The following is a 64853-nucleotide window of genomic DNA, read 5'->3' on the forward strand; positions in this document are numbered from 1 at the left end:
TTAAATCGATCTATTCTTTCTTTTTTAAATCATCTCCTCAATCCAAACACTATCTTAAAAAGCGACTGGATGGGCTAATCTCGACCGCTTTTTCAATTTGAATATTTACTTCCCGACATTGAAGTGTTGTCATTTCATTTAAGGGGTTGTTTATAAAATGGAAAAAAAATATTCTATGTAGCATCGATTCAGATTAGCAAGCATGTGTGAGGTCTTAAGATTCCATTTAGTATTATATGAACCGATTATGGAAATCCGGTATAGGGTTATCCAAATAGGGTTTGACAACATTCGAATACAGGTAGATGGAAAGAAGGGAAAAACAGATTTTAGCACACATCGGATTTCTGGTAAAATCGTTAACTGACTTTCAAAACAAGTGAAGAGTAGCAAACATATTTGGAATTGTGTCCAGCATTCCGGTTAAGTGGTTTTAACGAAATTTAAAATCTATTTTTTTTATACCGGTATTCGAAATTCAGTTAATGAGTTTAATTTTTTTTTTCATTTGATTTGTTTATAAAATTTAATTTCAATTTTTTTATAATTATTGTATTAACTATTTAATTTTAGATTATTTTTCTTATTTATAATTACGTTAAATATAATTTTATTTAAATATTTGTAGTTATTTTTAGTTTGTTAATCTTTAATTAATAATAATAAATTTTTATTTAAAATATTATAAAATTATTTTGTTGATTTTATTTATTTATTGTTTTGTTAGTTTTTAATGTTTTTATTTATTTATAAGTTTTTATATATTTGATTAATATTATTAATTTATTGTTTAATTATTATTATAATATATTTTATTAATTAATTAATTTTTGTAGTTCTGAACTTGAGTTTTTGTTTATTTATTTTTTTTATTTTTATTTTTATTTGTAAAGATAAATACGTTAAATAAATAAAAAAATACGTTAAATAAATAAATCATCTCAGCACAAATAAAAAGATATTCAAAATAATTACATATTATTTTAAAATTAAAAATTAAAAAAAATTGGTAAAGCAAAATACAAACCGGATTTCAAATTTCGGTTTATATAAAATCAAATCCGTAGTTTTCACCATCACTGAAAGTCGGTTATGTTCATCAAATTTGGTTTATGGCACTGAAATCCGTTTCTATAAGTAGCTGGATTTCGAAATCCGATTTGTAAATTTCAAATCCATTTTGCTAGGGTAGCAAATTTCGAAATCCGGTAAACATGTGTACTGGATTTCCCAAATCTGTTTATTTTGTTTAGCGAATGTCTAAATCTGGCCTACATACTATTTTGAAAATGAACCGTATTTCAAAATTCGATTCTAACTTTATTTTTTTATTTGATTTTTTTAGTATATTTTAAATTATTTAATATTTATATTTCAGGTTTTTTTACTGATTTTTGTTTTGTTCTTACTTTATGTTTTTTAATTTTAATATTTAATTATTATATTTAACTTATGTTTCCATGTTTACTAAAAACAAATTAAAAAATTCAAAATTAAGAATTAAAGACTTAAAAAATTATTACATTTTTAAAAATAAAAAAATATTAATTAAATAAAAATATAATGAATCGCAAAAAAATATAAATAACTTAAACTTTAATAGTTGAAAACATGTATTTTGGAAATTCATTATCAAACCGATATCTAAATCCATTTTTTGGAAAACTGGATGTTTGAAATATGTGGAATTCATAAAGCGCATTTTAAAATTCATTTTTAGACACAATCGGATGTCGAAAGTCGATGTATGTTTTCTGAGTTTTTTTTTTCTTTTGCTTTTCTAATGTCATTTACCAACATTTTCGTGTCATTTACAAACACAAATCAGTCATCCATAGCCATGCATCAATATATACAAAGCTTAACTATAAAATGCATGCATCTCATCAACATTTGAGTATATCAGCATGGATAATGAACGTGAAACAATAACTTACATACCTCAAGAAGATAAAACTTAAACAAATGGAAAACTGAACAACATTTTGATAAACCTGAATGATGCAACCCAAACAACGGAACTAGAAAACTTCAAAAACTTCAAAACACAGTTGAGAGCGAAAGTCATTGAACTTCTAAGAACAAAAAATGCAAAGAGTGAAAGTGATTTCTCGAGGGGTGCAGGATCAAAACCAAGTAGAACTACCTGTTCACCTAACATAGTAATTATTTTAATTACTTTTACCTACTTAAGTCAGAGGGGCAAAATTGACTGCATAATTACTCTTTAAAGGTGTAATAGAAGTCATTGTAGGTGTCAAGAAGTCCCCTTCATTAAATTTGATTTCTTGCTGAATGATATTGCAATATTTAAACATTGGACAATGGGCCACTAGAAAACTAAATTCAAGTAGAAATTTTGTTGTTTTTGTAAGAACATACATGATATTCAATAATCGTGAATATTACATGCAGTAAGCTTTACCCAAAATCCTATGTATTTGGCTTCATCCTATAAACATATAAATCTTAGACTTAAATAGTTAATTGGTCCTAGTTTTTATTAACTTTTTTCAATTTAGTTCTAGTTTAGGATTTTTTTTCAATGTGGTCCTAAATTTCGTAAACTTTGTTCAATTAGGTTATTTTTCTTAACTCCGTCAAAATAGTTAATAGAATAGTGTCCATAGTGGATTGTTACTGTGACGTGGTTCACTGTTGAATGACGTGGCTATTAATTTACTGTAGTGCCTTTTGTAATTTTAATAAAAAAGGTTTAGGATTAGAAATTGATTGAATTTAGGTTTACGGTTTCATTAACAATTAAGGATTTCGTTCAATTGAAGATATGAGGAGGTTGTTTAGAAAAGTTGTTTGCATTGTGCATTCATTTCTGAAAATGCAAGAATTGTTCACTAAGCCTTATCCATGAATGTTGTTCCCACTTCCCACTTATAATCTGTCATAGATTTTGGTTACTGAAAGTCCCAAAAAAACCACAACTTCCAATCCTATCGATTTTGAGATTACAATTATGTCAACCAAAGAAAAATTAGCTAGATTATGAGAAAATAAAAAATGGAAAGAAAAACAAAAAAAAAGGCAAAAGAAAATGACGAATATGTTTTCTTTTTCTTCTAAAAATACGTTTCATCATAGAAGTATTTTTCATCATTTCTTTTCATCAATGTTACTACATATTACAATTATGTTCAATGAAAGTGAATGCTATGCACACAACCTTTATGGACAACCTCCTCAAATATTCGATTGAACGAAATCCCCAATTTTTAATGAAATCCTAAATCCAATTTCAATCAATTTCTAATCATAAACCTTTTTGATTAAAATTACAAAGGGTACTATAGTAAATTAACGGCCATGTCATTTAACAATGCACCATGTCACATTAACAATCTACCTGGACACTGTTCTATTAACTATTTTAACGGAGTTAAGAAAAATGACCTAATTGAACGAAATTTAAAAATTTAGGACCACATTGAGAAGAAATCCTAATCTAGGACCAAATTAAAAAAAGTTAACAAAAACTAGGACCAAATGACCATTTAAGCCTAAATATTACATGCATTAGTTTCTTTATTAATTTAATGAAAATGAGAACAAATGGACCTTTTAGAGGAGTACATATAGTAAATTTTAAAGACTTCAAAAAGAAAAATGAAATTTTGAATGGGGTATGTTTGCAATATCTTTTATTTGAAGAATATTTTCCGTATCCCAAGATTTTTTTTTTAAATTTCTTGTACTTCTGAACATTTTTTCTGTACCCTCAAGAATTTTTTAAATTTTCATTTTGCCCCTCAGTTAAAAGTAACATTTTTTCTCTTCAATCCTACTCCCAAATTTTTTTCTCTTCCGGATGTCGACATTCAGTACTTTATTTTGTTCTACGAATGTCAATTTCAGGTACTTTATTTTTTTTTAATTTTTTCCTTACGGATGTCGACATCTGATATAATATTTATTTTTCATCTACGAATGTCAACATCAGATATTTAATTTAGTTCTCACCCCCATTCTCACCGGGTAACGGGTAATGTAAGACCCATTTCTTTTTTTCCAGCCCTAAAGGTTAGTGGGCTGCCCCTAAGTGGGCCTAAGGGTTGGCCCAGTGTATATAAGCCTTAGGTCTGCCCTAAACCTAGGGTACCCTACACTTCAGAGAAGGACACTGTGCCCTACCTTGAGCTGCAGCCGCCACCCCTCTGCTAGGGTTCCGTTCGTCTGTCACGCACTCCACTTTTGCAAGTCCACCTTTCAAGTTGTTGTGCTCCGAGTCCCGTGTCGAGGTTCTGTTAACCCTTTTCCAGGTACGGGAAGCTAGGGTTCTAGTTTCGACTCTTTTAGAACTGCTTTTGTGTTGGTTGTTGAATTGTATGGCTGGATCTGTTGCTTTGATGTGTGAAATGCTTCATATGTGTTGTTCGGTTGGAAAAACATGGCGGTACAACGAAGAACAGTGGCGAGACCTGTTAATCTCGCCCAAGCGAGCCCATCTCGCCTAGGCGAGATGAAACAGGGAGCTCGCCTAAGTTTTTTGCGCGAAAAGTTGCCCGGGCGGCTCGCTCAATTTTTGAGCGAGCAGGCAACTCGCCCAAGCGAGAGGGATCTCGCTTAAGCGAGATCCCGTGTTGCCCATGCCCTTGTTTTTGGCGCTCTCGCCTAGGCGAGGGGGAGGCTCGCCTGAGCGAGATGCTGGGCGAGACCGTGCTGTGTTTTGGATATTTGATCTTTCCCGAGTGATCTGTTTTGGTTGAGTATGATTGTGTGATGATTGACATGTATATAAAGAGTATTTTGTATGTTTGGCATGAATTGTGAACGACGTATGACGGGTTGGGTGTGGTCTTGGCATGTGGAGTAAATGAGTGGTTTGGGACTAAAGGAACATGGTATTATCATGAGATGAGACCCCAGACTCATTGGGGCGGTGATGATCAGAGGTATGAACTTGAGAGGTGATGCATATGAGGAATAAATTTCAAGGGTTGTTATGGGATTGAAAAACATGATTTAATATTCTCTTATGGCTGATTTATGAATGTTGGTCCGTGTCAGCGTGTAATTCCTTGGGGTCTCTAGGTGAGACCTCCGGGGTCGCGCTTCAGTGGTCGGGACGTAATTCCATGGCCCCTGCTAGTGGGTGTTCATGGTGGTGCCCCATCGGTATAACTAGGTAAGGATTCAAGGTAAGGTTGCATCCTGACGCTCCGAGGAGCCAGTTAGTCTCACTTAGAGCGGACTGACTCTTGTGGTGGGAGTAGCAGGAGGCCTGAAACTCACTAAGGGCTAACCTTGTGGTGGGAGAGATTTTGATTCATTGTAACACTGGTATCACATAGCTCAGGATCGAGCAGCTCAGGGTCGAGCAGGGGTATCCACCACAAGCGCAAGCATCCGCTGAATCCGACTAAGTTATACGTATCCGGATGAGTCGAGTCGAGTCGTAGTGTATTGAATGAAGAGTCATAACATGTTTGGTTGCTATGTGGATGAGATGATGAGAATATATTTGATTGCATGTTGAATATGTCGATTGGCTCTAGCTTACCCGTTTTGCTGTATGTTTGTGATGTATGTGGCTGTTCTTTCTTGCGATGATCATCGACTTGGTTGATGGGAGCAGATGGGCGAGGTCCTCGTGGTCAACAAGCGAATGGAGATTCTGCTGCTTAGCCATCCGGGCTGGAGTTTCCTTGTGTTTATTTAGGGCCATGGCCCATGTATTTCTTTCCGTATTTCTACGCTACATTCTACGTTGTAATCGTATTCAACTATCCTGCTTTTGTTGGCATCGTGGTGTGCCTAGTTTTGTAGGGGTTGTGTTAGGGACCCCAAGACTACTCTGCAGTACTATTATCGCGTGACGTTTCCTTTAATTTCGATTAATAATTAAATGGGACGTTACAGGTATAATCTCGTACCCATACCCATACCCATTTTCTTACTACTTCAATACTAATTTTAATTAATTTTTATAAAATAATAAAAAATTATGGTAAAGGAAACATAATATTATCAAATATTCAATATTAGAAGGATGATTATTTCTTCGATATCAAATACTTTAAAATAAATTATAATTGTTTACATTTTAAATTATAATACCAAATAAAATTTCATGAGAACCAAAACAATTATTAAATTTGCAAATATTAATGAAACATAGTTCATAAAATTTTAAAACATTTTAAAAAAAATATAAAAGCAAAACAAATATTCAAATTAAAATATATTTTAAATGTTTGTTTACTTTGATCTTTTAAATTCCAATAAATCTCTTTTTATACACTAATAAAAGTTATAATACATCATTTGATCAAAATGATACAAAGAACAAATAATAATCATAATAAAAGTTTAAAATAAATTATAATTGTTTACATTTTAAATTATAATACCAAATAAAATTTCATAAGAACCAACACATTTATTAAATTTACAAACATTAATGAAACCTAGCTGATAAAATTTAAAAATATTTTTTAAAAAATATAAAAGGAAAATAAATATTCAAATTAAAATATATTTTAAATGTTTGTTTACTTCAATCTTTTAAATTCTAATGAATCTCTTTTTTATACACTAATAAAAGTTATAATACATTACTTGATCAAAATGATACAAAGAACAAATAATAATCATAATAATAAAATTCTAACATAGATATCGTATCTTTTAAACTTCAATTATGTTGGATGGTGAAAAAACAATATTTATGACAATTAGATTAAATTTTTATATTGTAGTAAATAAAAGTTATTTATATAATTATAGTGAAAAAATTACAGTATGATTGATAATGAGTTAGAAAATAAAAAATAATTAGATAAAATATATTGAAATAGTATTCTACATAATGAAAATAAACAACAAATAAAAATATTAAAAAATTAACAAATGTTTACAAATATTTTGATAGACTATTGAAAGAAATTGCACAAGGGAAAACAATTGTATAATTAAAGGTATGATAAGTTAAAAAATATCTCAGAGATCTAAGAAAACTATTCAGTTATCAACATATATACTCAATAGTTGAGAAATAACAAAAATTATTTTAGTGAAACAAAATAGTTCTTCAAATAAAACAAAAACTAATAATAATAAGTAAAGGATTTTTTTTATATTACCTAGTAAATGAAAGATTTGTGCTATTAAATACTTAAATTGAGAGTATTAAACATTCTCATGTGAAAGAAAAATATACAATAAATAAAAATATTAAAAAATAATAAAAATATTCAAAAGTGAGACATAAAAGAATTTTAATTGACATACTTCTTTTTAACATAATTACATAAATATTAGGATAAGATGAAAAATATAATTGAGATGCGAATGAGTTTCATGACAAACCAAATAATTAGAAGAAATAAAAAATAATATATATATATATATATATATATATATATATATATATATATATATGGTTACTTAATTAATTGTAAATATTTTAATAATTTAAACGGGGACGAATATTATGGCGGGGATATGTACATCCCCATACCCATACCTAATTGAAAAAGTCGGCGTTCCCCATATCCATACCCATACCCAGTCAATGCGGGAATTCTCCGTCAAAACGGAGATGGGTTCGGGCAATACCCACGAGGACGGGTTTATTTGCCATTTCTAACGGAGATGACCAAATTAAATCTCTTTAGATAATTGGATACTAAATTGAACAAACAAAAAATATGAATATCAAATTGAATTTAACAAAAAAATTGGGGCGAAATCAGTAATTATACTTTTTTTTTTCATATACGTCGACACCCAATTTCTTATCGATAAAAAACGTTAACCAGATTTCCAAATCCGGTTAACATATGTTAAATCATTTAAATTTTTTAATTTATATTAATTTAAATATTTATTATATTCTGTTTAAATATACATTAAATTAAAATTTAAACAAAATAAAATATATTTTATTTTATATTAATTTAAATAAAATTATAAAAAAGTATTATGTTAATTTTTATTACTTTAAACGTAAAAAAATATTTTTTTTGAAATTGTTAACTGACTTCCACATCGACATATGTAAAGTTGCGTCAAAATTTTTAATTTATGTTAATTTAAATATTTAATAGTTTTTATTAAATTTTAATGTAAACAAATAAAATTATTAACAAATCTAAAAAAATTAACGGTAAAAATATTAAAAATAAATAAGAAAACACAAATAAAAAAAGAAAAAGAAAATCCAGATGTCAACATGTGGCAAACGAATTTCAAAATCTGCTTTTATTTATATATATATATATATATATAATTTTCTTTTTTTATTTCTTTTGTTAAAAGATTAAATTTTTAATTTAATTTGTCTCAAAATGTTATTTATTTAATATAGTATATAAAAATAAATTATATATATATAAATATGTATTAATATTTTATTTTCTTCTTCAAATACATATTAAAAAAAAGAGAAATGGTTTTATATATATATATATATATATATATATATATATATATATATATATATATATATATATATATATATATATATATATATATATATATATATAATCTTTTTAATATAGTTAATCAGATATCGACTAGGGATGTCAACATGGTGGGTAGGGTACGGGTAATAGCTTCCTCGTATCCTACCCGCTGGATAAATATCTGCCCGTACCCATATCCGTGTATCCATTATACGAGTATCTGCCTATTTATTTCATATCCACAGGTACCCGATTTGCAAAATTATTTAAAAAATAAATATTTAATCATAAATTCAAATAAAATAAAATAAAATACATCATTGTCATAAATTTTAAATAAAGTTCAAATAAACTCAAGTTGATACAAGTCCAAATAATTGTAAAAGTAAATATAAAATGATGTTGAACACAATAAAAATTCTTTAATTAGTGCTTTGATCAACAAACTCACTTTCTCCGATTGGTTCCTGAAAATTAAACAAAATAAGCAAATAATAAACCTTAATTCCCACATGCCAAGTATTCTTATTTTGATTCTATCATTTGACAACAAGCATACTATAAACGTCATTGTCTATATAAGCTTTAATGTATATGCCCAATTTCAAAGAAAGGAAAGAGAAGAATGTCAAAAGGTGTAAGTTTAGCGGGTACGGGTATCCACGGGTACGGATACTATGATACCTATACCTGCCCTATTAACATGCGGGTATCAAAAATACCCGTACCCGCCACATTTTTAGTATTCGTTTTCTACTCGTTGCGGGTTTTATCCGTAGATACCTGCGGATACGGATTTTTTTGACATCCCTAATGTCGACATTCATAAATGAAAAAAAATATTTCCGAATGTCGACTTCCGTAGCTTTTTGAAAAAAAAAAAGAGAATGTACCGGATGTTGACATCCGTATAACAAAATCAAACATTGGATGTCGACATCCGTAAATGAAAAAGAAATACATAATACCGGATGTCAACATCCATAACAGACAAAAACTTAAAAAAAAAAGAAGTAAAATACCAAATATCGATATTCATAGACCAAATAAGACATTGGATGTCGACATCTGTAAGAACAAAAGTTGGGATGAATTAGTCATAGAGAGTAAAAATGTAGTTACTTTTAACTTAGAGAAAAAGTGGAATTTAAAATTTTTTGTTGATACAGGAGAAGTGTTTGAAAATACAAGAAGAAACCCCTAAAAATACATTTAGTTTAGCAAAATTTTTAATAATAAAAAAAGGTGAGCCGGTCCATAAATCTGCAGACCAAAAATAATGCGGACGGATCAAAATATTTAGCGCACATTTTTTGAAATGGGACAACAAACACAACACACTTTTTTCATATAATTTATAGAATGAGCCTAAATGAGTCAGGTCGGACATCTACTTAACATAATATAATAATATTGAGGTTAAAATACTGCTGAAGAAAAATACAATAAATAAACTTATCATCCATACTAGCATTCCAAAAACATAACCTAAAAAGTAATAAAATAAACATTGTAACTAATATAATAGTTCAAATAAAAAATCAAATATAAAATATCTAAACAATAAGAAAATAACCTTTTTTTTTTCATATCACCGTCGGTTTGAGAAGTAAAAGGTAAAAAATGTATCTGTGAAAGGAAACGTTATTTCTTATGAATTAAAGAAAAAGCTTTTTTCACGTTGATTTAATTAAATTTGATCAATATAGGTATTTTAAATTATTATTTTCTATTTACTGAAAATTTAAATTTTTTTATATCTTTTAGTTAAGTTTTTGTTTCATTCAAGTAATGTTAATGTTATTTTACTTGCTTGTCTTATTTAATTGTTTTACTGTCGTTTTAATTAAAAGTAAATAATATATTTATTTTATATTAATTACAAAATCTTTAATTTCTTAATACTTGAAGACGAATAAAATGACAAGAAAATATAATATTCCCATCATTCACTTAAAAAATTAAACACTAATGTTTCAATTAAAAAATATAAAATCTTTGACTCCTTAATAAATAAATTTTTGTAACAAATAAAAATATATAAAATTTATCAAAGTGAATAAATACACAATCAGACAATTATATAATGTTAAGAATTGATGATTTGATAAACCAACTACACGGCATAATAATGTTTGCTAGAGTTAATTATGTTTTTAGTCACTCAGCTTGAATCGAAATTGGAATCTGTTCATGTTTGAAACTTTGATACAAATTTCTAAATTTTAAAAATGAATGGATATAATTCTTTTAACCAAACTATATTAAATTTTTTTGACGTATCAAATGCATTTCGTGCTAACATTTGACTTATTTACACTGTTTAACATGTTCTCGCTTCAATGACAATTGGAAAACACGTTTGACATGTCAAAATTATTTAACATCGTTGGATTAAAAGAATTATAACTATTCATTTTTAAAGTTTGAGGACTAAAATATATCAAAGTTTCAGATAAAAACATTTTAATTTCGTGTCAAAGTTCATGGACTAAAAATATATTTAATCCATATTTTCTATAATAGACAAATCTTGGTGAAAGCAAAAGATGAGTAGAAAATACATTTCAGATTTAGGTATGAACACTATGAATATGTGATTATGTCGTTTAGAGTAACAAATATCCATGGTGAAGGTTATAAATCATATTCATAATATGCACAGCCAAAAACTTGATCCTATTTTAGATAAAACATGCATACTAGATACCAAGAAGACAAAAATAGATAAGAAAAATGCCTTAGCTAACAGGATGGTTCCGAAAGATGTGTATCCACATCAAGATTGGTGTCAACACTTGACCGGTGAAAATTAGCGATGTGTGTTCAGAGGATAACCTAATAAACTGTAAAAGAGAGACTTGAAAACTGTCAAATATTTTTCAAAATAGTGACCAGGTGCATCTATATACACAAGGAGCTCGGGTATGTGATTTTTTTTAACATTTTATTTTCCTATCTCATAGAAATCGTACACCCCATATAATGTTGGTAATTATATTAAACAAAAATCTCTCTCTCAAGTTTGGTATATTTTTCAAAAACAAATTAGATTTTCTTGTAAATCATATTTAAAAAAAAATTACTTGGTTATTAATTTAATTTCATTTTATTTTATGAATTTAGTCCTAATATGATTTCTTTGTTCAATCAAGTTCTAATTTTTGTCAATTTTGTTTAATTTAGTCTTTTTTTTACAAATCGTTTGAATGATTAACAGTAATGAACACTGTCATATGTCACTTTGTGATTTTTTTTGTTCTTCTTTTTAATTTTTGAAAAAATGTCCATGTGTTAACCCAACATCGTGTCACGAGTCAATGTTTTATAATCAATATGATTCCTTTATTTATTATTTTTGTTCAATTTAGTCCCATTTTTTTTTAAATGGAGTATTTTTGTCCTTTTCCAAATTGAGATCATATATAATTTTTATATAAATATTATAATGATGTTTTTATTAATTTTTTTATTAAAATTTGAATTTTTATTAAATATTTTTGGTTTATAGTTACAATTAGTTTAAAATTTTAGATCAATGATATTAGTCTCGATCCTTAAAATTTTTGTTCTAGTTTTAAACTAATTGTAACCTTAAACAAAAAATATTTAATAAAAAATGAATTTTAATAAAACATTATAACATTTATATAAAAATTAGATTTGGTCTCAATTTGGAGAGGAACAAAATTGGTCCATTTTTTTTAAAAAAAGTTGAGACTAAATTAAATAAAAATAACGAATATAGGGACCAAATTGAATATAAAACATTTACTTTGACACATGACACGTTGTTGGGTTGACACATGGATATTTTTTCAATAATTAAAAAAATAAAAAAAAACAAAAAATCACGAAGTGACACGTGGAGGTCATTGTTCACTACTGTGAATCATTTAAACAAAGTTAGCAAAAAAATAACAAATTGAAAAAAATTGACGAAAAATTGGATCTGCTTGAAAAATAAATAAATAATAGTAGGACTAAATTTATAAAACAAAATTAAAGTAGGGACCAAATGTGTAATTTGACCTTAATTTAATTGATTATGTCTCACTTCATCAAATACAGATTCTAAAATATTATATTAATTATATTTTTGGTGCTAGCAAAAAATATATAATAACATTCCACTTCAAGAAACTAAATCAATAAAATTAAACTCTTTAATTTAATTAATAATATTTTCTTGTCCAACAAAAACATAATACTCATTAGTGTGTGACCCTGTAGGTTCATTACTAAGCTGATAATAAATTAATCCATTCATTTATTAATCAAGATTGAGCAACATTCTTTAACGGATAGTAGTAGGAAATATCTTTTACTTCTAAAACCACTAAAAGATTAATATGATATAACTGTCAAATTCTAATCAGTTAAACACGTGATGAATGACTTAAAAAACTCATTTCTTCTTTCATTTATAATCTTAAGTATAAGAAAATTATATATTTCTTCAAAAGAATTTCCCATTAAATATTCAAAGGTAATATTAACCATTTTGAATTCTTCCTTTTGAGTCAGTTCAATGGTCATATCTCAATATGTACCATTTATATGTGTAATTTAGAAGATAATGAGATCTCTTAATCTTTATCTGATAAAGACCGGTACATATGTATACTACACACATGTTGATCTATCTGGATTAATGATGTCATATTCTCAATAATCCTATTATCAAGAACAATTTAAATTAAAAATATATAAGACTTGTTTTTCATTATTATAATCTCAAGTATAATAACAAGTCTTTAATTTTAATCAAGTAGTACATTACCATATGCATTCAATAAATATGACAATGAAATAAATAGTAATAAACATAATTTTATTATTACTAACATGACAAATTTGATCTAGACATACATCAAATCTTCAGTTCCTTCCTAGATAAGTTTGGTGTTGTCTTCATAGTCGACTCACAATAATTTTTGAGGACACACTTGGACATATTAGGGCAAAAGAAGCTATATGTTAAACTATCCATATGTGAGTTTTGGCAAGAAAAATACAGTTTTTGGAACAAATACTATTAGCTCAAAGGATTTTTATAGATCCTATCAATGTAAGAGTCGTGTTTAAATGAAACCTTCTAAGTGTCACCAAAGTAAGAAGTTTTATGAGTTTGGCTCCCTATTATAAAAGGTTCATAAAAAGATTTTCTAAAGTATAAACATCTTTAATTTAGTTAACTATTTGCTTGAACTTATGCGTGTGAGTTGAACTTTCAAGAGGTAAATAAAATGTTAATCAAAAACAAGATATAACAATTTTACCAAAGTTGAGATTATTAATCTATTATATGACTTGAAGATTATGCAGACCCTTTAAATTCAATACTTAGATTTAAAATGTATTTTATTGTTTAATTTCACTAAAATTCTTAATGGGTATATTTTAAATTATATTTTAAAACATCCATAAAATTAAATAACTTAAATTTTAGTTATATTTTGATAACTCTATAAACTTTTTTAAAATTATAATCTTTCAACAATAAATACAACTTTATATATATATATATATATATATATATATATATATATATATTTCCACTTATAAAAATAAAAAGTTTTTTCACAATGGATATAGTAATAAATAATCGGTATTAAACAAAATTAAAATTAATATATGAATGTTGTAACGTCCCATTTAATTAATACGCGTAATTAAAGAAACGTCACACAATTATAATATAATAATGCAGTCCTGAGATTTAAACATAAAGCCGTACAGACCAAGGCACACCACGATGCCACCAAAAAAATAAAGGAAACATGTTAAACAGTTTACTGAAATCCTAGAAAGGTATAAAAGCGGACGAGTATAGGGGCTGTAGCCCTAAAGATATCCCAAGAAGGACAAAAAGTCCAGCTCAAGAAGGTTAAGCAGCGGGTTCGTCTCTTCCTTGTTGACCACGGTTACCTCTCGCGTCTGCTTCCATCAATAAAATTGATGATCATCGCGAAGATAGAAGAACAACATACAAAACAACCAACAAGAAAAAGCTAGAGCCAACAACATTTTTATCATGCAATCAAATGTACTTTCATAATTCAGTATACACACATACAATATACATCTATCACCCAAGCATATTATGACCCTTCAATCAATACACTAAGACTCGACTCATCCGGATACATATAGCCTGGTCGGATTCAGCGGATGCTTGCACTTGTGGTGGATACCTCTGCTCACCTCCGAGCTGCTCACCCCCGAGCTAAGTGTTACAAGTGTTATAATGAATCAATTTCCCTCACACACAATGTTAGCCCTTAATGAATTTCAGGTCTCCTGCTACTCTCACCACAGGAGTCAGTCCGCTCTAAGTGAGACTAACTGACCCCTTAGAGTGTCAGGATGCAACCTTACCTTGAATCCTTACCAGAACATATAGATGGGGCACCACCATGGACACCCACTAACAAGGGCCATGGAATTACGTCCCGACCACTGAAGCACGATCCTGAAAGTCTCACCTAGAGACTTCAAGGAATTACGCACTGACATGAATCAATACATATAAACAACCAAGAATTTTCACATACATTATACATGAAATTTCATACCAACATCCATAACCAATCCTCTGTTCTCACATGTTGAATCAATACCAACTTGTTATTCCCAACCATGAGTAAAGTGTTTCTCCTCGTACCAAAACCATGCCACTGGTTTACCAACCATCAAGATCCATTGTTGTTCATGTCAAATTTGTGACCACACACACATATATATGTATCCAACTTCTCATGTATAACTCATATAGAAATCATGCCAAACTCACAATCCCCCACATATAATCCCCTCCCAATCATGAATACTCATTCTCATTAAGCCATCATACAATAACTCATATAAGCACAATTTACACATCCAAGCACAGAGGAAACAACATCTCGGGACGCATCCTTGCCTAGCTCCTCGCTTAGGCTGGAGGGTCTCGCTCAAGCGAGAATGACTCTCGCTCAGGCGAGCTCCCCTCCGCCTAGGCGAGAGCTCGACAAAGAGGACAATGGCCCCTGCGCAATCTCGCTTAGGCGAGATCCCCTTCGCCTAAGCGAGACATCTGCTCGCTCAAAACGCGTTCTGGTCGCCTGGGCGACCACTCGCGCAGAAAGCCTTGGGCGAGCCTTTACACATCTCGCCTGGGCGAGATTATCAGTGTTTGCCATTGTTCACGCCTGCAACACGCATAAACATATCCCAAACAAGGAAACCAGCCAGTCCAAACATCCATAACAGTATATCAAACTCGAAAAATCATTAAATCAACAGTATACACATCACAAACACCAGACAAGGGGGGTTCTAGCTTCCCTTACCTGGAATATGCTAGTACGGGAACTCAACAGCAACCACAGACACCACGACTCTAGGGTATGCTTAGGAACTGGAGAAACAACGGAGCAGATCACAAGATAAGCTCATTACGGAATCCTAGCTGAAAACAAACATGAAGAAATACCGAAGGAAGTACGAGCACGAGTTGGAATAGACTTACGAGAAGCGGAAAACTGATTCAAGCCCACTGGATGCGAAAAGGCGGTTGAACCCTAGCAGAGGTCTCTCTCTCGGAGTAGAAGGTGTGACAGCTGATTTTGTGAAAAGTGAGAGTGAGTGCGTTAGGGCAACTTATGGTTTAGTTTTATCACTTGGGCTAGCCTTAGGCCCAATTACAAGGAGCAGCCCTTTACTTTAGGGCAGAATTACATGAACAAGATTTTAATGGGCCTTACAAATGTCAACTCGTATTTTTTATAATAAAAAACAATAAAATATTATAGTTTGTTTCATGTCTAAGATCAAAAAGAAAATATTATTTCATAACTCCTTTTGACATTTGTATTCCACTATGATATTAGCAACACATTTTATATTATGTTTGAGAGCTATAATTTTCTTCATAAATTATTAATCATTAGGAAGAGTAAGTATTAAGATGAATGCATTTTTATTATGTCTTAACTTTATTCTTATGTATACTACATGCATACACTACAAACATTTATTATTTACATAAAATCTATATAATCTTATGTGGAATTCTGCGTTATTTTATTGAAAATTACACTTAATTTTCTCATTATAGAATTACAATATACTTTTTAAAACCAAAATTCATATTATTTTTAAGTCACAAATTTATAAATAAAAATACTTATCCAATATGATTTTATGCATTACAAAAACACATTATGCCTAAAACTTATGTTATCATTAGATCATAGTGTTTGCTTATTTCGGCATTTTGGTGACAATAACTTAGATTATTACTGTACTTATGCTATATATTTATATAATTTAAATTAGGAACTTTTGTATCTGTTATTTGTCTTCAAGAATTATGATCACATATTTAGCAAAACTTATTGAATATCAAATATTATAAATCATTTATTCATTCATTCATATCACTTCTAATTTATTCTTTTTATTGTACGGTTGTGAACTATTTAAAAAATGGATTTGATAATTGAAATAGTGAATTTAAAAGATGGAATTGAGAATTGAAATAGGAGAAAAACAGCTCGTGTTTGTTCAACAATGATCAAATAGACAGTATTCAAATTTATATTATTTAATTTAAATAATAAAATAATATAAACTTTAATTTAATATATATGACTTTTTTTGTACATAAAATCTTTAAACGTGTGGTTATAATCTTAAAAATATTTTAATTTAAATTATTATTTTCTAAAATCTATTAAAACTGATTTTTTTTTCACTATTACTTTATTCATTTTCATTAGTTTTGAATTAAATAAAGCAATTGTTAACTTTTGCATGTATAGTAGTATCCTATTCCAAATACAAGAACATCTTTGTCAAAAAGACAATTCTTAAACCAGGTCCTAATAGTAACTGAGTCTTTAATAAAACTAGAAAATGTATTGGGCTTTGTTTAACTCAACTTTTCAATCTGAAATGAGTTCGTGATATCACAAAGCCCATCTTTTTTCCATACAAATCTTTAAAGGCCTTTTTTTTTCTTGTGAGCAACTTCAAAAGGCTTTTTCTCTGCTCACTTGTCCTTTCCCTCTGAATAATCACTGTTTTCATGTTGATGGTACAAAAAATCTGATCTTTCTTGCAACCACAACAACTTTTCTAGGTTCTTGAGACAAAACTCATGTGTCTGAAGATTACCTAACACGATCAATTTTATTTGTCTTTAATGCTGATAATAACGTCTTAATCAAACTTAAACCCATGCCATGCCTCGTGCCGTATCTGTCCTTAATGATAGAACATAAACATAGATTAATAATATATGAGTAAATGGATTATAGCTTCTTGCAGTGGCTAAGTTACTTTTGAATAGTAAGTTAGCACAATTGATAGGTCCCTTTGCATATAGCGACATGAAAACAACTTCGCATGTGTTGTTGTAAAGGAATATTGTTCCCTGCAAACTCAGATCTCAATAAAACCCATCACTTTTTTTCCCTTTCTAACTGTCAATGAAATTCGATTCCCCATGTCGCAAAAAACAACACACTATTGTTCTTTTCACCTTTTCATTAACTTTTTTTTTCACATTTTTTTATTGTGAAATAAAAAATGTGGTAAGATTTTAATAAATAATGTGGTAATAGTTTAAGGGATATTTTCATAAAACACATTATGCAAAAAGACGTAGAAAAGAGGGTGTTTATGCATATATAATCCATGCTTATCTGGACAGAAAATAAGGCACATGATAGCAGCACATGACTTAACCTCTTTTCGGTGTTCCCTTCATTCAAACATCACCTCTTCACAAATAACCTTCATTCAAACTTCTTCTGTTTCTGCCTCTTCACATATTAATATATAATTCTGCATAATCACATTTATTCCTTTTAATTCGGTCCATTATGTGTTCCAGAATTTCTGTAACTTCTAAAATCTTCTCAATGATTCATTTCTTCAACATGATTTTTACAGGGGAGTTAGATTAAAGCTTATTTTTGTAGGCAACCCACATTAAATTTATCTAGTAATAAAAGAGTATATTAAAAAAATCAGGGACAATTTTACAGTCTTTGGAGAATAAACCTACCATTATTTTATTTTTACATTATCCAAACAGTTTCAATTATCCAATTTAATTTAATCTAAACAAATTTAAATTAGATCTGTCTTTACTTTTCATTTTTATTTTGAGAAAAAAAGATTTAATGAATAAATGGTCTCTATATTTTTTATAAAATTCACATCGAGGTATATTTATTTTGTGTGTGAAACTAGAAATTAGTAGATAGTTCATTAGTGGTTTGATAGTGCTTAGAATAGAATATTTATAAAATTTTGTTAAATTAAGTTCTAACCTGATTCAGATACCATGTTAAAAGTAAATTTTAAATTTAATTCAATTTTATAATACCGACTTCTAAAATAAAAGTTATACTCACTTATATATTGTTAAAAAATTTACCGACTCTCTAATTCTAATAATTTTATTAAAAATTTACACGGAGTATTGTTTTTTACATTTTGACGGTATATAAATATTAAACTTTGTACTTATAAAAGTATCGATCATATATCAGCTTAATTTAAACTAAATTTGTTTTAAAGTTGAATTCGTTCTCCTGTAAATATTTATGGAAAAATTGTTCGAATAAATTTATTATCAGTATTCCTCAAATTTCATTCATTTAATTTCACACTACATGAAAAAAAAAAAACTCTAAGAAATGAATTAGGTTATATTTGATACATTGAAATCGTGAACTTAGACATGATTATATGCTCTGGAGCTAGTGAGAATATAGGTTTTCGAAATTCGAAAGGAAAAGAAAAGACTAAACACAATAATGTCCCATGTAGATGCCTTCTGAGCAGAGAATACTAGTATATATAGCAATTAAAGAAATAGTACCTCGTGAGATGCACCTTTTCTTTCGGCACAAGTATTATATATGCTTTCAAAGCGAATATTAAAGTATAATTGAAATAAAAAAACATGTAGAATTAATTATCACAATATAATGCAGTCAGAGAAGTAGTTCATCACTACCTACTAAAGCTTATGGACTGTATAATCTATGCTTTTGCAGAAATAGTACTATTTTTATTTTGTATGGATCGTGAGTGAAAGAGATATGCAAGAGAAGTTTTTTTTTTTTTTTTCCACCAGTGTTATTTATCAACCATACCAAATCAAACACATTTTTTTCTTTTATGTTTTCTACATCTTAATTCAAACAAAAATGGTAAATAAAAAGGAATTTGTTTATAGCATTTATTCAAATACCAGCTCAGTAGTAGTTGTGTAATTTCCAACCAAGACAACTACTTATCATTATAAATATTCAATGTGATGGAGACTAGGATGCTTAAGACACTTAATTATTTTTGGATTATTAAGTATTAATCAAAAATCGACTTCAATTGTTATCTTATACATTAATCTTATTTTCATTCGTTTTAATTCTTATTATCAATACGAATTATTGTGATTATTAAATCTGTTTCAAAACACGTATCCACAAAAGAATACCAAAATTAAAAAGAAATTTAAAGGCACGTAAAAAATAATAAAGCAACCGCAGATTAAAATATCCGTATATAAGAAAAGGAATGGAATATTTTCATTCAGTAATTTGTTTAATTTGTTTTTGAGTGGGTTAGAAGTAAATCTACAAAATAAGTTAGAGTCTGTTTGGAATGAACTTTTCTATAAAGACTTTATGAAAAATAAATAAATTTGACTCAAACAGATTGTTCCACAAAAATTTAATCCAACAGTTCATTTCCTCGCTTTAAGTTTGAGGGAAACAATAAGGTGGGGGTGCTAAACTCATGTCAAACAATTTCAACGTAGTACATTTCGAAAGTTTAAAATAGTTTCGCAATATGTAAGTGGAATACAAATTTTAACTTAAAAATAATAAATTTTTTGACGTTACATCTGCTATCACCACCCATTTTTATACTCACGAAGAAAAGATGTATATACCTCAAAATGTAAAGAGGTTATTTCAACTAACTTATTAAGATTGTACAAATTTTCTTCCTCTGCACGAGGCTGCAATTTTGGTTCTGATTTCTCTGGCATAGACACGGTTATATTTTGTTGGATTTTTCTGCATTGGAGTAACGTGTACAAGCTGACCCATGGTTTTTCATAAACAAGAGTTGCTTAATTAAGGTACAGAATCTTAGTTACATCTGAAAACATAATCAACTCCAATCATGGCACACAGTTTTGCTACCACACTTTTACTTAAACGTAAAACTAGCTTACTGGACAGTTTGAGAAAGAAGATATATTTACACGCAGTTTCATTTAGCATCAGATTTGGCTACAATTTGACCTGGTCAGTTGTCACATTTGTTGGTATTAACTGAGTGAATCATTTTCTCAAACACTTGAAGTGGGTGTCTTCAAAATCAGCAAATGGGAATGTGAATAATAAATTGAAACTTTTTTCTGGCAACAGTTGGATCCTTCCTCCAAGGTGGAAGGAAGCTCAGAGAAGACAGTGTAATAATGCATCTCTTACACAGAAGAAGAAATACACAAGCTTTTGCGTGTATCAGCGAGCACGCCTCAAACAAAAGACCATTATTAGGCTTCCAAGGATGAATCAAAGCTTTTTTGCATTGAATCCCAACGACCCTCTTCGATTTGTGTATAGGTTAACCCTGGTATAAAGTTTTTGCATTGATATAATAAAAGCTGTTGAAGCAAAATTCACTGGTACGGAACACATGGGTAAAAGGGTTGTGATGGTAAAAGTTGAATTGACGTTTCCTCTCTAATCCTTTGTTTTCTTGTATTGAGTGCTGATTAGACCTTTTTCATCTTTGGTTGTATATGAATGCAAAACTGATTACAGAAACTGACCACTTTTTCCCTTCTGCACCACTTCATCATGCGCTTCCACAGTTGCCTCCACTATTTTCAGCAGCAGCTATTGGATTCTTCAGCTCGTGCCCTAATTCCACGTAACCTTCTTCTCTGTACGCATCATGTTCAATCAACCAATGCTAGAATGCTGATGTGATCAGAGCATTTATTATCAAAAACTACTTTAGATATATAGTCAAATACTACTTTTTAAGTTTTGACCCAAGTAATCAACTTTTATCTTGATCTTACAAAATGTTTATAAATTAAGATTTTACGTTTATTTAAATATTATAAATTTGTTTAATATTTTAATGACATACTTTTAACATTGTTCTTTCAACAAACTTATATTCACAAAGGACACTAGTTATTAACAATTTGTACAATTGTTTTTTTTTCTAATTAATTAATGTGCTAGCTGTTTTTCAATTTTCACAGGAGAAGCAATAAGTTTATTTTATAATACTAACTATTCATTGATTATGTTTTGGGGTAGGGACCAAAAGCCTACTAAAAGAACTCCTTCACTTCGCGATATCTTCTTCCTTTCCAATGACTTCAGCAAAATCCACTCCTTAGCTCGATCGGTTGGGATGACGATCGGAGTACCTGTCTAAAATACTCCGATGCTTAAGTTAGAAGGGACCGATCGGTGTGTCAGATTATCCGTTGTAATAAATGCACAATTAAGATGCTTACCAACCTACCTTTGGGTCCTATTTATAGCTTTTGACATGGGCCTGTAATTAGGGTTTCTTAATCACGGCCCAATGACCCCTTAATGAAGATTAGTGACTCGTTTAACCGATAATTATTGACTTGTTATTTTAACCGTGCGACCGATGGCCGCTTGGCTGGGTTGATAACGTTGTGTCTCCAACAAGCTAACAACCTGTGTTTTACCGATCAACCAACAGGTGCTTAAGAAGGTCCGTCGATGCTGTTTTACCGATGAACCGATGGGCCCTCGAGGTTAGAAGGTCCATCGCTGTTGTTCTGCCGATGAACCGATGGGCCCTCGAGTTTAGAAGATCCATCGCTGTTGTTCTACCGATGGGCCCCCGAGGTTAGAAGGTCCATCGTTATTGTTCTACCGATGAACCGATGGGCCCTCGAGGTTAGAAGGTCCATCGATGTTGTTCTACCGATGAGCCGATGGGCCTGATATTTTATCTGCTTGACCGATGGTCTTTTGTTTAGCGATGCTACATGGCTGTTCGTTTGACCGTAAGACCGATGGTCCTCTAAGGATAATATTTGACCGGTTGACCGATGGGAGATAGACCGATGGGACATACAGTACACAAGCCCCCCCAGCCTCGAGCGATGGAAATGAAGCGAGGAGGTTTTACCAAGACCGTGGTGCCGATTGACCGCCGGCGTTTCTCAACGGTTACATTGCCTCGTGAATCGTGCCTGACAGTTATGATTTGAAGCGTCGCGAAGCATGGACCGTCGATCTGAATATGATCGTAGGGTTCTGGGGCTGCCACGTGTCATATGGTCCCCCTATAAATAGGTTTGTGTGGCTGTCGTTATTTTCACGCTTTCCTTTCTCTTTCTAGCCGAGCTTCCGATCGTTTTCTTCTATCTGCAGGTAAAAATGTCTTCAAGCGCATCGGGTTCAGAGGGTCTGTCGGGTGGAGCGGTCAGGTGGTCTGGGGGCGGTGGGTCGGTTTCCGCCCTGTTCGAGTCGTCTGAGTCGGGAACTTCGCTCGGGGGAGTGTCGGGCGCGACAAGTTCCCCAATTCTCCTAAGTGGCAGTTCTGAGGCCGAGCCACCGGTCGCGGAGGCGGCGGAGCAGGTCGCTTTTTCTGACGAGAGCGGGGACATCATAGGGATCGACGTTGGCGACGAGGGGGACGACGCCGATCTGCCGGAAATATCGGGATATGATTGGGCCCCCTACGAGCCGCGCACCCTCGCGACCAGGTTTCGATGGGGCAACGACCTGGGAGATCTGGTCGAGCGGACCAGGATATTCAGCGAGGAAGTAGAGGATAGACACCTTCGGGTTAAGATATGTGCCAGCAACGAGAGAGTGTGCCATGGGAAGGGAGAGGCGACGCTAGACTTCTTCTATGTGTATGCCTGCCTTTTCCATGATCTGGGCTTGACCGTGCCGTTTGCCGATTGGCAGATGGCAGTCCTCCGTCAGATCCAGTGCGCACCGACGCAGATTCATCCGAACGCGTGGGCGTCTATGCAGGCATTCGACGTCCTATGCCGGGCGGCCGGCCTGACACCCACCATGCCTCTGTTCCTTCATTTCTATAAGACTCGACCGACGGCGTCTAAGGGTTGGGTTTCGTTCCTCGGGGCGAACAAGAGTTTGCTCACCCTCTACCTTGCCTCCTACAAGGGTTTCAAGACCGGATTTTTTAAGGTCGCGATTCCCCGCAAGGGGAGGAGATACATCTTCGACGAGCAGGATCGTCCTAAATTCCCGCTGTACTGGACGGCGTTCCCACCTCCAACGGATGCATGGGCTGAAGAGCGGTTGTCCCCGGCCGAGCGGGCTGACCTAGCCGTCCTCAAGACCCTGCCCGACAAGATCCCCCCGCGGCCGCTGATCCAATGCCTCCGTTCCCCGGACTTACCGAGGGCGGTTTATGGTTAGTTGTTCTGATATTGCCGATCGTCATGTTGATTGCAGTTAACTTATTTACTTTGCTGTTTTGCAGATATAATGGCTCGATCGACCGCTCCTAACGCCGAGTTTCTGGCTCGCGCTAAGACTCGACGGAGGGGAGAGGATACTGCTGAGGAAGTGGTGCCGCTGACGACCGTCCCTACCGCCCCTTCGACTGGGCGGGCCCCGGCTACCACTGCTCCGGCCGGGACTTCGGGCACCGTCTCCCGGCCTCGTTTTGTTGTGAAGGCGCCTGGTTCGGGTGCTGCTGCTGCTGCCGCTGCTGGGGACAAGGGGAAAAAATCCAAGAAAGACGATCCCTCGGGCGACCATCCACAGAAAAAACAAAAGAAGGGGGAGACATCTGGATCCCTGGCCGACGCTTTCCTCGGCGGCGGTGCTCGCCTTGACGAAGAGGTCTTCCTTCAGCTGGGGCCCCGAATGACTGAGGCGCTGAAGGATGTGTCTGAAGAGGATGCCCTTCGGACCGCCGGGGAGCTCACCCTCAGGTTGGCTGCTTTGTACACTAAGTTTCCTCGCCCCGAGCGGAGCAGGATAGAGGATTTGGAGAAGGAGCTTGCAGCGGCCAAGACTGAGCTCAACGAGGTGAAAGCGTCGGCGGCTGACCTGAAGGCTCAGTTCGATCGGCTCAACGGCATCAAAGTCGAGCACGCCAAGTGTGCTGGTTTATTGAAGGCTGCGGACGATCGAACCAAGGTGGAGCAAGCGAAAGCAGGTGAAGCCGCTGATGAACTGCGCAAGCTCCAGCGGCGCTTTGATGATCTTACTCTGGAGCTTCAGACTGGCAGAAGAAGGCCAAGGATTTGGAGGCCGAGCTGGGAGTGGCCGACGAGCAAGTATTTGCTCAATATGAGGCGGGCTTCCAGAGTGCCGTCGATCTGGCGGTCTTCTATTATAACTGCTCTCCCGACCGTTTCGACGTGCACATGAGGGTGGTTGACGGGAAGGTTACGAGGGTCTTCGACCGGCTGGACGAGGTCAATGACCCACCTGTATAAGATTATTTTAATTTTTATTTGTATATTTTGATATAACCGATCGAACTCGATCGACTGTTCGATTGATCGCGTTCGCTCGGTTATTAGGTTATTTTTTGACAAACACTTATGTAAATTTTTAGCCCCTTATTTATTTCATCTGCTAGCTCTTTCCTGCTTTCATTCGTTTATTGCTTCACGTTGGCGACCGACCGTACTTCTGTTGTTTACTAGCATTGGCGATCGGCCGTCTTAATTGTTTATCTTGTTAATTTGGGTTGCGCTTAGTTTTGGGCTGACTGGACGACCGACGCGCATACATTAATCTCTTGTAAAACTATCATGATTATCTGTTCTGTATGGTTGACGTTTGTGCGCTCAAGTTTAGTTTTTTAGATCGTTGGTGGTACCCTCGATCGGTTAGGACAACTCGTGTCACTCGTTTACCCGTAGGGTGATTAGATCGCTAGGATCGGTGCTGACAGAGCGGGCCTTCCTCTTGGAAGTCCCCGTCTCGATCGGTCAGGCTTTGCTCGGGTCCCGTAGGGAGCCCCGTCGGTCAGATTGTTATGAAACGCTCATTTTATTCATGATTAATTGTAATACATTTTGAGGTGTGACGCGTTCCATGTGTTGGGTATTTCTTTGCCGCTCAAGTGCTCCAGCCGATAGGCTCCGTTTTGGAGGCTCTCGGTCACGCGGAACGGGCCCTCCCAATTTGGTGCTAGCTTTCCCTGTGTTGACTTCTTTCGTGCGTCGTTGGTTTTTCTCCAAACTAAATCTCCCTTGACGAAACTTCTTGGTTTGACCTTCGCATTATACCTTCTTGCCACCATTCTCTTGCACGCTTCAGCTCGCACGGCTGCTCGTTCTCTTCGTTCGGTTGTCCAATCTAGCTCCTCGCGCATTCGTCCACAATTCACCTCCAAGTCTTGCATTTCCCGCCGAAGGGTCGGTTCCCCAACCTCGACCGGCAGCATGGCGTCTGTACCATATGTCAGGTTGAAAGGAGATTCCCCCGTCGTCCCGTGAGGCGTGCATCGATAGGCCCAAAGGACTTGTGGCAACTCGTCGACCCACGCTCCCTTGGCTTCTCCCAACCTCTTCTTTAACTCAGCCACTATCACCTTGTTCATGGCTTCGGCCTGGCCGTTGGTTTGTGGATGTTCGACCGAGCTGGTCACGTGTCGTATCCCCACTTGCTTATAGAAATCCCTGAGCTTCTTGTCGATGAATTGACGACCGTTATCGGTGATGATCGTGTGGGGGAGGCCGAAGCGACATACGATGTTGCGCCAGACGAAGGAGTGAACCTGCCGAGCGGTAATATTGGCCAAGGCCTCTGCTTCAACCCACTTAGTGAAGTAATCTACTACTACCAGTATGAATTTCTTCTGCGCTCGGCCAACCGGGAAAGGTCCGACGATATCCATGCCCCATTGGGCGAACGGCCATGGAGCTATTAAGCTGTGTAACTCGGTCGGAGCCTTCTTCACATCATTTCCATGGGCTTGGCATCCTCCGCACTTGCGTATCATGGCTTTACAGTCTTGTTCCATGGTCGGCCAAAAATATCCCGCTCAGAGTATCCTTGCTTTCATCGTCCTCCGGCCGGTGTGCATTCCACAAATGCCGTTATGGACCTAGTTCATGACGTACTCCGCTTCGTCTGCTTAGAGGCACTTCAAGAGCGGCGCTGTGAAGCCTCTCTTGTATAGATCATCTCCGATGATCATGAACCGGAGCGCTTGCCTTCTCTCCGTCGGTCTGATCTCTTCTCCAGCCTCGCACCTCTTTAGGAGCTCCCGTATGTCGCCCATCCAATCGGCCGATCGACTTGCCGCAGCACATTCACCCGCTGAAGGTCTCGTCAGGGTTTGCCTGATGATTGTCTTCAATTGGTCCTTCTCCTTTCCCTCTGCCAGTTTAGACAGCCTATCGGCTCTGGCGTTCTCCGCTCGGGGGATGTGATGGATGGTAACCTCTTCAAATTCATTCATGGCTTCAACGGCCTTGTGATAGTACTGAAGCAGCAAATCATCCTTGACCTGGTATTCACCTTGCACCTGCCCGACCACGAGCTTCGAGTCCGTGTTACACTTCAACCTCGTGGCGCCCAAGTCTTTGGCTAGTCTCAACCCGGCGATCAACGCTTCGTACTCTGCCTGGTTATTCGAGGCTTTAAACTTGAACTGCAAGGAATGTTCCACCGTAAAGCCGTTCGGTCCTTCGATGACGATTCCTGCTCCAGCATTTCGTTTGTCCGACGACCCGTCAACGAAAAGAGTCCACACCTGCTCGGACGAAGGGATCGGTCTGTGGAGTTTGGCGGCAAAGTCGGCCAAATGCTGCCCTTTGACAGATCCTCTGGGTTCGTATCTGAGGCCGAACTCGGATAGCTCAACCGACCACGCGATCATTCTACCAGCCAAGTCGGGCTTTCGGAGTATCTTGGCTATAGAATGATCGGTCCGGACGATCACCTGGTGGCTTTGGAAGTACTGGCGCAACCGTCGTGCGGCCGTCAATAGCGCCAAGGCTATCTTCTCTATCAGCTGATACCTTGTTTCTGCACTCTGTAAAACCCGACTGATGAAGTAAATGGGCCGCTGCTCCGGGACTTCTTGTATTAAGGCCGCACTGATTGTATCGTCCGACACCGATAGGTATAACTGCAGAGGTAGTCCTTCTACCGGTCGGCTCATTATCGGTGGACTGCTGATCATCTCCTTTATCTGTTGAAATGCCACCTCGCACTGATCATCCCACTTCTCCGCTGTCTGCTTCTTCATGATTTTTAGGATCGGTCTAACCTTCTCTGTCAGTTTGGGCAGAAAACGTGCCAGAGAAGTCAGCCGCCCCATTAACCGTTGAACCTCCTTCAAATTTTTAGGACTTCTCATCTCAACGATAGCGGCGCACTTGTCCGGATTCGCCTCTATGCCTCGGGCGGTCAGCATGAAACCTAGAAACTTCCCCGCCGGCATTCCAAAGACACACTTCTCTGGGTTGAGACGCATGTTATACTTGCGTATCTGGTGAAAGACCTCGCCGAGGTCACGTACATGGTCTTCGGCCGTCTGCGACTTCACGACCATGTCGTCCACATAGACTTCCATGGACCGACCGATCTGCCCGCGGAAGACCCGATCCATCAACCTCTGATAGGTAGCCCCCGCGTTCTTCAGACCGAACGACATGACCTCGTAGCAGAAGTTTGCTCGATCTGTGATGAACGCCGTTTTAGACCTGTCTGGGCCGTACATAGGGATTTGGTTATACCCTGAGTATGCGTCCAGAAAGCTCAGGAAGTTGTGCCCCGAGGCCCCGTCTACCAGCCGATCGATGCTAGGCAGGGGGTATGCGTCCTTTGGGCAAGCTTTGTTCAGATCAGTGAAGTCCGTGCACATCGTCCACTTCCCGCTCGTCTTCTTCACCATAACCACGTTCGCCAGCCATGTGGTATACTTAATCTCCTTGATGAACCCAGCCCCTTCTAGCTTTCTCACCTCTTCCTCGACCGCTTTCCTTCTCTCTTCTCCCATCTTTCTTTTCTTCTGAGCGACCGGGCGAGCTTCCCGGAAGATGGCTAATTTATGGGACATCACGTCTGGGTGGACACCTGGCATATCGGCGCTCGACCACGCGAATAGATCTTTGTTCTTTAGGATTACTGCGCTGAGGAGCTCCTCCTCTTCCCCGCTCAAGGCTCCCCGATCCTCGTTAGCTATCCAGGTTGGCTTCCGATCAGGATCTCCTTGGTCTCTCCTTCTGGTTGCAGCCGATCCTCTGTGTTTGTTCGGGGATCCAGGTCCGTCATTGCTCATTCCGTCCGGTGTTGTTTCCGCGGGCGGCTATAGGGAGCGACCTTCAATCCCGCAGCGTAGCATTGCCGGGCGACTTGTTGGTCCGCATGTACCGTGCAAATTGTCCCTCTATCCGACGGAAACTTCATGGCCAGGTGCAGGGTAGACACGATCGCTCCGAAAGCATTCAAACAGGGTCTCCCTAACAACACATTGTAGGAGGTGTTAGCTTCAACTAAAAGGAATCTAACTCTTACCTCTCGACCGTCTTTCCTTGAGCTGATCCTGGTACGAAGGTCCAGATAGCCCCTCGTGTCGACTCGCTCGCCAGAGAAACCGACGATCTGCTCGTTAAACGGGACGATCAGGTCCTCCGACAAGTTCATCTTCCGGAAAGTCTTCCAGTACAAGATGTTGACGGAACTCCCCTGATCGACCAACACCTTCCCGATCCCGTACTCGGCTACTTCTATCGAAATGACCATCGGGTCGTCATGATCTGGGTCGGGTGCTTTGAAATCGTCGTCCGTGAATGTGATGGGAGGCATCGAGCGGACATTTCTCTCGACCAGGTGGACCGACTTCAGCGCTCGGACGTGCCTTTTTCGCGCAGCAGAGCTTGACCCTCCTCCGGCGAACCCCCCAGAGATGGTATTGATGTAACCCCTCAAGGGTCTCTCCTGGCCACGATTGCGACTCCTTCTCGGACTGCGATGTGATCGGGATGGTCCTCTCCTACGCTTCTCGCGCTCGGGCTCCCTTTTCTTCTCCGATCGGGTTGGGGGGACCCTTCTCCTCGGGCTTTGGTTCCTCGTCGGACTCCGCTGGGGACGATCCTGCCGAATGTATTTCTTCAAGTGTCCCTGTCGGATGAGCTCTTCTATTTTGTCGCGGAGCGTGTGGCACTCCTCGGTGGTATGCCCGATAGTCCGATGATACTGGCAATGCTTACTCCCGTCGGTGTCGGGTGGTGGAGGCTTCTTCCTGATCGCAGGGAGCGAATCGACGCTGAAGGCCTCCTGCAGGATCCTGGCTCGGGGAACAGCCAGGGGAGTGTAGGTCGTGAACTTCGGTGGCTTTCGTTCGGTGGGTCGAGTTGCAGGTTTGCTCGGTCTAGAAGCGATCGGCTTCGGGAGCGCAGCATCCTCCTTCTCCCTCTTCTTCACCCTAAACTCCTGCATATCCTCCATCTGTATGAATTTTGCTGCGCGTTCCCTCATCTCCTCCATCGTCTGCGGCTTCTTACGGCTTATCTTGTCTGCGAAAACTCCCGGCTGGAGTCCGTAAGAGAAATGGTGTCGCGCAATCTCATCGCTGAGACCCTTTATCTTGACCGACATTCGATTATACCGATCGAGGTAACTTCGCAGTGACTCCCCATCCTCTTGTCGGATGTTCACCAGATTGTCGACCGTCAGAACGGCCGGTTTCAGGGGCGCGAACTGTGTGCTGAACTTTGCCTTTAAAGTGGCAAACGAATCGATACAGCCGGCCGGCAGCTCGGAGAACCACTCCAACGCCTCCCCCGTCAGCGACGTTGAGAAGACTCGGCACCAGATGGGGTTGCTGACGGCGTGAAACATCATTTGATGCATGAAGACCCGCATGTGATTATCTGGATCAGTGGTGCCGTCGTACTTGTCAAACGTCGGCATTTTCCACTTTTCTGGTAGTGGTGTCTCCAAAATGTATGTAGTGAAAGGGGAGGATCCCGACGCGGGGATCGGCTGACGCGACGGGCGGCCCCCGTGGTTTGCTCCTGAGCTCTCCGCCACCGTGTGTGACGGATTTCCCCTCGAAGCCTGTGTCCTTTCGATCCGAGCTGGTTGTGACTGCTCATGTCCCGTAGGGGGGAGGCGACTCTCTACCCGTTCGGCGTCCCTGTGCTGCTGTACACGACTCAACCTGTTTGGGTCGGGCACGGTAGGCGTCGATGGGATTCCCTCGTCCTTCTGCCTTAGGATGGCATTCTCCTCACGTAGAATCTGCATCTGCGCTTCATAGTTCCTCTGCATCTCATCCATCCTCTGTTGCATCGCCCGTATCATCTCCCTAGTATCCGCTTGATCATCTGCTAATCTCCCTCCGTCCATGTTGCTGTTTCGGTTCCTCGTGGTCACCATATGGGTATATTCTCCAAGGAGACTGCTCGGCCCCACGGTGGGCGCCAAAATGTTTCGGGGTAGGGACCAAGAGCCTACTAAAAGAACTCCTTCACTTCGCGATATCTTCCTCCTCTCCAATGACTTCAGCAAAATCCACTCCTTAGCTCGTTCGGTTGGGATGACGATCAGAGTACCTGTCTAAAATACTCCGATGCTTAAGTTAGAAGGGACCGATCGGTGTGTCAGATTATCCGTTGTAATAAATGCGCAATTAAGATGCTTACCAACCTACCTTTGGGTCCTATTTATAGCTTTTGACATGGGCCTGTAATTAGGGTTTCTTAATCACGGCCCAATGACCCCTTAATGAAGATTAGTGACTCGTTTAACCGATAATTATTGACTTGTTATTTTAACCGTGCGACCGATGGCCGCTTGGCTAGGTTGATAACGTTGTGTCTCCAACAAGTTAACAACCTGTGTTTTACCGATCAATTGACAGGTGCTTAAGAAGGTCCGTCGATGCTGTTTTACCGATGAACCGATGGGCCCTCGAGGTTAAAAGGTCCATCGTTGTTGTTCTGCCGATGAACCGATGGGCCCTCGAGTTTAGAAGATCCATCGCTGTTGTTCTACCAATGAACCGATGGGCCCCCGAGGTTAGAAGGTCTATCGTTATTGTTCTACCGATGAACCGATGGGCCCTCGAGGTTAGAAGGTCCATCGCTGTTGTTCTACCGATGAGCCGATGGGCCTGATATTTTATCTGCTTGACCGATGGTCTTTTGTTTAGCGATGCTACATGGCTGTTCGTTTGACCGTAAGACCGATGGTCCTCTAAGGATAATATTTGACCGGTTGACCGATGGGAGATAGACCGATGGGACATACAGTACAGATCATAAAACCGTAAAAACAATTAATATAAGGGACGATATAAAATAAAAGTACTCAAAAAGAGTACTGTGAAGCAGAGTAAGTGTATATTTTGAAGACACTTTCCGAGGTTGGAATCAGATTCACCAACGGGTACGCGCATATTGTTTCTGGTTCTGGAGGGAAACATGATACACGTAAGAAAATAAAATAAAAATAACAAAAATATATAAATAATAAAATAAGTTTCATTCCTCCTAAGGAAGCCTTTTCTTTAAACAATCAATCTTATTTATATTATATTACTTTTTTTCCTAATCCGTAATTTCTTGAATGTGAAAGAAGACAGTATCCTGGTTATAATGCACAGGAAAATTGAAAAATATGTCTTCTTTGCAAAATGTTTAAAAGGTAAATTTTCCCCTCACTATTTATAATAATAATAATAATAAGATACTATAATTTAATAACAAAATGGTTTTCTAATTTAGTATCAAATTCATTGTTAAATTTAATGACAAAATACTCTCACAACTTAAAATTAAAACATAGGTAACATGTTTTTTACACACTCAAAGACTAAATTAATTTTTCTGTTAATTGACCACGCCATATACAATTAGGAATCTACGAATGAAAAATACTTTATAAGTTTTCTCCTTTTATATATATATATATATATATATATATATATATATATATATATATATATATATATATATATATATATATATTGACAAATAATAATGCACCCTTGAGACTTCGGTTGGTTTTACTCATGATATTTACGGTGTCGAAACTTTGAAAAAAAATTCTTTTATTTATGAATTCTTTTTTCTAATTAAAAAAAGTTTTCATTTCCTCTTTAAATTTTTTTATCGTAATTTTTTGAATATAAATTTATCAACACTCATCTATTTAGAAAAAGATAAATTTATCATTATCTGATGGAACACAATAGATAAATTTGTTTTGTTTCATGTGATTAGAAAATATTTCAAAACTGTAAATTAAATTGCAAAATCAAGACTTAATATTTCAAATAAGTTAACAACTTCTAAATAATTAGTTTCTCTTATCTTAAAGTTAAAGTAGATTTTTATAATGTTATTTGCACAACTTTAAAACCTAAAATAGTTTTATCAAAGAAGACTTCAATCAACTATTAGAATATGATTTTATGATTTCTAACATAGATAAATATCTGTCAATAAAGTCGAAAAGCCAAATGCAAGAGGAAAGTGGTAGAAAATGAACTTACCGAAAAGGAAAAATTAATATGTCCAAAATGTTCCTTAACTTCTTAAATTCACTATGTGTAATTCCATTTTGAAAATGATGAGACATTAAGGGTGAAAATTGTATCAAAAGGGAGAGGTGGAAAAGATATAGATGTATGAGAGAGAGTAACGGAAGAAAAAACAAAAGAGGAGGGGAGGGACTACACTTCGTTTAAGAAAACCTTTTTAAACTTAATATAAATAATATAATAAAGTATAAATATAATTTTAAAATATATATAAAAATAAAATAAGAAAACTTTGAGAGAGTCGTGACTCCCTCTTATATTAGAATACCAAATAAAATTTTATGAGAACCAAAACATTTATTAAATTTGCAAACATTAATGAAACCTAGTTGATCAAATTTAAAAATATTTTTAAAAAATATATAAAAAGAAAACAAATATTAAAATTAAAATGTATTTTAAATGTTTATTACTTCAATCTTTTAAATTCTAATGAATCCCTTTTTTATACACTAATAAAAGTTATAATACACACCACTTGATCAAAATAACGTAAAAGATAAATAATAAACATAATAATAAAATGTTAACATAGATCTTGTATCTTTTGAACTTCAATATTTGTTGGATGGTGATAAAAGAAATATTCATGATAATTACATTAAATTTTTATATCGTAGTAAATAAAGTTACTTATAAAATTGTAGTGAAAAAATTATAATATGATCGATAATGAGTTAGAAATAAAAAATAAGTAGATAAAATATATCGAAATATAGTATTCTACATGATGAAAATAAACAATAAATAAATATATTAAAAAATTAACAAATGTTTGTCTTCTAAACAATTTGAGAGACTATTGAAAGAAATCACACAAAGAAAAACAAATGTAAATTAAAGGTATGATAAGATCAAAAAATACCTTAGAGATCTAAGGAAACTTTTCAAATATCAATATATATACTCGATGGTTGAGAAATAACAAAAATTATTTTAGCGAAACAAAATAGTTCTTCAAATGAAACAAAAATTAATAATAATAAGTAAAGATTTTTTTTATATTACCTATTGAATGAAAGGTTTATGATAAACATTCTCTTGGGAAATGAAAATATTCAATAAATAAGAATATTAAAAAATAATAGAAATATTCAAATGTAAGACATAATTTTTTTTAGTTAACATACATCATTTTAACATAATTACATAAAAGTTATGATAAAATGAAAAATATATTGAAGATACAAATGAGTTTCATGACAAATAAAATAATTAAAAAAATAAGAAATAGAATATATATATATATATATATATATATATATATATAAAGTTATTTAATTAATTGTGAATATTTTAATAATTTAAACGGGGACGAATATTATGACAGAAATATATACATCCTCATATTCATCCCCATACTCGATTCAAAAAGTCGAGAATTTCTTATATCCATATCTATATTCGGTCAATACGGAATCCCCTCAATATATCATCTTTTTGCCACCTAGGTGACACGCAAACCTGATTATGTTAGAAAATAAATAGTTTGGAAAGAAAAAGAAATAAGAAAATAACAAAAGAAAAACAGATAAAAGGTAAAATAAAATTGAGGAAGTTATTTTGTTAGAAGGGAAATGACAAAAGTGAAAATTAGCTTTTTTGATGATTTATTTGAAAATTAAAATTATTTATTTATTTAGTACTGTGATCTGAAAAAAAATAATAAAGATTCCCATGTACTTTCGTACTCAATAATGGGAAAAGAAATTCCAAGAGTCCTTTGTATTTGAGTAGTTCGAGACGAATCGCGATTCTCTTCATGGACCCCACCATTAATTTAACTTTACATTTCTCCTCTTTAAACTTACCTACTTCTCCATGCTTAGTCCTCTCTTTGTCCTCTAAAAGAGCGCTGTAAATTTGTTCCAAAAGTGAATGTTAAGTCAACACACATTCTATGCATGTTGACATACATTACGATTTAAATTGCATCCAGTAAAAAAACTTTTAAATGAAACTTACGGTTAACATTGAAAAAATATTAGTAAATTCGTTTTTGAAGATTCAATATTCCCATTATTGAAAAGTTTAAAGTAAATTGTTTAAAATACTTACACATTGCAATAATGCAAAACAAATTTTACTAGGTAGGAAGTTTTAAATAATTTAGTTTTGCGGTAGCAGTAGACTTCCAAATTAATAGTACTTTGTACAACTAATAAATGAAACATAAAAGTAATAATATAGAATAAAACAGAAAAAAATGTGACAAAATTTTCCAACTTATCCATCTGTACAAGAAGCGACGAAGCAGAGATTCTTGGATTTTTTTTTTCTTCTAATCAGCAGCTCAACGCCTCGTACTTGACCGGAATGGAACGGTTGAATCCCGTTTGCGAGAGCAAGTTTCCAACCACCGCAAGATCGCGGCAAAAGACTCCCTGAAAAACCGCGGGATTGGCGGTGGAGGGAGACGAAACGGTGCACTTTTTGTTTTCCAATTTCTCGACTTTAGCCTGAGCTTCCAGAGCTTCCAGAACCTTTTTCTTCCTTTGCTTCTCAGCAGCCTCTTCGTCCATTATGGCACCCATCACGTTGGTGTAACCCTTCTGGAGCAGCCGGTAGAGCAAGAGCGACGACATTCTCGCCCTCTCCTTGACGGAATCGAGGTCCCGCTCGTCAGCCAGCTCGCACCGCTCGATGAAGCACATTGCCTTGTCGGGCTTGTGTTTCAGAGACAGAAGCAAATGCGCTCTCTGCAACTCCGAACGACCACAGCCGCGGCGCAAGCCGATGAGACCGTGGTAGTCCACGTTGGAGGTGTCTCCCGAAGCTACCCTCTGTTTCAGTTCCTGCATCTTCGTGGTGAGGGCACAGAGTTTCCCAGGAATTTCTCTGGCGCGCACGTTTTGGCGCTTCCAGGCAGGACCGGCGAGTTTACGGTCGCGCAAGATGGTGTTGTACAGGAGTTTGAGGTGTTCGAGGTCATGGAGTGAATCTGGGAAGCAACGAATGGATTCCAGAAGAGAGGCTCGGGTTTCCAGAGCTTGGATGCAGGTGGGGTCCAAGGCGAGGGTTCTGTTGCAATCGGCAATTGAATCGGCGATTCGGCCGGCGGACCGGTGAGCGGAGGCCCTGTGCATATAGCACTCGGCGAGGAAGGCCTGCGGGGCACCGCGGCGCCCGTCCACAATTTTGGAGAAGTGGCGGATGGCCTCGGAGTGGAGGCCGGCTTCCAGGGCAGCCAGCGCGGCAGCACGGCGCCGGAGGAGGAGCTTTATGTGGGCGAGGAGTTGAGTCACTGCTTCAGACTCCGGGAGTGGGACCCGGGGTGGGCTTGAGTCGCCGGAGAAGAGGGGGTTCGAGAGGGAGAAGCTATCGTCGGACCAGCACACGCTCTCGCGGCGGAATGCGGCGGAGGCTAGGCGTTTACCCGTTTGGAGAAGAACCATTGCGTCTTCCATTAGGCCTAGGTGGCAGCATGCTTTCCCCAGAACCAAGTATCTGTTACAGAAAATAGAATGGAAAAATGTCAAATGAATTTCCAATTCCAATTTTCTCAACTATTTTATATTTACTGAATACATCAATTATATATATACAAAATCATAATAGAAAATGTATTCTTAAGAACGTAAGACAAAATCTAGACGAAATACAAACAATTGAGTACAGTAAATAATTATCAAGACAGGTCCTTCAACCTTTTCACATCATTTATTTATTTTATTTCACATTATAGAGGACTAATTACAGTTTTTTCCAACACATTCGTAATATTTGTAAATCAAGGAGTGAGACTTTTTCACAAAAACTGTCTAACAGTAAAATATTTTTAAAATAGTTTTTCATCGTTTTATTGTGAAAAATTGTAAAAGAAAGGTGCCGTTGGGTTCCAAAACAACTTAGTTTTAATTATTTTACAGAGGAACAAAGACCAAAAAACAGGTAATGAAAATAACAAAATGAATAAAAAGAAATGAAAATACTAATTAACATTTCAAAGAATTGAAGTTGCAGTGAGTTACTTTACTTTAGAAAGAGAAACTCCCGGAGAGTTGAAATGTAACAGGACTTAAACGCAAAGATTTTAATAATATTATATTAGTATTTTGGGGTTTCCCCATTGTTACGGTGCATTCAATTGAATTGGGTTTTTAAAAGTAGGAGTTAGGAAACATTTCATTATGGCAGGCCAGCTGGCAGGGGCATTTACTCAGACCCCATCCCCGTATGACATCTACTCACAACTCCCATCTCATACAAAACTCAACTCCAATAAAAATAAAAACTCCATTTTAATTTTATATTTTATGATTAAATGCTGTCAAACAATTAATTCTTAATGAAAAAAATTAAAATCCAGGCGCAGTGACAGACTGGAAAACCAATGCAAGACGGGCATACTAAATACTATAATAATGGCAAATGACGTAGTATTTAATCTAATATATTTAAAAAAAATAAAAAAAGGGAAATACCTCCAATACCCTTCCTTGTCGCAACTTTTACACAGCCCTGCCATAACCTTCTTCTTCAAGTCAGAGACAGAGAAGCACTTGAAGCTCTGATCCGAACCCGAGGTATCAGAGGAGAGGAGCTTCGCGCCCTCCCTAGAGAGTTGTTGCGAAGAACTATCCGAAGAAACCGACTCATCGTTCGCCATTTTCAGGCTCGGGATGTAGTCCTGAAGCATATCCGCTACCTCTTTGAACCTCCGCAGACAGAGCAGAGACCTCGCTCGCAGCTCCAGCGCTTCGTCGAGCCGCGGATAGATCGCCAGAGCCGCGTCGAGAAGGTTGAGCGCCGAAGCGATCTCGCTCTGTTCCTGCGTGGCCATCAGAGTGCGAGCGTCTCTGATGTATTTCTCAACAACCTACAGTAACAAGCGCGTGTTAAGGATCGACGGAGGGAAAAAAAGATTTGTTAATTAAAATGGCGGTGGAAGATTCTTACCTTACGGTTGGTGAGCCACCAGTGCTTTTTTTCTGTGGCATTGAGATAGGGAGTGGTCACGGCCATTGATGGTGCTGTGGCAGAAGATTCAACCCTGGACCGTCAAAATATCAAACACCCTCTCCTTTGGTCCCTTTTCTTTCTTCTCCCACCTGTTAAGGTAGGAGTGTTATCGCTCTCTCTCTCTCTCACCGCACCTATAATAAAAGGAAGAGAAATATATAAAGGGGAAGAAGAGAGTTTGAGATAGAAAACTGGGGCAATGGACTAGTGACGCACAAACTAGGGATTCTAGATTCTTTCAACGTTCTTCACATCTTTTACCTTATTTCTCTCTTATTCATTTATTTTTCTTATTACATTATTTATTATATAATAAATACTTTTTTCCCTTTAATAAATGTATAGATCTATCAATTAAACAAAACTATTATTTCCGGTGTGAATTTCAAACTATCAACAAATAAACAACTGTATTTCCTTCTCTTTTATCTGGCTTTCCAAATTTTATTTAACTTTATATACTAACGTCACAGCCTTACAGGTGTAAATACATAATAGTTTCAAATACTGATTAAATATATATGATAACTATACATTTTCATTGATTAAAATAATGTTTCACTCTATATAAATATATAAAAGCGTAAGTAGAGCGCTAACACCTTGCAAAAAAAAAATGCCTTGAAAGAGATATTGACAACTTTGACCTTTGTGTAAGAGCTTTCATCCTTTAACATCATAGCTGGCAGCACACACAGATTTAGATTCTCTCACATTACCAATATTGGGACCTCGTTCCAGCTTTATGACTTGCATTTTATTTTTCTTAATAAAATATTATCTTTTTAACCGGTATTTTCAGGACAGTGCTTAAAATTGAAAAAATAAATATTTAATAAAAAAGTATTTTTAACTCTTTGATGAGTGTGGGTTAAGGATATTGGGATAATCACCGTGAAGCATTAAGTCAAATAAATTCTCCCAGAAAATGTAAGCAGAGGGAAACAATTTACAACATTTCCCATAGAAGTTTGGTTTTCATTAATTTCTTATCACCTCAAAAGTCCGGTTCTTTGATAAACTGTTTTTTTTGCCTACCTCTTTTGTCTAACCCTGGTCATTAACTCGAATAACTCAACATGGGTTGATAATTCAAGAGAAAAGTAGACAAAATAGTATCTTGCCATGTGATTTTTGATTTTGATTTGTGAAATGAGCATTAGTTAGCAATTTTTCATGGTAAAGCAGAGTGTGATGATGGAGTTTTAGATAAGAAACATGGTCAATAAATAAATAATAACCTGTTAGCAATTCACTTTGACATGGACTACTTTAATTTTCTTTTAGCATTGGTGATTATGGTGATTGTGCAACTTTTCAATTTGCCGTAATCACCGAGAAAGAGGTTGTGTCATGTTTTCATAAATGGTAGATATTTTAAGATGGATTCGTATTTTTCATTTCAATAAAAGTTTTACTTTAATTATGAGCCAAGTTTTTTGTAAAATTCGGGTCAACACATAATAGCTAATATTTATTCGGGTCAGACGTGTCTTCGGTTGTATGACAATTTGAATTAAATAAATAAAATAAAATAATAATATTTTACAGTGTTATTTAATTATCTCGTTTTGGCGGTTTATATTTTTCATAATACTAAATTAAAATTATATTAAATATATTTTTATTAGTGGTAATGTATAAACTTTTACCCTGACAATAATATATGATTATTAAACTCTTACGGTTATCTTGTAGTTTAATTCTAACTAGAGATGGCAAATAAACCCGTGCCCGTGGGTATCACCCGAACCCGTCTCCGTTTTGACGGGGAATTCCCGCTTTGACTGGATATGGATATGGGTATGGGTAATACCCGAAATTTTTAACTGGGGATGGGCATGGGGATAGGGATATATATACCCGCCCAAATACCCGTCCCCGCTTAAATTACTAAACTATTTATAATTTATTAAATAATCTAAAAAATATATATAAATAAATAATATATTTACACATAAAATATAATATAATATAATATAATATAATATAATATAGTATATATACATATAAATAAAATATACTTTTATATATATATATATATATATATATATATTTTTACACATATACATGTAATATAATATAATATAATATAATATAATATAATATACATATAATATATATACATAATAATATAATATAATATATATAATATATACGTATAAAACAAATTAATCATTTAACTAGTGAGATCTTTTATAAACAAATTTATAACATTACAAATTTATAAAAATTTAAAAGAAATATATATATATATATATATATATATATATATATATAAGCATAAAATATCTACGCATATACATATAATATATATACATAATAATATAATATATATTATTATATTTATATTATTATATAATATAATATAATATATACTTAAAATAAATATATATCTATATATATATATATATATATATATATATATATATATATATATATATATATATATATATATATAAACATAAGATATCCACACATATAATATATATACATAGTAATAATAATATAATATATAATATAATATAATATATATAAATAATTATATATATATATAAACATAAGATATCCACACATATAATATATATATACACAGTAATATAATATATAATATAATATAATATAATATAATATATATATATATATATATATATATATATAACATATTTCTCATTCTCTTTGTTTTTTGTTATACACTTTGTTTACTCTCTCAATTGTCTGGTTTGTTTTTCAAGATTTAATTTTGAAGGTAATTTTTCTTCTTCTTATTACATAATTTTTACTCTCTGTACATGGTTATGTTCAAATAGGTGTTCCTCAATTTCATTCTATGAAATAATTTTTAGGTTACACATTTGATTATCTTTATTTATTTATTTATTTTCATGAAAATGTTTGACTCTTATTTTGTAGCTATTCTTTTTGTTACTTTGGTTATACACTTTTTTACTCTCTTTTAATTGTTTGGCTTGTTCTTTAAGGTTTAAGCAAATCTTCAAGGTACTTTTCCTTTTATCATAATCTTAATTATACATTTTTTTCCGTTATGTTATGTTCAAATGGATATTCTCAAATTTGGGTCACACATTTAATTATCTTTACTCCTTTATGATAATTTTATTTATTATTTATTTTTTGTTTCATGATAATGTTTAATTCTCAATTTTAAGTGCTCAATTGCATAAATCCTTAATTTAATTCAAGATCAAAAGATGAAGAATCTATGTTTAAATTTGAATTATTATTAATTTAATTTTGTTATTTGTGCTATTTCGTTTAAGTGGTATAATATAAATTTTTAATAGTATAAAAAATATTTGAAATATTTTTAAACTTGATTATTGGTTTTCCTTTTATATTTTGTTAAAAAAGAAATTAACCTTTTTACTTTGTTTGATTTTTTTTTGTTACGTATGTTAGTTTCTAGAGAAAATGAGCACAGGAGATCAAGATTTGCAGGTACCAAGTCCACCACAGTGTTCACAACAACCAACTCCCTTTCAAAGTTCCAATAATGACAGTCAATCTCCATTGAATTCATCTACGCAAACACCTTCAGAAGTTCATGATGAAATACATTCAACAACACAAGTAGAGCCTGAGAAAGGGAAATTGAAAAGTGTTGTGTGGGAACACTTTGAAAAGATAAAAGTTGAAGGAAAAGGGGGACAAAAAACACTTTTTTCTAAGATTTCAAGTGGCAAAAAGGAATTGGCTTGTGGAGCTTATAATGAAGAAAATGCCAAGAGGGAACTTGCAACAATGATTATATTGCATGAATATCCATTGTCAATAGTGGACCATATTGGTTTTATTAGATTCGTGACAACAATTCAACCATTATTTCAACTTCCTTCACGAAATACGATAAAGAAAGAGATACTCGGCATCTATGAACATGAAAAACAAGTTGTTATGAAGTTGATAGATACAAATAAAGGAAGAATAGCAATTACATCGGATATGTGGACTGCAAGCAATCAAAAGAAAGGGTATATGTCTATCACAGCTCACTATATTGATGACAATTGGACATTGCAAAATACAATTTTGAGGTACACCTTTTTTAATTTATAAATTTTCCAGTAATTTTTTTTATGCACCTCTAGAAAGATTATATGTCTTACAAAATATTGCTTAATTTATAGGTTCATTTATGTTCCCGCACCTCACACAGCTGATCGACTTTGCAATGTATTAGTTGATTGTTTGTTCGATTGGAATATTGATACAAAATTGTCTACTATCACTTTAGACAACTGCAGCACAAATGATAGCATGATTGAAAAAATTAAGGATAAGTTGAAGTTGGACACACTCATTAAGAAAGGGTCTTTGCTTCATATGCGTTGTTCAGCACATATCCTTAATTTGATTGTGAAAGAAGGGTTAGCCGTCCTAAAAGAAGGGGTGGAAAAAATTCGAGAAAGTGTAGCATATTGGACAGCAACTCCTAAAAGAATGGAAAAATTTAAGGAAACAGCTAGACAATTGCGAATTTCTTTCACTAAAAAGTTAAGTTTGGATTGCCCAACTAGATGGAATTCTACTTACAAGATGCTTGATATTGCCATATGTTATAAGGATGTGTTTTTTAGGTTAAAGCAACGTGAAGCTCAATACACTTCTTTGCCAACTGATATGCAGTGGGAATTTGCAAAGGATGTTTGTCGAAGGCTAAAATTATTTAATGACATCACAAAAATCATTTCTGACTCCAAATACCCAACTGCCAACATCTTTTTCCCAAAGATTTGTGAGATCAAGATTGCAATAAATGATTGGGTTAAATCTCCTGAGATAACCATTCAAAATATGGCAATACAAATGTTAAAGAAATTTGAAAGTTACTGGAGTGTTATTCATGATATATTGGCAATTGCTTCAGTTTTAGATCCAAGGTACAAGATGGACATGTTAGAATATTATTTTTATAAATTGTATGGTAATGATTTTGATCTGAAACTTAGTAGGATTCGTCAAATGTGCTATGATTTGGTTTTGGAATATCAATCAAAAAAGAATGAAACTTCTTCTTATAGAGCTACATCATTGGAGTTGGGAAAGGATGTTGATAATGATGCGAATGAATTTTTAGAGTTTATGGCAAAAAAGAAAAAATCTAGAACTACAGTTATGAAAACAGAGTTGGATTATTACTTGGAAGAAGATAATTTGCCGGTTACACAAGAATTTGATATCCTATCATGGTGGAAAACAAATGGGTTAAAGTTTCCAACCTTCAAGCAATTGCAAGGGATGTTTTAGCTATTCCAATAACAACTGTAGCTTCTGAATCTGCTTTTAGTACTGGTGTTCAGATATTAACTTCTCACCGTAGTCGACTTCATCATATTACTATAGAGGCTTTGATGTGTACAAGAAGTTGGATATGGAACTCAAACCATCTAGGTAAGTTACTCAAATTTATTAATATTTTTTGTTAGTATTTTTTGTGAATTCTCATCTAATATTCTACATTTGGTGTTTGTAGGTGTTAAAAAATTAAAAGGAAAAGATGTTCTCATGAGTGAAAATGAATCTGATGAAGAAGGTACATTATATTCTAGTAATTAAAATTTTCAATTTCAATTATTATATCATATCTAATTTTTCATTTTTTTTTCTATGTGTAGGTGGATCGAATGCAAATGAAACCACTGATCATTTGTAAAATTAATAAATATTTTGGTTATTATAAAATTTTAGTAATGTGTAATATTTTAGCTTTTATATAATTATTTGAATTTTATTTAGTTGTTATTTGATACTTTAATTTGAGATTTATACTATTATAATATTTTTCTTAATATTTGACATCATGAAAATCAAAAAGAGTATGTTATTTTAATATTGAATATTTTGATAGTATCATGATTCCGTTGGTGTGATTTTTAAATTTTTTTTATAAAAAATATTTAATTGATATATGGAACAATAAAAAAATGGGTATGGGTATGGGTATAAGAAAATACCCGTTACCCGGTGGGGATGGGGATGGGTCAAAAGTTGTATACCCGTTGGATTTGAGGATGAGGATGGGGATGAATTTTTATTATGGGGATAGGGATGGGATCATGATACCCGTACCCGCCCCGCCCCGTTGCCATCCCTAATTCTAACTGGTTTGAAAGTGATATTAAATACAAAGTAATTTACTTTTATATTTTGTGTGTATCAATTATTTTATGCTATTTTTATGTTTAACAGTTAATACTTTACTTTCTACTTAATCAAACAAATAAATCTCATTATTTATAATATCAGTAAAAATAAAAACCAGTGCATAATTTTTACCATGTCTTAAGGTACGTTACATTCCTAAGCCTACGGGATAATTTATATATTTATTAGGTAACTCTAGCTGGTGTTAAACGATTTTAAGGCGAATATAACCTATTATTAAATTTTATAGTTTATTTTAATGTATTGACTATTGATAAATCATATTTTGTATTATTAAAGGTTGTATTAACTCGTTTTTTATTATAGTTATGTTAATAGAACTTTTTTTTATGTGTGTAACATGGAATCTTCTACCAAAAAAAGTGTGAAAATAATCAAGAAAAGAAGATGCTTGAAAGAGCTTTGAGCACTTTATGAGAAACACAGTATACTGGGTACAATTAAACAAATTTGTTTCTTAGGAAACAAAACACGACAATGTCGCATTAAATACACTGGTGTATTGTTTTCTGGTGAGAGGATCATGATCAGATCAAACCTAAACACACTAAGTTTAAATTATGCTTTTCTAATTTTAATAAAATTTAAAGCTGGGACATCAAGTTTAGCATGATCATGCTTAAGCCAAAATTAATGAGAAGAATGACCTGTGTTAAACGGTGATCAATTTTATGAGAAATATTTATTTACCCAGTAAAACTTAACTTAGTATTCAATCCAACACAAGAATCAAGAAGAACTAAAGGTGTAACTGAAGTGACAACCTAGACTTTCCATATGTTAACTGTCTTATATATGACATTTTTAAGAATAGATTTGCTTAGAATGGTGGCAGAATTTAAATGATTCAGAAAAGTAGTTCTAATGTAGATAAAAGATGTTAAAATTTGGAAGATAATTCGATAATGATATTTAGACCACTAAATTTTGATAATTTTTTTTTAATATAAAATGACATCTTTTTAAATAATTTTGAAATACTAAAAATAAAAAATTGAAAAAATGAAAAATCATTAGAAAAATGACACTTAATATTATAAAAAAAGAATTATCATAAAAAAATCATCTTCCTGTAATATATGTGTTTTGTTTTTCTGAAAGCACAATTGATATGCAAGAAATATGGTAGATAGCATTGCTTGTGAGGGAAAAAAAAATTGATGGAAAAGAGTGGCTTGTATCGTAAGCCACGGGAATCATGCTTTTTCTTTGAAGAGGGTTTGCTTTTTATTTCACCCATATGATATTATTAATGAATGCACGTGAATGGGGATAACTAGCCAGATGGGTTTGCCTTAAAGGCTTCCCTAACTTCTGCACTCCGTTCCCTTCCTTTCCAAACCCGTTATAAGATTTTACACTTCCCGTTTTCCACGTCACTCTCTAATGCCAGCCTGTCTCCACGTGGCATTCCACCATTGTGGCCCCACAACCCTTCTCCATTCCATGTGTCTGGATAAGCTCAGTTCTTGGACTCCACCTTTTTGTTTTTCTATTTCATTCTCTCATTTCTGTCCACTCTTATTATTGCTTTTTCATTTTTCTATTTTTCTTTTTTACTTTTTGTATTATTAATGTAATATGATTGCTGCTTTTATTTTTCAGACGTTATTATTGTTGCATTTTGGCATATTTTATATGATTGCGTGATCAATTATTATTTTAGTCTTCCATATAAGCCCATCAGCAGTCCAATACATTAAAAAAATGTGTTGTTTTTCTTTTCTTCCTGTGATGATAGTGTTTCTCTCCAGCAAATTATTCTAATTGTCAACAACAATGAAAAACTTAACTGACCAATACTTGATACCAAACGGAAAAAACAAATAATCTAAAAATAAATCATAAAGTATACAAGGATTGTAAAAGAGTATCCGTATAAAAAATCATCTAAACTTTCGTGGTATTTAATTTATATTTATTAAGTGTTTCTTAATTTTTATCAAGGAGATATTAGTTAATTATTTTAAAAATTGAATACTATTTATTATATTATAACTTATTCAATATTTAAACTTTGATTTAGTAAAATAAGTTTACTAAAGAACTATTTAATAAAGTTATCATTCTTTATCAACTAATTTAAATACAATAAATCTATCAAATCATTTATTTAACTGACTATATTTAAAATTTTCATTGTGAATTCGGATTCCCAACTGAAATTCATACTCCTACAGTTTCTGTAGTTGCAAAAGAAAAATATGGGGTAAGAATTGTTACTTTGGAAATTTCTTTCTGGTTAAATAAGAAAAAAAAAATGAACCTAGTTACGCTTCCTCAAATCTCAACAATGTTAATGTTAACAGCCAACGGCTACAGAAGTGAGGTGTGCCACATTTCAACTTCAATAATATAGTTTGATTTAATTTCTTTATAGTATTTTAAGCACAAGACTGATGAAATTTGAAAAGGTCGCCATCTCTTATTTTCGTATCACATGCCACATTTTGTACTATGATGACGTGGAAAACAAATTTAAATCATGAAAATAATGAGTACCACATCTTTCATTGACAAATAATCAAGCTTTCTGTCCAGCAAAAGACGGCCCTGAAAGGATTATTTAAAACGAAATCAAGAAAGATGAAGTGTGCATTTTTATTAGCGGATTAGGAAAACATTAATTAACATAATAATTGAGTTTTGGGTTTGACTCAAATATTTTGTGCTAAACCTTTGAACTGTCACACACGTACATACACAGTAACGTAGATGTCCGAAAGGAAAAGTGCACGCAGTCCCTGTGATTGGTGAGAACAGGTGCAATCGATACTTTTTAAGAATATTGTCATAGAAATGGTGTTCGAAGTTGTGCGTGAAAAATAAGATTAATTTATAATATATAAATAAATTTAAATATTATTTAATAAGTTGATTTTATATAATTATTTGATGCGAGTTAAAATAAAGAAAAGATGAAATTAGAGAAGCAGCATTGGTATTGGTTGTTTTGGGACCATTAATGGGGTGGCCTTGGCAAGGACATAAACTGGGTCTATAATACATATACATAGTTGTTACTCTGCTGTGCTACAACAGCTAAGGAGATCCAGGTAGGAATTGGGGTCCATAATGTGATGAGGATGACATCTTCTGTTTTATTGGTAGAGATTATCAATGGCATGGGATTGGAGGTCCACTTATTTTATGTCATACTTGTGCTTCACCCACTCTTAAAAATTCAATTTTTCTTTTCATTTTCAACTTCCTGTTAGATCCTTTTCCCTTAGACGAGGTAGAGTGAGGGTGTCTGTAATTTTTTTAAATGAGTTTGTTAGTTGGAGTACTTTTGTTTGTTTTGTCCGACAATGACAATAGGTCCTAGAATTCATTCGGAGAATCAATAGTAAAACTAACGATGTAAAGTACCGATTTAAGATTAGTTTTGGTTGTGGTATGACACATGTTGTGTCTTAAGTGTGGAATGACAAGTTTTACAAGATGGCCTGATGTTGTACGCATGGCAGGGTCTATGTTTGTTCTTGGGTACTGTTTGATTGGTGCAACCATTATTGGTGTGTTTCCTTTCCTTTACTTTTGGATCTACCCTTGTTTCGTTTTCATTCTCCTCCTATTATTGCCAATTATTGTTTCTATCCACAACTGAATAGGTAAGGTCCATGGTTCTTGCGCTGCAACTGCATCATATGTCTCGATACCTACAAATTAGTTTCGTTTCTCTCTTTTCCACTATGCACATCATATGCTTGTAAGTGTTGTTGACCTAATGTGGAAAAATATGCCCCCACTAAAAAAAAAGCTTGGAGAAAATGTTTCTTACATTACTCTTTCATTATTCGATTGCAAGATACCAAAATGTGAATAGGTAGACAATAGATCATGGAGAAGAAAAAGGCTAGTACAAGAACGAATAGTGTGCATTTCTTTTACTTTTTCGCTATTTTTCTTACACTGTGTGGGGTCTATTTATTTTTTTCATTATATAAAAGCTATGCCTATTTCTGTTAAGTTCTTGCCTTCCAAACATGTTGTCGTAAATGAATCCCCATTGTCTTTCTCACCTTCTGAACACAATGTTAATGACCGAAAGATTAGAAGGTTAAGTAATGAACAAATTTTAAGCGATTGTATATTATTCAAACAATTACTTTTAACTTTGAAAATAAATGTTATTTCTATTCATAGAAAGAAGGTTAGATATTCAAATAAGGTAATGAAAATAAGGTTAATATTCATAAATGTTTGTCGATATTTATAAGTTTCATAATTTGATTACGAAGTGAATTTTCATCCCATTAATAAAATGAAAATTTAGATTCGTATATGCCTTTTAGTTATTCACAGCCACTTTTATTCTTATTCCTATAATTGTATTACATGGAAATTAAATATAATATATCACCTACCTTGCTAAAAAACATGAAATTATATATGACTGATGGTTAATACTTTCATATTTAATATTCTCCATCAAAATTAAGAAAAAATTGGCTGTAATTGTATATTTATGCTAATGGGAAGCACTCATTTGAATGATAGGTATAAGAATTATATACCTAACTACACTTCATTATAGTTTTAAGAAACACTCATTGTTGGTTCAAGGAGGACAGATTTGATTATGTGTATTTATGTGTAATTATGTGTAATTCTAATAATGGCCACGGAACATTCTTTTGAATTAGACCATAAATTATACGCTGAACTACTTAATTATTGCTTAGTTACACCAGAAAAACGGCCCAATAGCTGAAATCCAATGAATATTCAAGAATCTAATATTTCTATTTTTCAAAATCATATGTTTATTTTTTATGAGATACTAATGTTCGCGAATTAAGCTGTATGGAAATTCTACAAGTAGGGAAGTTTTTTTTTTAAAGTGTTTAATACTTAAACTTAAAATGAATGAAATGAATGATTAAGTAGAAAATATTGTGTGTGAATTTATGTTCAGAACGTGGGTTTATAACATAGTTTGTTAAAGTGATATACCATTTTCTTAAAAATAAAAATGACGGAAACTTAGGATTCCCAGTTTTTCCAGGGTGGCCCTTTATTGCTTATCCTTACGCAATAATAAGATCCTTTACATATAAATATAATGATTGAAGGAATTGCATCCTGAGATGGCAATCTTCGTAATTGCGAATTTAAATATATTGATTAAAGAAATAAGTTGGAGATTAAAGATAAAGAATTCATGGGAAACGCTTTCCGTTCTCAAAGACATGTTTGTACATAGGGAGGCAAAGTGTGACGCACATCACAAAAGATTCTCTCAAACTACCATTCTTTGATAAGGTTTTTCCTCTGTTTCACTTCCACAAAGCCTCTAAAAACTATTTTTATCACTTCAAAAGCTACTTCTTTTCACTCAAAAAATATGCATTAACCTCTCATCAATGCTATAATCTATTTTTCAACGCGTAAAGGCTTCAATATTCTATAATCAAAATCTTTTTTTTTTTTTTGTGTGGATATATATTGTTCAAGTTTGAGCATTTATTTGTTTGCCTCGTATTCCTCTGATGGTTATCCATAGTGGTTACCTTTCCAAGGGCTTCTCTGCAAAAACTGAGGGAACCTCTGTGGGATGCACGTGTCTTGTTGATGAAATTTCACGTGGAGATGGTGACCCATGTGTAGTGTAGCTTTCGCTTTGCGAGCCAACAGTAATAATACACTAACATATACATATTGGTATGCATGTGTAGCTTCAATTTCAATGGATTTATGGCCAACAACGCCAGCTTAATAGGGGTGTGATTTCATATCACTCTTATGCTTACCTCAAAAGTTTTTCCAATAATGCATCATCCTCACCAAATTCAAATTCAAATTTTCAGACACACATCATATGCTTCTGTTCATTTTTTTTTTCTTTCTTTTTAAATCCTTTATTTATCTCTCTCACTAATCATTTACTCTTTTTTAAATACAAGCATATTATATGTCTATTAATTCTCTGAATCTGTCAGCTAAACATTATATTAAACTTCATCTCGCTGTTAAACCATGATGAATCGGAGTAATATAAATATAAAACTATCAAATTTAAATCCGTGAATAAAGTTTGACAGGTGGCAGGCATATAGAGAACGATTCTTCTTCTATCACGTCATACCAGGTTTTTGAAACATGGGAATTAAGGTTTCACTCGGGTCATCAATCAACAAGACACAGATGTAACAAAGTTTTTTAAGGATAAACCTAATATCAAACCGCACTGAAAATTATGGCTAACCACTCCCACAACATTATTAGGAAATCACAGCAAATCCAAAACAACACCACAAGGAGCAATAATGCGTGTATAATGGGATCAGATTCCCAAAGTCAAGAATTTTCTGCAGCACACGTTCCAGTGATAAGAATCAACGGATAAAAATCAAACTATTCAACTTAAAATGTGTTTGCAGAATCAAATATGCGAGTATGAACGTACAAATGGAGGGAATTTCGGAATTTATTTATGGTGTGAATGCTATGAGATTGTTTTGAAAGTGTGAGATGATGAAAAGTCAACATTGAAGATTGGATGGGAAGAAAGAAGCAGGAGGCAAGTGGGGCAATTAAACTAATTTTTGGAGGTGTTGACGTTTGACAATTCTAAGGGTTGGTCCTCATCATGGGTTATTCAGGAAACAAACACTTCCCAATAAGTTAAACATTTTCTGGTAACATAAATTTAACGAGCCTTGTGGGCTCTGTATTAGTCATCCTTCGCAATCTTATGTGTCACAGCTTTTAATTAGGTGCCCCAAAGATAAAACGCTTTTTAACCAGGACCACTGAATTCAACATCAAAAGTAAGTACCTAAGACATGTTATTGGTCTTTTCCTCTTCCAGAGATTGGTACTTAACATATGTGATGGAGGTCTCCCCAATAATTGGAAACATTTTAAGAAATAGAAGCGAAAAAGTAGACACCAAAATATGCAATGCCCCATGGTTTTTTTTTTTTTTTCTCTTGATTTTCAGCTCCTCGTAGAATGTTATAAGTCAGCCTTTGCGAAAGTTTGTCCTTTGAATAATGACTAGTTGGAGGGTGGAAAAAGAAAGCTCTTGTATTCCCTGTTCATACTTTTTTTTTATTTTTTTTTATCTATATTCTCTTCAGGCCAATCCCTTCTTATGCTCACCAATTGTTTTGATGGAGCTTTAAGCATAATTGTTAAAGTAGAAACTTGAATTCAAAGTCAAGCATCGTTTTAGAACGTGTATATATATATTTTTGAGTAACATTGTGTTTCCGGAACAAACAATGTTTGGTAAACATAGAAAAAGTTTCACAAGATGAAAAATGAAAAACTGGTGTTGCTTATTGCAGAACTTTTTATTGAGACAGATAGTGATGATATTTTTTTTTTTTTTTCCTTTTTTATTGCACTGCATGGCTATGATATTTAGAAGCTGTTTTTGAACAGTGAAAGTCCTTCATTCCGGCTGAATAATACAAACGAAAGCGTGGAATCTGTGACTCCATAACATGGGAACTTGAATTAAATGCTTTACTGTGTTGTATTGGCCTGTTATAAGCTATACGTCAACATCAAGGCCATTCCCAATATCAAACCATTATGCCATTTTTTTATTGTATTTTTTTCCACTCAGCTCTTTTTGGCCTACACATGCCAGCTTCTGTCATCAATTTGGATCATTATTGGTTTACATGTCACATGATTGCCTTAATAGTTTTACTCGCTCTTTAAAATCTAAATGATGGGAGACTCACTTTTTGTTTTTGATATAAGATGGGAGCATCATCGCTTTTTAATGTATGGGAGGCTCATTTTTTGTACCAAGCCAAGTTGCGTTCTGGTTCTTCTTTCCTTATTTGGAAAACCAGTGACCTATTAAACAATTTATATATGTAATTTCCCCAATTTTTATATTTTACAATTAACCAATTGGATGGGTTGTTGATACCATTCAAAATTTGAATACAACGATAATTGAGTGCCGTTAAAATATTTCATAACTTTGTATTATTATCTTTTTAAAATACATTAAGTATCCATATCCCTGATGTGAGGAAAATCTAATTCAGATGGTTAAACATGATAGATGGTAAAAATGAAGTAGAAATGGAAAGGCCAAAGTAGTTTGTGCAAATCATGGTGAAAAAGTTAGCTAGTGCTCATTACCAATCATAGAATTACATTTGGTAAAAGTATAGATGTAAAATGAATGGTAAAGAAAGTAGTGATGGAAGAGAGACAGAAAAATATATTTCCCAACCAAGCCCCGTTACTTTATTGGCTGTGATTGATGAATCAATGTAGTATGTCCGGTCTTGAAAGCCATGTCATATCAACAATTTGAGGTTTGAGTTGATGGTTCATTTGAACCAAAAAACATCATGTATGTAGGAATTCATACTATGATACAATCTATCGTACACTTGAGATTATTTAGTGTGTATATTCTGCATGAGTATGATGGAAAAAAAAAAATCAAGTCTTGATAATTCCAAGTGTTTGTGGGTGAAGTGCGAGAGAGTGTTTAATATCTGCAATGTGAAGAGTGTGAGAGCCCATTGGAATTCTCCGAGTCCCGGAGGTGTCAACGACGCTGAGGAGCTTGCAAACGTGAATGTTGATCCGCACCCGTTGTTGGGCCTTGGGGGGAAGGTGGACTTTGTGGAAGCCCACAAGTTGCTTAAGTGGAGCCCAGTGGCCCTTTCCAGCAGGTGGTGCGGAGAACACTAGCAACGTGTGCGTGCCATCTCTGGATCCAACATTTTTAACGTCCACGTGAAGGCTAACAGAAAGCTTGCCACATCGTGCATGTGTCACTTTAATTGCCTTGTTTGCAATGTTGGAGGAGCTATTCCTGTGACGGTGCCCATCCACGGGAATTGATACCACTTTGGGTGCACTTGCCAATGTGTGAACAAAATGCGTGTAAGACAAACCGTAACCGAATGGATACACCACTGGGCCACTGTAAAATCTGTAGGTTCTTCCTGGGTAACCTTTTCTTTTGCTTGATCGCATTGCCATATTTGTCATTGCCAACTTTTCAACGTACCCTTCTGGGTACCATGTCATAGGTAGCTTGCCTCCTGAAATTTAAATATACGTATTTCATTACCTATCTATTTTCATACAGTTTATGGGCTTTTTCACAAGAGTTAAAAGAAGACAAACCAGGGTTAGATGTTCCAAACAAGATATCTGCAATCGCAGCACCACCGGCTTGGCCCGGATAACCGGCCCACAAAATTCCCTGGATTCTAGGGTCATTCTTTGCGAAAGTTATATCCACAGGCCCACCAGACATTATGACCAAAATCGTTGGGCCCTTGGAGGCAGATGCTACTTGGGACACAAGGTCTTGTTGGTGACCAGGAAGAAGCAGGCCAGCCCTGTCCACAGTTTCAGCCTCCATGGACTGATCCAGGCCCATCACCAGCACAGTTGCATCCGCTTGTTGGGCTGCATTTATAGCTTTCCCGAATTGCTTGTTGTCTCTGCAGGCCACATTTGCACAACCCGGCTCGTGAATAGTCTTGGTATATTTTCCTATTCCCTGCAAAGGGCTGGTGTATCCGCAAGCAATACCTAATAAGGAAGTGAAGAGATGGTTATGTTAAATTGATTTTTAGTTAACAAGATATTTGGGGAATGAAAAGTACCTGCATAGTTTCCGATCATTGTGACAGTGGCATTAGAATTGGGCCCAATAAGAGCGAGGGTGCGGTAACGCCTTGTGGAGAGAGGCAAAGAAGGGCCTTTGTTTTTAAGTAGAACAATCCCTTGTGTGGCGGCTTGAAGGGCAAGGTGTTGGTGACTTGGGGTGCACACATCTCTTGGGCCAAGATTGCCATACGGATGGCCCGATGGCTCACCGTCATACATCCCTAACCTCATTTGGACCGTTAACGTGTTCGCCAAGGCCCCATTGACATGGGCTTCAGTTAAGAGGCCTTTTTTGACAGCGTTGTTGGTGTGTTGGGCTAGAAAAGGGCCACAATCCAAATCCAAACCTGCTTTAATGGCATCGGCAGCAGCTTCTTCTGGCGTAGACGTGTAATGTTGGCTATTGTAAAAGACCCCAACGGAGTCACAGTCCGATACAATGTAGCTGAAGCGTAGGGGAAAGCAAAGAGTGAGATTTATTGTTGTGTTAGAGAGAATGAAAGTGTTTGCAGTGTAAGCTTACCCATTAAGACCCCAGAGGCCTCGAACGGTAGTCTTTAGGAGAACGGGATCGGCACAGGTAGGAACGCCGTTAACCTGATTGTAAGAACACATGACACTGGCCACGTTTCCTTCCTTAACGCACATCCTGAATGGGACGTTGAACGTGTCCTTCATATCCTGCTTGCTAACCTCTGCGTTGAAGTGAAAGCGATCCACACCGTTCCAATTATCAAGGTCATAAGCCGTAAAGTGTTTGCAAGAAGCAGCCACCTTCAACCGGTTACCGTCGTTCCCCTGTAATCCCCTCACGTAACTGGCCGCATACTTACCGGCTAGTAATGGATCCTCACCGGGAGTCTCCTGTCCGCGGCCCCACCGTGGGTCTCTGAAAATGTTGACGTTTGGGCTCCAGTATGTAAGCCCACCCGTTCCTCCGTTGTACATTGCTCTTGCTTCGTCGGAGGCCACCTAAGTTACAATTTTTATTAATTATTCAATTACAAAAATATTTTAATCATTTTATTGGAGAGCCATTGGTTTGCGTAAGATTCTTCTTCAGCATAAAATTCAAGATAGAGAATTAAATCAATGTCGAACAAATGTTCGCATGCATAGTGCACATAATCATCAATAATACTATATTACTTACTGTTAAATCTTTTTTCCTTTTTTTCATTCACGTTATATTTGTTTAAGGAGAGAAATAAAAACAAAATAAAACAATGGGTCAAAAATACATGATTTTTTAAGATTTTTATATAGTAAAGATAACAAATAAAAGTAAGGCCAATCAACGATTTTGAGAAATTAATAAAAGCAATACAAAATTCTTAAAACAATTATAACAGAAAAACATATTATTAGAAAACTTTGAACAAGATGTTTTCACATCCACCACGCAGTATGAAGTTCGACCATAAGTTTCTAAGGTATTAGTTTTGAGCAACACGGATCAATTTTGATGATATATACACATAATTTAATATTTTAAAATGTATTTACAACATTACAATTTTTAAATAAAAAAAGGTAAAATATCACTTGAATATTAAATATCAAAGAAAAGTTATTTTTTCGACAAATACATTGATTATTTACAAAATAGTCATTAATTTTTCTAATTACAGTACCTTCGGGAAAATATTTGTTAAAATTAAAAATGATAAAGTCCTATTTATATCAAATGTTTCTAAAAAAATATTTAATGGATTGAAAAAAGTTTGTTTCAAAATCTGATTGTACAATTTAATATAAAAAATTGAGGAAACTCATTTCAAATAATTCAAAAATAATTTTTATGATTAGAACGTCTTAAATATTAATCTAAATGTTTTTACTTACCGAATTCAACTTGTATTACCGGAAAAGAGCGACGAATTAATGGATGTAAGTATAAAACAAAAGTTGCACTTTCTTTCCAAAAGAATAGAAGTCTCACTGACTCCACTTTTCCAACTTTTTGACTAAAGTGACGAGAAAGATAAATGCGTGCCATCTACATTAATTTTTTTCTCCGCCTTCAATCTTTTTTCCCTTCAATATTTTTCCAGTTCAATCAATGAAAGATATATTTGTTAGCTTGTTTCCTGAGCTAACAAATATTTTAAACAAGAATAAATCAGTGGTACCTATTCCATTCTTCTAAGAAAACAGAAGCCATGAAAGAAAAGCTTACCTGTCCAATAGCTTCCCACAAAGAAGCATTGAAAGAAGCAGCGGTGGTGATGACTTGAGGGAAGCTGGTGGCGGCGGGGAACTGGCCGCCAAACTTGGTTCCGGGGCCGACATTTGAGACCCCATGCAGTGCCTCCGACCACCACTCATAGCCTTTGATTCCAAGCCGTGGAACTGCCGCCGCATTGTTCACCAGCAAGCTCACTTTTTCTTCCACCGTCAACCTTCCAATCAGGTCCTTCACCCTCTCCGCTATTGCCGCCGACGCCTTGCAAAAGGGTAAGCCCCTTGTGGCGGCGTTCTTTGGGTCACACGCAAAAGGCTCGCGTGCCTCGCCACCCCAGAGCACTATCAGGAAGAAGATAGTGGTGAGAGGTGAAAAGACTGAAGCCATTGTAGGGAAAGGGAAAATAAAAAGTAGTGGTGGCTTGAGAAGTTATGGGAGGGATGGAACAATGTTTATATATATGTAAGGGAACATCATGGCTTGTTGTTTCAGATAGAAGTTGCTATTAGCTGTTGGATTTTCCATTATCTTTTTACCTTCTTCTTCTTCTTAGGAAATGAAGCAACTTGGCTGGTGAGATTTAATGCAAGTTGGTGACTTCAAAAAAGTTATATCTGTAAATTTGTCAAATTAACAACTGAGAGAATTCATCACCTGCCGTATGTCGGTTTTAAAAACCACATTATAATGCTGTTACTTTCTTATTCTTTACGAAACTGAATTTACCATATTTACCATTGCAATGTTTTTAATAATTGGCTTACAATTGCAACCTCAGAATTCTATTACTTATACCTTATTTTTCACTGAGGTTAGGGTATGGGTCCAACAACATTTGAATGGGCATTGGTGATCCCATTCCTTGGTATTGGTGACCCTATTCCTTGGGTATGGTTGGTCCTACTCTTTAGACATTAATAATTAAACCAAATGTGCAGTGTTAGATATTGCATGGGATTGACTTTCTTTATTTTGGTGGAAACATTTTCAAATGTTTATCTGGCAAGCATAACTTATCTTAGCCAGTAAAATGATTAGGTGGTCCAAAACTTCTTGTTATATCTGGTTCAGATGCCAAACAGAATAAAGAAACAACTTTCCATCACAGAAATTACTAATGCTTATGGCAACTCATGGACATTGGTAATAACCCTTTTTGCTGAAATGTCCCAAACATTGAGAAGATGTTCTACTTTTCTGCTTGGCACCGATATCCATAACAAGTGGATGACTTGGATTGGAGTTTATCAAATTTTACTACCAATGTCAAATCATTGCAAGCTATTGAATCATTCCTGCATGAGTTGTTCGATGGTTTTTGTTTTACTCTTGAGCTGTTAACTTACAAAATGGACAGAACCAGAACCAGGTTGAGTATATCACACACATTTTCAAAGGTGGTTGGTTTAAAAATCAGAAACATGAAAACAAAGTGGAGTCCAGTCCAAGAGAAATTACAGATCAAGAAGAAAGTGTAAAGTTAAATTTGAATAAAGTATTGTCCAATTTTAACTTATAAAAGTGCTTGTTGGTTGGGAAAGTAGCTTCCCTTACAAGTGAGGTTCGGATCTGGGACATAGCTCGTGGCTCAAATCTTATCTCATTGCAAACCTAAAACCACCCAAAATAGTTGATATCTCTAATATCTGGACGGTGACATATATAATTGCATTACCCGGAATATAGAACAAACAAAAAAAAGCAAAGCTAAGCACTATTTTCCGTGTCTTTCTCCCCTTCAATTATATGAACAAGTAGACCTACACAAGGAGAAACAGAGAGAGGGGGAAAACACAATATCCAAAGATCAATTTTAGGTGGGAAACAAGGTTACACATATCACACGCTACGAATTGGGAACATTTTTTAATCATTCATATCTCAACTTTTTCACTTTTTGTGAGGTGAGGTTTTTTCAAATTTAAGTAAGGGGAAGAACATGATCTATATTTTAGATATTTGGATATCGATAATTGGAGTAGCAGCATTGTAGTGTGCAAGTGGATGAACAGAGAATAAACTTTCCACTTGAGTTGCATCGAAGGAACATGAATGAGAAAAGGTTTGCGAGATATTGCTCTTGGGAGGGTGCCCATAATGTGTTGCAGATGTTTTGTCTGTTTCCTTTCATCATTTCGCACTTTTTCTTCGTTCTTATCTTTGCTCCAAATCTACCGATTCATTAGTCAAATGGTTGATACAAAATTTGACCTTTTATTTCTTTTGGCTCCTTATGATTGGGTACATTGGGGCAGAATCGCATGAATAAGAAACACATTACATAGTTAAATCCAACAAATCTATTCATAGTGATTCCTTGAACTTTCTAACTGTATTCCTTGCAGAGACCCAAAGTTCGAAGAAAAAACAAAAGGAATAAAAGGATCATAGAAAACAAACACACAAAAAAGAGCATTACCGGGAACTGAAGATCATGACTGTTGTCAGGCGCCGCCCCTGAGTAACTTTTCAGTGTTAGTGCATTCTTAAAAAAGATTATTCAAGAATAGTTTTAAAATTATCACAAATTAATATAAATATCTTTCAGTAATTTTCGGTGAATAATTTACTTTTAGAAGACATCTTGAAACATTTTATAATGAAATATGTTTAGAACAATATTTTTTTTATAGAAACTGAAATTTTAGAAATTATTTTCTTACATTATTATATTATGTTCATGTCTTTAGTCGAGATACGTGTGGGATGTCAACAAAATCCATATCCGCGGGTATCTATGAATAAAATCCGCAACGAATAAGAAATTGATATTCATGGATAACGGATACGGGTATTTTTAATACCCGCATGTTAACGGAGCGGGTACGTATCCATACATGTGGATACCCGTACTAGCTATACTCTAATTTAAATTAAAAAAATAAAAAAAACATGATTAAAATATTAACATATTGATTTTGAATGAGTTATTTTTTTATCAATTATTTTTTTTTAAATTATTCTCTTTGTAAACTGTCATTCAACACAATTTAAATGAGTTATTTGAACTTTGTTTAAAATTTTTGAATGTTATGCATTGTGTTTTATTTGAATTTACGATTAAAATATATTGTTAAATATTTATTTTATTTTTAAATATCCGCGGGTACCTGTGGATATCCGTGGACATTAAAAAATTATGCGGGTACCCACATAATGGATACCCGACGGTATAGATATGGATACAGAGCGAATATTTATCTAGCGGGTAAGATACGGGAGAGCTACTACCCGTCCCGTTAACATCTCTAGACACGTTAGAGTTAGTATCGAGTGGTATGCAACCCATTTAGGGATGTCAAAAATTTGTGTTCGTAGACCTATGGATAAAATTTCGTAACGGATAGTTAGTATTTACAAATATTTATTATTCATGGGTAGCGAGTATTTTAATACCTGCTTATAAACGGGTCAGATGTAGTATCAAACTACCCGCACCCACGAGTGCCCGTTATCCGAAAAAAAATAAAAATAAATTTAATTTGTATTTTATTAAGTTAAATTTAATTCAAATTATATTTTATTAGGTTAAATTTAATTAAAATTAAAATTTAATTTATATTTAACTTAACTTAATTTAATTTAATTTATATTATTTTTATAATTTTATTTTAAAAAATTATAAGATATATATCCTTTTTAAATATTTGTGAGTATGCAAGTATCTACGAGTATCCACGGGTTTTAAAAAAAATTTGTAGATATTTTTTAAATGAGTACCCGACAGATAAACTGGTGGGTAGCGGGTGAATATATTTTTTGCGAGTCGGGTTGCGAGTAAGTATTATCCATGCCCGACCCGACCCGTTGTCATCCCTAAGCCTACCTAATCAAGATCACACATTTATTAATTATTGTAAATATTCAAGTTATTATCAATATGAATAAAATTTTTATCAAGTATATGAATTTTTGTGAGTAGAGATTTCAAGATCACACGTTTATTAATTATTGTAAATGTTCAAGTTATTATCATGATGAATAAATTTTTTATCAAGTATATGAAGTTTTGTGAGAAGAGATTTATTAATTAGAATAGATTAATCGAATATGGGTAATCAATTTTAATTTGTTTATAGATTTTTTTCTTATGAGGCAAGCATAACTAGAGATGGCAAATAAACTCGTCCCCGTGGGTATTGCCCGAACTTGTTCCCGTTTTGACGGGGAATACCCGCATTGACTGGGTATGGGTATGGGTATGGGGAATCCCCGATTTTTTCAATTGGGTATGGGGATGGGGATGGGGATGGGGATGAATATATCCCCGCCATAATATTCGTCCCCGCCATATTTCTATCCTCGTTTAAATTATTAAAATATTCACAATTAATTAAGTAACCCTATATATTCTTTTTATTTCTTCTAAATATTTGGTTTGTCATGAAACTCATTCGCATCTCCAATATATTTTTTATCTTATCATAATCTTTATGTAATTATGTTAAAATGATGTATGTCAATTAAAAAAAAAATTATGTCTAACATTTGAATATTTCTATTATTTTTTAACATTTTTATTTATTGTATATTTTCCTTTCACATGAGAATGTTTAATACTTTTAATTTAAGTGTTTAATAGCATAAACATTTCATTTACTTGGTAATATAAATTTTTTTTTACTTATTATTATTAATTTTTATTTCATTTCAATAACTCTTTTATTTCGTTAAAACAATTTTTGTTATTTCTCAACCATTGAGTATATATGTTGATATTTGAAAAGTTTTCTTAGATCTCTAAGATATTTTTTGTCTTATTATACCCTTAATTATACATTTGTTTTTCTTTGTGCAGTTCTTTCCAATAGTCTCCAAATTGTTTATAAGACACACATTTGTTAATTTGTTAATTTTTTAATATTTTTATTTTTGTTTATTTTCATCATGTAGAATACTATTTCAATAATTTTTATCTAATTATTTTTTATTTTCTAACTCATGACAATCATACTTTAAGTTTTTCACTATAATTGTATAAATAATTTTTATTTACTACAATATAAAAATTTAATGTAATTGTCATGAATATTTTTTTTATCACCATCCAACATATATTGGAGTTTAAAAGATACAATATCTATGATAAAATTTTATTATGTTTATTATTTGTTCTTTGTGTCATTTTTTTTATCAACCATTGAGTATATATGTTGATATTTGAAAAGTTTTCTTAGATCTTTAAGATATTTTTCATCTTATCATACCCTTAATTATATATTTGTTTTCTTTTGTGTGATTCCTTCCAATAGTCTCCAAATTGTTTATAAGACACACATTTGTTAATTTTTTAATATTTTTTTATTTTATTTTCATCATGTAGAATACTATTTCGATAAATTTTATCTAATTATTTTTTATTTTCTAACTCATTACAATCATACTTTAAGTTTTTCACTATAATTGTATAAATAATTTTTATTTACTACAATATTAAAATTTAATGTAATTGTCATGAATATTTTTTATCACTATCCAACATATATTGGAGTTTAAAAGATACAAGATCTATGATAAAATTTTATTATGTTTATTATTTGTTCTTTGCGTCATTTCTTTATCAACCATTGAGTATATATGTTGATATTTGAAAAATTTTCTTAGATCTCTAAGATATTTTTCATCTTATCATACCCTTAATTATATATTTGTTTCTTTTTGTGTGATTCCTTCCAATAGTCTCCAAATTGTTTATAAGACACACATTTGATAATTTCTTAATATTTTTATTTTTTGTTTATTTTCATCATGTAGAATACTATTTTGATAAATTTTATCTAATTATTTTTTATTTTTTAACTCATTACAATCATACTTTAATTTTTTCAATATAATTGTATAAATAATTTTTATTTACTATAATATAAAAATTTAATGTAATTGCCATGAATATTTTTTTACCACCATCCAACATATATTGTGGTTCAAAAGATACAAGATCTATGTTAAAATTTTATTATTATGTTTATTATTTGTTCTTTGCATCATTTTGATCAAGTGATGTATTATAACTTTTATTAGTGTATAAAATATAGATTCATTATAATTTAAAAAATTGAAGTAAACAAACATTTACAATATATTTTAATTTAAATATTTTTTTCCTTTTATATTTTTTTTAAAATATTTTTTCCTTTTATAGTTTTTTAAAAAAATATTTTTAAAGTTTATCAACTAGGTTTCATTAATGTTTGCAAATTTAATAAATGTTTGTGTTCTCATTAAATTTTATTTGGTATTCTCATCTAAAATGTAAACAATTATAATTTATTTCAAAGTATTTGATATCAAAGAAACAACCATACTCCTAATATTGAATATTTGATAATATTATATTTCCTTTACCGTAATTTTTATTATTTTATAAAAATTAGTTAAAATTAATATTAAAGTAGTAAGTAAACGGGTACGGGTATGGGTACGAGATTATACCCCTTACCCGGTGGGGATGGGGATGGGACAAAAGTTTGATACCCGTTGGGTTTGGGTATGGGGGTGGGGATGAATTTGTTTTTACGGGTATGGGTATGGGATAGTGAAACCCGTCCCCGCCCCGCCCCGTTGCCATCCCTAAGCATAACAAAGAGAAAATTTTAGCATACATTTGGCCAACATGATGGTTGAAAGGTTGCCAAACTAATCATATTATTGTAGATCATACAATTAAGTGATCTCAATCTTCGATCACAACTTAAAGTTGCAGGTCGAAGGATTGATGATCTTAATCACTCAATCACAATTTAGAGTTGTAAATCCGGTGATCTCAATCATAACTTCAAGTTGTAGATCGAACGATCGACGATCTTAATTATCCGATCACAACACAAGATGATGATCGAATGATCAATGATCTTAATTTTCCGATCACAATATAAGTTGATGATTGAACTAACGACTTAATTATTCCATCACAACACAAGTTGTTGATCGAATTTTTGACGATTTTAAACGATTGTTCATGATACAACTCGATGACCCAATTCGTACTTATTCATGTGGTAGTAATATACATTTAATGAGAAAATTATAACATCACTGTTAAGACATTTAAATTACATTTTAATGATCCTAAAGGAGTATCTATTAATAAACATCATGAATATAGACAATAAAAGGGAAATATTGATATTAGAATAATTCTTTAAATAAGGGTGACAATGAAAAAATATGAAAGAAGAGAATGCTCTAACTTACCCGTTTCCATACTTCTTGTGACATCCTAATTAGTAGATAATTCTAATAAATAAAGTATCAAAAAATTATAATAAAATAGAGCAATGACAGAAGCATATCAGAATTAACCTTTTACAGTTATCCAGAATATAAACACAAGTATCATAGGCACAAAAATAAGTCCATAAACATAATTTAAACCTAGAATAGTTTGGCCAAAAGGATTGTTCACAAAGTAAGGAATTTAAAATAAAACAGTTCCAAAAGGGTGCTCAAAGAGCTATAAAAATAAAGCCTAGTCTAAATAGCCGCATCTCCACCATCCTCACGATCACTAGGAGCCTCCACATCTACTCATATCAACATTGGTGATCATCACAAAAAGGAAAACTAAATAGAACACAAACACAAAGAGAAATGGTAAGCTAGTGAAAATAATTTTGATATATATAAGCAAGCAGATTACGAGCATGCAATTCATTGAGCACACATAAAGCATGTAATACCATATAGTAATTATCCACACACAAGGTTAGTCCATGATTATCTAGGGTCATTATCCTGCCAAAGACTAGGACCTCCTGCTACTCTCACCACATCAACCAGTTTACTCTATGTGAGTTTGACTGATTCATTTGAGTGCCAAGATAAATCTTACTTGAATCCTTATTTCATTACATACATTACAAAAATAAGTAGGCGAGATTACTCTCGCTTAGGCGAAAGTTCCTCGCTCAAGCGACAACTCAAGACAGAGAGTAGGGATGAGTTTATGCTATTCTCACATACAGTGGCGGAGCATTAGTGTAGCAAGGAGGGGCCATGGCCCCCCCAATATTTTTTATTTTTTTTTAAAACTATATATATTATTTTGAAATTTTTAAAAATTTTGAAATTAAAATTATAGATAGTATATTTTAAAAATTGATAGAAATTAAATTATCTCTTTTTATTTCTTTTATAAAATACAACATTTAATGTTAATAAATAATAAAACATAAAATCAAATTTAATAAAAAATAAAAATATTTAGGTTTAATTACTCTTTTGGTCTCTGTTTTCGTCTAAAAATATCAAATTTCGACTAAAAAATTGGAACTAAATTGAGACTAAAAAAACTGGAGGGCTAACTTGACATTTTAGAAACACTAACCAAGTAATTAAATCAAACATTTATTAAGATATTTTTTAATTTTTTTCTGACATTGCCTTCTTATTTTTTACAAAATTGTACTTATCTCTTATTCTCATTTTTTTTTGAAGAAGAAATGAAGTCAAACAGATAGTCATTATTTTTGCTCTCATTTCTTATTTGTTTCCTTCATTTCTCGAAGAAAAAAAAATGTAAGTCTTTCTTGTTTGACTTGATGATGAAATATTAGTTTAATAATTATTAAAATTATTTTTTATCTCATGAGCCTTTTGTATACTCATTTTTTATGATTATAGAAGCAAAAAACAATGTATTATGTGTTTTTTATAATCGATTTTTAATTGTGACTTGATTATAATATATTTTTCTTCTAATAATTATGTCTTCCAATCTTTTATTAGATTATGGTAAATTATTTTTTAATATATTAAAAAAAATTATATCGATGAACAATAAGATAATAGATTCATTTTGTAAAAGTTATAAAAGGCTCATGAGATAAAAAAACTATATGTGAAAAATGAAAACAAGATAAATTATACTTCTTCATTGTTTTATAGAAGCGTAATTCTTTGAAGTA

General features: G+C 33.9%; 3 protein-coding genes across 3 annotated transcripts; all 3 read right to left on the minus strand.

The window, feature by feature from the left end:
* Positions 1-28729: 28729 nt before the first annotated feature.
* LOC114191311 lies at positions 28730-30805 on the minus strand. Its single transcript, XM_028080481.1, has one exon. The coding sequence runs from the start codon at positions 30803-30805 to the stop codon at positions 28730-28732; it is 2076 nt and encodes a 691-aa protein (XP_027936282.1).
* A 4264-nt stretch (positions 30806-35069) lies between these two features.
* LOC114192089 lies at positions 35070-38188 on the minus strand. Its single transcript, XM_028081667.1, has 3 exons — positions 37902-38188; positions 37427-37821; positions 35070-36449 (listed from the first exon to the last, which is right to left on the minus strand). Exons 1-3 carry the CDS (start codon positions 37965-37967, stop codon positions 35288-35290), a joined length of 1623 nt encoding a protein of 540 aa, XP_027937468.1. The 5' UTR covers positions 37968-38188; the 3' UTR covers positions 35070-35287.
* A 14051-nt stretch (positions 38189-52239) lies between these two features.
* Positions 52240-56334, minus strand: LOC114189782 (probable beta-D-xylosidase 2). Its single transcript, XM_028078468.1, has 5 exons — positions 55942-56334; positions 54286-54734; positions 53759-54207; positions 53271-53684; positions 52240-53185 (listed from the first exon to the last, which is right to left on the minus strand). Exons 1-5 carry the CDS (start codon positions 56332-56334, stop codon positions 52575-52577), a joined length of 2316 nt encoding a protein of 771 aa, XP_027934269.1. The 3' UTR covers positions 52240-52574.
* Between the last annotated feature and the right edge of the window lie 8519 nt (positions 56335-64853).

Source organism: Vigna unguiculata, chromosome 7, assembly GCF_004118075.2.
Source record: "Vigna unguiculata cultivar IT97K-499-35 chromosome 7, ASM411807v1, whole genome shotgun sequence".
Classification (NCBI taxonomy): Eukaryota; Viridiplantae; Streptophyta; class Magnoliopsida; order Fabales; family Fabaceae; genus Vigna; species Vigna unguiculata.

Coding starts and splice junctions, on each gene's coding strand:
- LOC114191311 (XM_028080481.1), bottom strand. CDS start 30,805: ATGGACGGAGGGAGATTAGCAGATGATCAAGCGGATACTAGGGAGATG.
- LOC114192089 (XM_028081667.1), bottom strand. CDS start 37,967: ATGGCCGTGACCACTCCCTATCTCAATGCCACAGAAAAAAAGCACTGG. Junction 37,822..37,901: donor GGTGGCTCACCAACCGTAAG/GTAAGAATCTTC, acceptor TTGTTACTGTAG/GTTGTTGAGAAATACATCAG. Junction 36,450..37,426: donor GACAAGGAAGGGTATTGGAG/GTATTTCCCTTT, acceptor TTTCTGTAACAG/ATACTTGGTTCTGGGGAAAG.
- LOC114189782 (XM_028078468.1), bottom strand. CDS start 56,334: ATGGCTTCAGTCTTTTCACCTCTCACCACTATCTTCTTCCTGATAGTG. Junction 54,735..55,941: donor TGTGGGAAGCTATTGGACAG/GTAAGCTTTTCT, acceptor ATTGTAACTTAG/GTGGCCTCCGACGAAGCAAG. Junction 53,186..53,270: donor GTTTGGAACATCTAACCCTG/GTTTGTCTTCTT, acceptor TTTAAATTTCAG/GAGGCAAGCTACCTATGACA.